Source organism: Aythya marila (genome assembly GCF_965140915.1).
Source record: "Aythya marila genome assembly, chromosome: 26".
Taxonomy (NCBI): Eukaryota; Metazoa; Chordata; class Aves; order Anseriformes; family Anatidae; genus Aythya; species Aythya marila.
The window spans coordinates 5595245-5666580 of NC_139067.1; the positions used below are offsets into that span (position 1 = coordinate 5595245).

Below are 71336 nucleotides of genomic sequence, written 5' to 3' on the forward strand. Positions count from 1 at the left end.
AAAATCAATTAGGAATTTCAATTTTTGCCAAGGGGCTCTGAGAGGAAGCATCCATCTCTTCTGATGCGGGGTACTGAAGCAGCAGGTGTATTGCGTGGGCCTTAAACACCCAGCTCTCTGCACTGGGTTTCAATCTGCTGCATGTCTGATGTGTCCCATCTCTCCCCAGGCTGAAAATTCTGAAAAGACAGATGCGTGTGTGTGTAGCGGAGGCATCTTATTTTGGGGGTCTCCACTCCCTTGGCTGCCTTCTCTTCATTCTCCTGTTATAAAAGCTGGAATATTATAATTATTATTTCATTTAAATTAATCCCTCCCCTCACCCCAAAGGCCAGGGCTGACTGGAGCCCGCACCGACACCACGCGAGCGCCATTTTCTTTGGCGCTCGGGAGAGACCCCCCCACACACACCTCCCCCGCCCTACCGATGCGCCCCGGGGAGCCGAGCCGAGCCCCGTCTCGCCTCGTTGAGGGGTCGGGAGCCCACCTCATGGCGCGGCCCGGCTCCCTCATGCCGGCCGCTGCCCCGCTGCCCCGCCGCCCCGGGGCCGCCCCGGGGCCGCCCCGACAGCTGGACCCTCAGGAGAGGAAAGCGAAGCAGCGCCGGGCGCCATCTTGTCGGGGGCGGAGCGGGGCCCGGCCCGCCCCGTGCTCTGCCTGTCGGGGCGGCCCCGGCCCCGCCGCACTCGCCGCTGCCGACCGAGCGGAGCGGAGCCCGGCGGAGCCGCCGCTGCAGCCGTCAGCGCCATTGGCGTCAGCTATGGCAGGTGAGCTCGTCCTCCTCCTCCTCCTCTTGCCCCCGCGGGTGAGGCGCTGCCGGCCGCCCCGGGGAAGCAGCCCCGCGGGCGCCTCCCCCATGGCGCCTTCCCCTCAGCCGCGCCGGGGTCAGCGCTGTCGTCTGCCGGCCGCTGTCACCTCCATCCCGGTCGCCTGCCGGAGGGCTGCCGTAACATCCCCTCGCATCCTCTCCCGCCGCCCTGCCGAGGCTCGCCTCTTTCCTCCTGCCGACGAGGGGCTTCCCAGCAGCCTCCACCATGTTGCCGGGCTGCGGTTCACCTTGGCCTGGCAGCTTCTGCCCCTCCCGTGCCATCCGCGCCCCCTCTCCTCCGTCCTTCCTTTTCTGCCTTCAGCCCCTCCAGATTCTGCCTGGCGGCGTTCCCAGCCTCCAGCCCCAGTGCGGGGCCGGGGCCGGGGGCCGCTACCTGGTGGCCCGGCCTGGGCGGCGAGCGCCTGAGGTGGGCACCTGCGGCGGGAGCCACCTGCCCGCCGGGGGGGCGCAGGGCCGGGGCTCGGGGCTGCCTTCGCCGTTCCGCGGCGGTCGTCGCATGTGTTATGTTTTTTTCTTTTTAAAACATAACGTGTGGTAGAGCTGGCGGCTTGTAAACGGGGTAACGAAATGCAGGTTAATTCTCCCCTGATCCTGAAGGGGTGGGCTCTCTCTTTCTTGTCTGATCCCATTCTCGTGATATGCTGTGAGGTTGTTTTTTTTTTAAAAAAATTTCATTTTTATTATTCTTTTAATTTATTTGGGGGCTGTGTGGCTGTGTGTGTTTGGTTTTCTTTTTATTTTCTTTTTATTTTTTTCCCTGTGTGGATCCTGGCAGTATGTATTTTTATTTGTTGCTTTTGACTTGTGAGCCCTGTTCAGCATCGTGCAGTCTTCTTTTGTCTTAAGGTATGTTTTCGGTAGAACCAAGTGATGTAGGCAATACAGAAAAATGCCCAAACAAAGCTTGTTGAAAGCCTCTGATTAGATTTCATTAATTAACTGATAATTCATAAATATCTGCATCATGCATTTCTGTCGCTGGCAGGTTTTGCTTTTTCTCGAAATATGAACATGTAGGCAGAGACTCATATACACTTTCATTCTCGTCCCTTCATTTTGAAGCCATCGTTGTCATTTTGTAGATTCAGAAGACAGATACTTAACACAGCTTGGGGTCTGCTCTTCACATATCCCAGACTGCCCTGTAGGTGAGTGATGACGTGGGGCTGATCCTGGCTGAGAGCTTCCATCAGAGCCCATAGAAAATTCTGGCAGGAAAGAGAAATCCCCAGATGTATTTAAGACAAGGTAAAGACCTTATATGATAATTATTACCATCTTATTGCTTGCTCATACCTGTTAGTATGAGTTCAGTGCCAGGTAAATAATACTAGGCTTGGTGTTGAACTTGACCAGCTAAAATAAAAATACAAAATGCTGTTTTCATGGGGAGTTTAATATGCATGTATATCCTCTCTTCTGAGATTGCAGCATGGCGTTGCCATTCTTGAGTGTGCTTTAAATTACCCAGTTTAAGCTTAGAAAATAAGGTGGTTTGGATAGTGGTTTTACTGGCACCTGGAGTTTGATGCAAGCTGTAAAACCTAGCGGAGAAGCAGAACAAATACTTGAGCAATTAGCTGCTGATGTGCTGCACTTTGCCAGAGTGAGACTTAGGCTGCGCACCTTGATCTGCCTGGTGATTTCATTATAGGTAAAGGATTATTGCAGCAAGTAGCTCAGATTAGTAAACTGGAAAATAATCCTTGAGAAATGTAGAACAATTGGATTAGTAGTTGATGAGCTCTTGCAACCCTACTCCTAGCTTTAAGTCATGATCCAGATAACTTGAAATTAGAGCAGTATTAACCTAGAGCTGCACTGGAAGAAATTCAACCTTGGACTGGCAACGAGGTTAAACAAGCCCTGAGATTTTTATCATGGATTTAAACAAGCCTTTGGCTTCAGGAAAGATGCACAATGGAGTTGAAAATGTCTTGTCAGAGCCTTGGGGATAAAGGAAGGGGCTAAGGGCTTCAATTCTCTCGGGCAGGTTGGGTTCCTGCTGTTCCTTAAGGGACCAAATTTGTATGGTTTAAAATCCATCCCAATGTGTCACTTGTCTCTAAACCCTACTTCTAACTAGGCTTAAATTCAGTGCATGTTTTCTCAAGGCATCAGGCACTCATGTTGAGTTAGATGTAAAGAGCTAGATGGAAATTAGTCTCTGTGAATGTCTGTTCTGCATCTTCAGTATGGAAACAAATCTAAAGGAAAAGCATCTTTCAAATAGAATAATTTGAGCTGCAGGTTAATGAATGCTTCCTCTGATGACAGTGCCAATTTAAGCAGCCTTCATCTGTCACAGGCTGCGTATTGCCAGCTGTGCCATGACCCTGTGGTGCTGCTGGTACCACTGGACAGATGGACACTGAGGCAGTGAGGCTGAGGAGCTTTTTTGGGTTAGCCCAGAGAAGCCTACTTTTATGTTGAAGCCAGATGTGCATGGAGAATTTCTACCTGTTCCATACTGTCTGGTTTTTATTTATTTTTAAGACTGATAATATGAGAATTTGTTTTCTTTTTGAAGCTAACAGGGGGTTAAATTCCAGTAGAGAAATAAAAGTTGTATCTTTGTTGGTATCGCTAATCTGGAGGCTTTTCTTCAAGGGGAAGTTTAAGGTACTGGCAGTGTTTGGGGTGGGAGGGTAAGGAGGGAAACCAATCCTAACAGGCAGCGATATGACTGTGTTTTCCCCGTATGTGTTTCAGAGACTCTGTAGAAGATGCTGCATTTGTATGCAGATACTATTTCAACGTTTTAAAATAAAAACTCTTGGGGTTTTTGTTCTTTGAGATTCTCTGTATGTTTTTTTTTTTTTTTTTTCTTTTCTCCTTTCTTCCCTAATATAGCCAAAACTGTCAACTTCCTCAATAGAAAGGACTCTTACTGTGCTGTGGAGTGTGGTTTTGGGTGTTGTGTAGGTTGTTCAAAGATAAATGGTGGCAACTTCACTCATCTTTAGTATGGACTCCTGACGAAGTGGCTGGTAAACTTCTCCAGTGACCTAATCTGAACTGTAGTTAACCTTGTCTGATCCTTGTGTGTACAGGGGAAGTAAACTGGCACATCCTTGTGAGCTGTTCCAGTTCATTGCAGTGTCCTATGCAAGGTGATTTTGGAAGAATTTTTTCTGCTGTAGCTATTCTGGTATTTTTGTGTGAACGACATAAGAAAAACGGTGAGAAAACACAAGACCAAAAAGATTCTCTGGAGCTATTCCTTCAATGGATTTATCTTACTTTCAAACACTTCCTTAGACATTTATACTTATAGTAGGAAAAGAAAATGCAAAGGGCTGTGCAAAATGTTTTTTTCCTTCCATTGAAGATGATAGTTTATGCATTGCTGAAAAATTTATTTGTATCAAGTACTCTTATTCTGAAGCCTTACTGGTCATGAAATGGTCTGACAGCAGTTACAGTGTTTTATTTTACTTAAAAGCTGCAGGAAGAAAATATTGACAGCCAAGATGAGTAAAGAGATGTGCAGCATGATGGAGTGTAAGACAGGAATAAAATAAATCATTTAAAATGAAAGCTATTTGCCGTGTTCCCTAGCCATTCCCAGGGGTGAGGTGCATTAAGACATTGTGCTAACTTCGTGATACTGCACATAATACTTCTGTGAGTACTGGGGAGCATATTTTCTTATTAGCATATTGCAACTAAATATTTCCGTTTGTTATTATTGGTCTTATGACAATGTTTATTGTAAAAAGAAAAGCCTGATAGTCAGCCATTTTCAGGTATTGGGAAGGAAATGTCAGTTATTTGCATGTTCTTCTATTAGAAATGAATCTAGGTGTGAATTTCTTAAAAAAAAAAAAAAAAAAAAAAAAAAAAATTCTCACCGCTCTGTGCAGCCTGGGCCTGTGGCCCCAGTGCAGTATTGGGCTGAACAGAGTTTGAAAACTCTGGGTTTGGGGAAGGATGACCCAAAACACAAGTTTGGTTGTCTCCAATATTCTCTTGTGCAGCAAGAGAGTATTGAAATACCATTTCTTCCTATCTCCCTCCTTAATTGTATCATTTGTGGAGGAATGGCAGGGTTTGAGTTAGTGTTAAACTAACATTGCACAGATTTATAATTACAAATCCAATGGTCTGAATCTCCTTGTGTCTCAGTTTTCAGGCAAGAATAGTAAAGTGGAAGTTATGGAGGCCAGGAGGGGAAAAAAATTTCCTCTCTCTTACGCTTCAAAGAAGAAAAAAGCTGTCCTATTGAGTTGAAAGGGAGCTTCTTGAATTTCTTTTTACCACATTCAGGCAACCAGAGGTTGTTTTTGTTTGTTTTTGTTTGTTTTCTCTTCTGCTAAAATCTACATCATTAATTATGTGAGAAAATTGCCATGTATTGCACTGGAAAGACTGTCGCGTGCACCTTAACATGATGATATAGTTGATTTTTATCTTGTGTATTATGGAGACCAGTATATCTTTCTACTCTGAATGAGTGATGTTTTCGTCTTGTACTTGCGTCAGCAAAATGCCAGAGAAGACGAGCTCTGTCTGATAGTTGTATTTTTAGGAGCAGATGGGAGCAGATCAGTCCAGTTGTAATTGTGTCTGAGGAGCTGTAAGTAGCAGCATGGTACCTGTAAGTATTTTTGAACTTTTAGGCTGTGCAGTATGAAGGCAATACTGGAATTCATTTTACGTGTGTGTATGTGTGCATACTTGTATATAATAATAATGTGTGGATTTAACTGGTGTTTGCCTGTTATTCCTTTGTGACTAAGGGGACTGTTAATTTAGCATTGTTTCTATTATGCTTGCTTTTGATTGAAATTGCTTGAAGTATGGACTCAAATTAGTATAAATGGTGAAGGAGAGATTGACTCACCATGGCTCTGCATTTGACTGTTTTGAAATCTAATGACTCATGCGATTGATTTCAAATGGCTGCATGTCCCCCATGTTTGTTGTCTGATTTTATTTTTAAATCAAATTATTGCAGCCATTTGAACAGTTGGCTGAAGCATTTTGAGAATGCATTGTAGACAGGAATGCTGTCATAGCAGAGAAGTAAAAAAGCAACTTCAGGAAGTTTGTGTGCACTTGCATTCCTAGGCATTAACGTCGTGTGTAGATGCCTTGAGTAAGTTTGGGCTCTAAAGTAGGCATTTTAATTAGGTTTACTCTTATTTGTTGCATGGCCATGAAACAGCAGCCTGGGGCAATAAGCCCTGTTCTAGTGTTATGCTGGCTATTCATGTGCTTGTAAGATTATAAAAGTTAAGAGAATAAAGGACAGTTTGGAAACTTTAAGAGAAAGGCACCTGAAATGCTCAGTCTACTGAGTGTGCTCTTAGCTGTGTTTATATGATGAGGTGGTTAAAGTGCTGTTAGAGAACTTACCCATCTTTCAGTGCTCTGAAAGCCACTGGTGATCCAGTAATAACAGTAGGAGGAAAATGCTGCAAATCTGACTGCTTGACTCTCCTGTGAAGCACATCTGTATGATGCTTGTGGTTTTCTAGCACAAAAAATAGTGATTTTACAGGCTTGTTTTCTGGCCCTGCTCCTTTTATTACTTACTTGTATCATCTTGCATTTCAGCATGTAATACAGTACTCTGTTTTGTTGTGCTTGTGGAAAAAAAGGTGCCTATTTATGTATTCTCACTGGTATTCAAGGTCGTACAGATTATTTAAGAAAAATGGTAATGTGACTCCATGTCATGACTTGCACTTGGTTTACAAACTTGGAATGGATATAAAATGCTGCACCACAAAGCTAGCAGCCTCTTACTGTGTGTGCTAAATAAAACTAAAATGCCCCAGAGTTGATGGTGTTTATTTGGCTTTATTGTAATAAGATTTAACTTTCAGTGGAGTGTTTGTGGCAGGAAAAATCTTGAGTTCTACAGTTTTTGCTGTGTGTATTACTCCTGCTTTGTGGGGAGTTTCCTTTATTCAGAGACTTGCCACACCTGAGCTAAGAAAACACAACCTTTCTTTTGCTGCTGATGAGAAATATTGTCTTTGGTATATTCTGAAATACAAGCTGTTTCAAAAGTTACAGCATTTTTTTCATTTTTGTATTGAAAATGAAATGTTTTTGAAAGTTGAGGTAAATGTTTCTAATTCAAGAAGCATTTGGTCGGTTGTATTGTAACAGTTTTTGATAAAGGCCTAAAGGGCACATTTTCCTGTTAAGTGTTTTATTGCGTGCATGCTTAAACTAAAGGAGTAATTGGGATTCAGACTGACAGAAAAAAACATGTGGCATACCATGAGTTTATGCTGAGCATAACAGTTCTCAGTATAATTTTACAGGACTGTCCTCTGGTGTATTCAGACAGTTAGACACTTGTTGGTTATATGTAGTTTATTTTAACTTGCCTGTAGATGCCTTTTAAAACAAAAGCAAAAAAAATAGTTTAGTGGGATAATTATTTTTCTTTTTAATAGCCAAGTGGTCTGTTTCTGTTGTAGTAAGATAGTATATCTATTTATCTGTTCTAGCTAGAAAGTGAAAAATGAGTGAGAACCGTTCAATTTGCAGTGTATTAATTTCCGAGCATAGGAATCAGCAAAAATCTGGCTTGGTGTAAGTAATAATCTCGTGTTGCCTGGCCCCTCCACTTGAAGCAGACCAGGGTCTATGAACTTGGGGTTGGGCTTTGCAGCAAGCTGTGGTTTCCATTGCCCATCCGTATGGGGAGAAGAGGGTGGTAACCTGAGCTCTTTCTGAGGTGCTGTGTGATCCTTCTCACAAAAACATAGATCTGAAGAGCTCCTTCTGCAGAAGGGGAAGAACTCTGATAATCTTCAGCCCAGCGGCCTTGTAAACATCCATTGCTAATGAGCCTTCCTCTTTGGGAGGGATCAAAAAAAAATGTAATGCTTTTCATGAAGATGCCTAATAAGGCAAAACTGAATCAAGCAAAACTATCAATTAAGCCTTCTATTAATTTTTTTAGTATAAATGAACCTAAAACCAAAGAATATCTGGCCTTGCCTTTTCTTGGCTGTTCTGTTTTGGTAAAGATTTTACCATTAGTGTTAGCTCAGTTTTAAATCTCACTTCTGTTTACCGTTCTTGCTTCCTAAACCTGCTGAATCGTAGACTACAGGACAGTACACTGAGTGTGTTAAGATCAACGTCTAATTAGTGTTTTTGTTCTGGAGGCTGTTGTGACAGATAATGTGTTGTTGAACGGCAGGTAATAGGTTTGTTATGGAGAGAGCACAGCACGTGGGTATCTTCAAAGGAGACTCTATCTGTATTGGTCTTTTCTCCTCTTAATTGTTCAAATGGAAAATTTTGTTTGAGGGCAAAATGTATGACTAAATTATATTATTCCAAATAGTAGCAGCAAAAACTTCTTGCATTATAAGTGACGCCAATTAATAATTGTGAAAAATTGTGAATACTTGTGATTTTTTTTAAAAAAAAAAGTAGTGCTATGCAGATATCTGGGGAAAAAAAAAAAAAGCCCCCCAAAGAAGAAACCCGTAGGGTGCAATATTAACATCACAGTACGCTTGCTTTAAAAAAAAAAAAAAAAAAAAAAAAAAAAGGGTGTGGGGGAGATTTTTTTTTTGGGATATTACCAAAATACTTTTCATAAAAAGCATGTCTTGCTGAAAAAAATCTTTCAATAAATAATACTTGACATGAATACTACTGTAAGAAATGTGAACTCTGTCAGAATATTGCATTTTTTGTGCTTTTCCTGAGCGATCAGTACATTGTAAAATGGAATGTGCTATTCCTGTCATTTCAGTTGGAGAAGAATTCACGTTTTGTTCTTATGCATTTTTGTTGAAGGGATATTTAACACGCTGAATATATCTGAGTATATTCTTAATTAACTGCTTACATATGGAGAAAAATATTCAAGCAATTTTACTAAGTTTCATCTTGAGTTTCTCCATGCTAATGTGCTAAATGCCATACAGGTTAGACGCCAGCTGCATTTCGAAAGGTGCTGCTTATCTCTGCTCTCTGCTGATTGTCCCTATGGAGTAAGAGGACTGAACTGGTGATGGCACGTTGACTTCTCAGGCCACAAGTGATCTACTAATGCATGTTTATAAAGAAGTGGGTCAGGACTGTTGGGCACGTATGCATTTTCACCCTAATCTGCCTGAAAGATGAGTACGGGAAGTTAACCAGCAGGTCTGGTTAAACACAAGCCTGTCTGTATAAACACTTCCAGGCTTGTTGTGAAATTAATAAATTAGTAATTGGTGTGGGAATGAATTGCAGGGTTGCATACAGTTGTTTAGTGTGTGGGCAGAGAGTAAGTAGTGCTGGCATAACTTAAAAATCATTAATGGCAGTAACGACTTGATTTATCCCTGTGGCTCTGACTATGGCAAACCGAGCTATGATTTGAGACCAAAGCTCACGGGACCAAGATTTGGTCAGCAGTCATTGGTATTAAAATTTCTGCAGCAATAGACAATCAGCTTCTGCATTGTCTTCTGCCAGTTCAGCAGAAGGGAATTCTGTTGTTCTAGGTTTGTCTCCACATAGGTGGGGGCTTGAGGACTCTAAATCTCAACATGGTGATGACTGACTTCTGGGAAGGTGTTTGGTTAGATGTGTCAAAGTTGTACTTGGAGCAGTCGCCTGTATGAGGCCAGAAAATACTTGCTCTACAGAGCAGAGAGTACTTTGTAACCTGGTAAAAGCCGCCTGCTCAAAAGCACGTGAAAAATCATGCCCTCTCTCCTCTCACTGCTTGGATGCCTAGAAACATTTTCCATGCAAGTGGTATAACTTTGCTGATTATTCCCAGGAAAGATTTCTTGAAATTATCTTGAAGGAATGAAAGGTCACTGAGCAAGGAGGGTATAATTCTCCCAACTGGATAATTAAAAAGAAAATTAAAAAGTGTGCTAAGTTTGAGATTGACTTGTGGCCATGCTTTGAGGATTAAAGGTGTTTTTTTTTTTTTTTATTTCAGATGAAGGAGGTCAGGATTGGTGGGAGGAGGAGCTGCAGCTGCTGGCGCAATTGAGCAGTGCAGTGAAGCTGCATTTGTCATTTGCTTACTGAACCATGAACAAGAAACCAGAATAACTGAACAGCAGTATGGCTATCTGCTTTTTTCTCCCGATTTTAAGATATTTAATTTCACAACTATAGTTTTCAACCTGTCTGGTCAGTCTTTAATGCAGGTAGATTTCTGGGCATCTGAGCAAAGTGTATTGAATTAAGAACTGTGAGATGCTTTTTGTATAGACATGGTTAGCCTTTAGGAAATGAAAATAACAGCAACTTCAACTGAAGGATGGAACTTTCCATGTTCTTTGCATAGCCTGTACTCAGAGCAGTCTGTTTCCTTCTTTGAAGAAGTATAGCCTGCATTTTTGAAACCATGTGCAGTCAAAAAATAAGATGGATAAGCTGAACTATGAGTGTGCTAACTAGAGGGTAACAGCAAAATAATGCTATGGTAATGCCAACAAATGACAAAATTGCAACTTCAGCAGATCCAGCATCAGGTGTTTCAAGTTTAGACATCATATGTCTGTTTGCAGAGCTGCTGCATTTTGTGATCTGCAGCGTTGAAAGGGTTGGAGCTATTGGGCTGATTGTTGGCTCTTACTTGTTAGCTGTGGCTGGAAGCCATGAGGGCACCTTGGATGTCTTCCTGTGGTGTCACCTCTGAGAAACGAGGAGGCTGAAGGTGCTGGTGTGAAGTGTAATTGTAGGCTTCCAGTTTGCAGCTTATTAGCTTCGGGCTTATTAGATATCTGGGCTTAGTAGGTTAGCTCTGTGTTGTTGCCTTGGCTGAGTGACTGCATACTTGAGTTTGGTCTGTGTACTGGCTTGTTGGTATATGACGTTGACAATATTTTGCTGGGCATCCTGGGAATACTTGAAGGCAGTGATGCTCTAAGGGCTGCAGTCAGCAACCTGCTCTGGTGCTATATCGACGAATGAACTGGTTTCACTTTTGTCAGTCCTTAAAGAAAAATTATTTGAGCTTGGACTACCATTAATTGCAGACATACCTGGAGGTCTGGGAAAGATGTAGCTGTCTGACTTAGTTTATGGACATGATGAATACAATAGCAGGTCACAGAAAGCACATTCTTTCTCCATTAATTTTTGTAGAGGTTTGATCTGTGCCTTGGGAGTATATGGTGTTGGCCTCACTGCTCTTTTGTTGTTGTTTTAACTTGAAAACGATTTCTTATTTCTTGAACAGGAATCAACTGTAGGTATTTTAAAAGGCATTTCCATCTTGTAATCACTTTTTTTTCTAAGTAGCATAGGTCTACCTTGACTTACTTCTCAGACCCTTGGTTTTTCTTAAAGTATTAAAAGAAAAAAGTGATTGCAGGACAAGTTCTAAGAAACACTGTAATACAGCTTGTAACTGAATTCAGGGTTGAGGAAGAAGGAAAAAAAAAAAAAAAAAGCACTAAGCATTGTGTTCTTCAACTGGAAAAGTGGAATTCACTTACCATGGGGCTGCTTCTAGGTAACATTTCTGTTAGATGAAGAGGGATGTGCATTTTGATGAGCTGAGTCATGTACAAGGAGTACATGTAAGTAGTACTCAGGGCTATACATCACTCACTGAATTAAATACAATCTTTCAAAGTAGTTTTGGTAAGTCTCTGTGTATTTTTAATATAACATTACAGAGGAGAACTGTAGATGTTTTCATATTCAAGTGTGTCTTCCGGTAAATGCTTTTTCAAGGAATTTCAGTGGATTTATGAATGTCTCGAGAATCAGATTTAACACCTCGGTCTTTCTGCTGTTCAAAATTGTGGGTGGAAGCACATCTGTTTACTAACACGTCATGCTGTTGTCTTGCATGTGCTGTATTATGTTAAGTATCTTCTGTTAGATGTTCATGGGAGTCCACTCTATAATATAAATCGAATCTCTTCACTGACATAAAAGGTTACATACTTGTTATGGCATTGGTAGGAAGAAAACTTAGACTGTAAGAATTAAAAAAAAAAATGTAGCTGAACTATTATTTGGCCATCATAAATGAGGCATCCTTCAATTCATCCTTCTGATGCAGAGGAGATGTTTCTTCCTGACAGTGTTGTGCTGAGAAGGGCATATTCCAACAGCAGAATATTTGTGAGGCACCTGTTCTGCTGAAACTTTTTTTTTTTTTTTTTTTTTTGGTTAAATAAATTGTGGAACAGAACTTCTTAACAGTTTTCAGTGATTGCATCAGACTTGCCTTTTATGTTGCTTGTTTTTCTTGTTATTACCTGGCACTATCTGAAGGTTCAAAGGGATGATTAAGTTACCAGCTGTTTGTCATCACTGGGTCATATTGTTATCAATTTTGGTCATTTCAGTTCACCACTGTGCTCCATCCCTGTACACAGGAGACTGTTATCAATACAGTGGAAACAGATAACTTCAAAGGAGAATTTTGGCCAAACTGTGTGCAGCAAAACTGGGGAGGATGTCCTCAGAATAAATATTTTGGCTCAGAATGTTGCCTGTAAATTGTCAGTTAGATTACCAATGTGTGTCTAACACCATGCATTTGTAATTTGACTATAGCTCTCTGAAGTATTTGTTTCACGCTTAAACTGAGCACTATATAACTGACCAACAGGCACAAAATTGGATTTTGTGAGAATAATTAGAAGTGAACTCCACCTCAGAGTAAACATCCTCAAGCAAGAGAAGTGCTCCTTTCGGCTTAAGCTTCAAATATTAAGTAGGGCATATGAGTGATGACTGGCTATGTAGGAGCAGTGCTTCGGTCTGCTTCCTACACTGGAGAAGCAGAATGCAAGTTGTCTACTGTGATTTTGTTTCCATCAATAAAATACAGTCATAAAGCTTCCCACTGGGTTTGGAGTGTGGTAAGTAAAATGAACCTCTGATACCCCTGCTTGCACGCCCACAGCAGGCATAGCGGGTCAGCTGGGGTTTAACCCAGCTGGAGAGGGGGTTCTTCACAGACAGGGTGGTTGCACACTGGAACAGGCTCCCCAGGAAAGTGGTCACTGCACCGAGCCTGTCTGAATTTAAGAAGAGATTGGACTGTGCACTTAGTCACATGGTCTGAACTTTTGGGTAGACCTGTGCGGTGTCAAGAGTTGGACTTGATGATCCTTAAGGGTCCCTTCCAACTCAGGATATTCTATGATTCTATGATTCTATGAGAGTGAGTTGGTCTTGCACATTCTTCCTGTTCCAGGTAGCATGAACCAGGAGATTAAGAATGCTGCAAGATGGCATAATGTTCCCTGTTTCTGTTCTTGTCAGTTTATTTCCTTCTGTCTTTTACAGTGTTGCAGAGTTTGAAGATTCACTGTAAAATGTTCTGCTGTCTTGAAATGGTACTTGTAAGAGTTATATGTCAAATTAACATTCATCTCAGCTATAACAGTGATTAAGTACCTATTCACTGCAAGTAATTTCAAGTAAACAGCCTGCAATTACAGCTGTCCAGCACTGTGGATCATCGAAGCTGAGCTTTGAGTGAAGGCCTCTAGATTAGTAGGCAGTTTGTTTGAACTAAATTATTGAGTATAAATATCAGTAACCAGAAACAAATCTTTTGAATGATGACATTCTCCACTAACTGATGATGGACTTTGGACTGATTAGTCTTAATTGTTAGGTAAATATACAAGTCTTGTTTAATTGGGTACTTAAAATAATTTATGCTTTAAAATCAGTTATGCTTCAAACTTTGATATTCAGGGCAAGCGGCATTTGAGTTTGTTTGTTTGTTTTTTTTAACTGCAACTATTTAAAATAAATAATTCTGGACATTGGAGTCAAAAAGCAAATGGCTTATTTTTTTTTTCTTGCCATTGACTGTTTAGTCCTTTAGTTACCTGTAAGCACATCAAATACCCTGAACCTAAAATAATTACCAGCGTATCCCTCAAAAGCGTTGTACCTGGACAATCTTATAGGCAGCCAGTGCACCTGTGGTGCAGCACTTTATTTATAGTCTTAAGATATAGTGATGCTTGCCTTAGGGTCTGTAAGCTTTCTCTTCATTGGATTTTGCATATGTTTTGCGCTTTAGGTGAACATCAGTGAAAGCATTGGGAATCAGAAATTAAGAGCAAAGGAAAGAATCTAATCATTGGAAAGGAGAGGTAGGAGATAACTTCTCAATGTCTCTGTGCAGTGGAGATGGAATGCTGGAAAATGTGTGTATGTATATATACACACACTGCATAGAATTATCATTGGATATAATTGGCTTTCTTTAATGTGTTCTTAGAAAATGAATAAAAAATAATGCATGTAATAAGTGTCAGCTTTCAATTAAATGTTCCCTAATCAATTTTTCATTCTTTAATGAAAGAACAAGCACATGCCGGTATCTGATCTGCTGATGGTAGCAGCGTTCAGGTCTTGACAATTAAGTAAGCTCTGGCAGTCTGTGATGAACTTCTAAAATTGCGTAATGCTTGCTTTGCTTACTGGAAGGGAGCTAGGTGGCGCCATCGGCCTGTCTTTTGCCTCCACAAATTTGGGTTCAAAAGGTGCGTTTCAGGTAAAGAGAACTCATGCTGCCCTCAGAGGTCTTCTCTTGGAGATATGGAAGTGGCAGGGAGGCTGCACGTGAACGCAGGCAGTGTCCCATAGCTGGGTGCTGCTTTCTGCTGGTTTGCTTTAGTTACGGTATCGGCTGTAGAAGTCATGATGACTCATTAATGCTGCAATGCACGTGGAGTATGTGGAGAGGTTGCCCCGTGATCACTTTCCTCTTAGGGTAAGGAAACAGTATACGGACTTCAAAGCAAATACAAAGTGTTTGTTTGTTTGTTTCCTTTTAGAAGCAATGGTGCTCTGCATGTACATGTGTGAGACTTCAGAGAGTGGGGAAGGTTCAGAGTGAGCACAGAAGGGTAGTGCCCTTGACACAGGGCCATCCTCATGCAGAAAGAGGTAGATCGGGGAGAGAAGAAGAGTAATGTTGTGCCTCCCTTTCCATCTCACTCTGTTCTGAGGCCCTGAGTATCACTTTTATGTGTCTTTTTCCATTAGTGAAGTGAAGGAGCCCAGTACAGAATACGTTGTGTGCTCTCAGTTCTTGGTGAGATTGTGGTTTGTTAAACTTGGTTTTATGGAATAGAGCTTTGAGATCTGGGAGCTCTTGAAAACTGGCTAATAACTAAGAAAAATACTTCCATGCAAGTTGCACAACTGAGGTTTACGGTCATGCTAATTTGTTCATCACTGAGACGGTTGGAGAAGTATCCCAATTCTGATTACAGCTGCTGGAATCAGGCATGTAAATATTTATGCAGCTTGAATTTAGAGGCCCTGGCCAGGGTTTCTGTCTGTAGCATTGCAGGTTATGTAAAACACTTGAACCTCCTTGCTCAGTTTGAAGTGTACGCACTCTGCTGTTACTTGGAGATACTGTCCCTTCACTTACTTTTCGTAACTATGGCAGAGGCATGTAGTAACAGTTTATGACCATGTGGTGTCTTCCTGCATTTCAGCCGTTGTGTAACGTGCAGAGATGTTTATTGGGCAAAGTACAGTTATACAATGTAGTGAGCCCAACCAGATTATAAAAATCCTCCGTCAGGATGTCTGCATCCTTTCAGGCTGTGGCTTGCAACTTGAACTGTTGCACTGAGCACAGACTGGAAGAAACACCGTGGAGGAGTTGGCCGAGACAGTCTCTAGAAGTCAGTACAGGTTTCTGGGGGTAAGTGCTTCTCTAAATCCAAATGTTAATGGGAATGATTACAGGAATTCAGCTGCTATAGTGTAGGAATTATTAAATAAGGAAACTTAAATCTGATATACTCAAGTTTTGAATAGCTTAGTTTTCAATATACCCAGGATTTGGAGACTTAGTTTTTCATTTAAAAATATCAGCATCACTGTAAACAGAGATTCAGAAGTATTTACCCTCTTTTCTGTTTGCCTGTAAACTTGGTCTTCCTTTTAATTTAAAATGGGAGGAAATTATATGACGTTTATGTAGCTTAAAAAAGGGGTTTTAAGAATGTTTGACCCTAGATGTACAGCATCTTGGTCAGTTTTTGAAAGTGTCTTGAATTCCAATCTTTTATTAATAAGTTATGTTAAATGGGAGAGAAAAGCTTAATTATTTCAAGTTATGCCTAACAGAACAACTATATATCTGTGTGTGTGTATTGTGTAAATTGTGTAATCACTTACTGGTTTTATATTGCTTACTGGACTTGAATTGTTTTCTTCCAGCAAGGAGTATCTGTTTCAAAAGTAGACTTAAGAAAGGCAGAATCTTTGGAAAGGAGTTTCATAGTCAGAGTAGAAAAACTTGGCACATTACCCAGGTTTGCTTAATAAATGGAATTTTTCCTAGACGAGTCTCTAACTTCACCTTTGTTTTAATGTGATGAAGGTCTTGGAGAAAAGGAGCTTTCATCAAAGTGCCAAGTAGAAGTACAAAGAAGGCTGAGAAAAGATCCAGTGTGTTCTCAGGTTGCTTTCCGAGTGCTGTAAAGAAGCTTAATGAACTGCGTATTAACATTCATAATAATGTGGAAGTTTCTGAATTCTTAGATTATTAATGCTTCACAGGGGAACTCTAAGGACTGTATTCTATTGTAAATCAAATTAATGCCTACTGTAAACAGGGATGGATGTGTACTTTGCTGAAGGTAAGACTATGAAGTAGTAGTATGTTTCATAAAGGACAGTGATACGGTATTAAATTTTTATTTATGTTGTCATTGCTATCTAGAGAACATTGCAGGTGTCATTTGGTATCAGTCATATAGTGTCAAGTTGTAAAACTATCTCTCAGATCTTGCTTATGTCTTTGAAGTGTATTCTTACAGTTTCTTCCAGATACTCCTTTCCTGCTCATTCATTAGGATATTTGTTAGGATGCAGATCATTGCACATGTTGAGTGCATCTCCTATGGAAAGTAGTGCACATAACTGCATAGAATTTTGGCAAAACTGTTGCCTATTGGAACAATAAAGAGAGGAAAGTGGTGTGAAAAATAAGCAAGTAACAGCTTGACAGATATTTTTGACCAAACTTGAACCTTAATGTTGACCAATACCTCTTGGAAATATTTGTATTTAAGATATTTTTGTTTAGATTCATAGTCAATTTATCTCTTTTTAATAATTTGAGTAACCAAGCATGTAGTTTTTGAAAGCTATGAGCTCCTTTGTTAAATATCTCATTCAGTTGGATTTAAGTCCTCCTTTCATCAAGCTCATTCACATAGGAAGTTAATGAGATTTACCTAATGTGCTTTAAATCAACAGAAGGTTTGAGCTGGGCATAACTTTTCTGCACGGCTTTGTGTAGACATGCTATAATAATGTTGGTCAGTTGTTAAGACATACTATTCTGGATGGCAGTCAAAATACCAACTACTTAAAAATTCATTAGTGCCTACAAAGAAAGAATACGTTGGTGCTTTGAAGACGTACTTTGAAGTGAGAAATGAACTCGGGACTGAAACTCCTTAAAGTGCCCATCAAATCTTGTTTTTTAAAATCTAAATGTTAGAAAGTCAGGGCATATTTAGCAGTGCTTGGTCCACTTCTGCTGCAGGTAAAGGGAAATTAAGTGTTTTGTTGATGTGTTGCGTTAGGAATGTAAAGTATGCTTGTACAAGTGTGGATGTAGCTCCTCTTGAGCAGAGGGGAAAAATCTTACCTGCGCTGTTTAAGGACATTGCAGCAGTTTAGTGCCATTTCATTTAATGGGAAGGAGCTCTGGGCACGAGTGTGGTAGAGACAAATCACAAGTACTTTTCAGACCAAAGAGGCTCTGTTTCAAAAGAGCCTGAGGAAATCTCTACTTAAGACTAAACCAGGAAGATAGTTTTTACATGTAGCAACAGAAGATTAAGTACGGATGCTATGCAACTTTTTCCGCATCTGTAAGATGGTCAAAATCCCCTGTAAGGCTGAAAAAATGCCCTTGGGGCACACCTACATATCTGGAACGGTTTGTAGGGTAAGGAGCTGTAAGGAGCTTGCAGGAGCTGTATCGCAGCACCAATCTCAAAATGAAATTGGGATAGCCGGTGCTGTGGTTGTGGGTCTGCTGAGAGGACTTGGATTGCTTAACATCAAGTGATTGCTGGGCTTTATTAGCTGCAGTGATGAGATATTTGTTGATGAATCCTCTGAAAATGGGAGGACTTTTTTGCTCTGTAGAAGAACATCAAGCAACTTTTTGGTCAGCTTGGAGATGCAAAGTTGCTACTCTTCTGATTGCTTATAATTTGGTCATTAATTTTAATCCCCTTGATAAAGCTCAGCCCCATTTTAAAGACTTCTAGAAATGATACTTCAGACTTACTGTATTTCTGCTGCTGAACAGCATGTGCGGATGGCAGTGGCAAGCAGGCTGGAAAATAAAGGGGTGAATCTCACTGTGAGGATTTCCCAATGTTAAAAATAGCTTAACTCAAGACTTGTGAAAGTGAGGATGTGTATAAATGTCCATTGCTGTGGCTCCCATCTAATACATGGAAGACCAGGTGTGTCTAATTACAAGAAGAGAAGTCTTACTATGATACTTCAATGGCAGAAACTCAGTACAGAAATCTTGTGCAATTCGTGTAACCAAAGCCAAGAGCAATCCAGAGAAAGCTGCTTCTGCTGTTCCATAATTAACTGGGAATCGCCTTGCTTTTGTGTTCTGTTGTGTGTCTGGCCAGGGGTGGCAATAACCTTAAAGTAAGCGTGTCTAATTGGAATTTGCATAAGTTCCTTGGTTGTCTGCATTGCCGGTCTTGAAAGCACAGAAGCACTCCTGTACCAAAGTGATTAGGGAAAGTGTTTCAGTGAAGGAGTTTCTTTCAAAAGTTCCCTGATCTCTTGGCATGCATCCTGCTGTCTTCCACAGCAACCTGCAGCACCCTGGATGCTCTTGTGCTGCTCCCAGCTGCATGGTTGCCCATTCCCCTCTGCGGGGTCACTTGGAGAGTGCCAGCTGGCAGCAAACCAACGGTATCTCTGTCCTACAGCACACCCTTTGTCTTCAATACATCCTCGTCCTCGGTGATGTAGAGTAGTATTAGCTACTTGGCCTAATGGTTTAGACCATGTATATTCTAACAATAAAATATCCGGAGGTGCAGGCTGCAGGTTCCTCTCCACATTTCTGTCTTGTGTCTATTGCCAGAATTATAATCACAGACATAAGAGGATGTCTTGATTTGTATTTAGACACAATGTGTGTTTTAGGGATGCCATACACCTGAAACTGGAGATGGTGGAACTTAAATCCTGCCAAAGTTCAGGTTACTTGCCTTAAGTGTTTTGAATGTATTTAAAATTTAGGTGAAGCTAACCTTGGCTGATGTAAGGTTGGACAGCTTCTGGCAGAGCATCATCTATGCTTGCAGAAGAAAGTTGAGTCTGACAGCTAATTATAAATAATAAATTGAAGTTTGTAATAAAGCTGTCACCTTAATTTGATTCTAATCGCCTTACTGTATGTGATAGACTGAGCTCTCCTGGCTCTTCAGTCATCTGTAAAAACCAAAAAGATCCTGGGTTGGATCTGACATTTCTCCTTCCTCCAGGCGGCAAGACGTGTGCTTGCCAGGTGGTGTACCTACATCTAGTGCTCCTGGGAGCTTTTCCATCAGTATGCTTGAAAGAATGTGCTGTTTCAATGCCAGCTACTTTTATAACCACGCCTGTTGTGCTCCCTTTACGAATATTTCCCTTGCACAGTATTGTAGGGACACCAAATGTAGGTCAGTCCCTGATTTCCCACAATAGAGATTGAGAGAAAAGGACCACAGTTGCTGCTTAACTTGGTAAGTCTGTTTGTGACTTGTGTTATGCTAAGAAGAAGTAGGAGGGATGTGCTGACCTTTCAGACTAGCTAGTATGCTCCTTTTAACTCTTTTACCAGCTGGTTTGCTTGTCTCTTAGACCTCACCCTGTAAAACATTTTGTTTGAGGAACTGCAGTACAGCAAGCCACAAATACAAGCTAACCAATTCCCGTTTCTCTTGATCTCTATATTTCTCATGGTCTCTACAGACAGTTCTGCTGCTTTGCCAGGGCGTTAAATATTTGCGATTGTACAACAGTTTCTGGCTGCAGCTGTGGCTTCAGGGGACATGGTACCTGTTCTAAAATGCTTATGCCCCATCATGCAAAGCACAAAATGAGTTTTGTGTTCAAACTTTGTGCTTACTGCTAGTATTTATCTGCTGTGCTTTGTGCTGGGTCAGCTTTCTCCTGCCCTCTCAAAGCAGCCACATGAATCAATATGGGAAATCTAAAATATTTTGGCTAGCATCTCTGTGTGGTGCGCATGGCTCAGTTGCTAAAAGTTTGAGATCCAGCTGAAATTTGGAAAGACCCTCGTGGTTCTAGGAAATTTCTGTTTTGAATTTAGTAAATAAGGTAAATGCATAAAGCTTGTTTCCTCTTAAGCTTCTGGGGTTAAAAACAACAACAACAAAAAACATAACACTAATACTTTGGAAAAATGGTAATTTTCAGCATTGTAAGTCATTGTGACAATCATGGGGGAACATGGGGGAACTTCAGATCCGAGCTGAGTTTTTTGCAGAGGCTTAACCTCTAGTTCTGCTTGTTGCAAATACCGGGAGATGAGCATTGCAGTATTGACAATATAGCATGTTAAAGACCCTCAGACATAACACTGTAGAGAGCAATGCCATTAAAGCAAACTTTAATTTTTTTGGTACTTTGTAGTCATTAGTGGGTATTCTCAGATGAATAGGAAAAACAGAGAACAAGTTTAGTGTGATTCAGCCAAAGACTAGGTCAAGTAATACTGCATTTAAAGAAGGCGATACAGGTAATGGAGAAGATGTGTTTGTATAACTGCATATTTCTTTTAAGGGGTTCTTGGTCCATTTTTCCTTTCCGTGTTAATAAGCTCTTTATGTATGTGTCTATCTGCTGTAATGTCCAAGTTACTGAATGTAGTAAGAGATGGATTTTCAAATTGTCTTTTTAGACAAGCATGCATGCAGTTCAGTAGCTTGTGAAGTAGGAACTTCTCTTACACCTTGCCTTGCTATGTGGGCAGATTTCTCTGTTGGAAAACCTTCGTTTTCTTCAGTGGATGGACATTTTTAGTTGTGGCAGTGATTCCAGAATGACATGCAGGGAGAATTGCAAGAACAAAAAGATAACTAGAAGATAAATATGTTGAACTATGGTCTTAATTGAATATCTCCATCTCTTACAGTTCTTAAAACTTTTTCCTTCCCTGAATGTTGAAAAGCTCCATAACTCATTTTAAACAGACTAGGAGCTTCTGTGGTAAAATCAAAAATGTAGCATTAGCAGTCACGGAAATACAGAGCTTAAGGACTACTGAACTGTGTCCAACCAGACACTCCTGTAGTTGTGTCTTGCTAGTGTTGGAACCAAACCTTTAAAAAGATCTGTGTAGGAGAAGGGAGAATTGTGTGGAAGATGCAGCGTGACCATTGCCCAGTTCCTGCCAGGCAGCCAGCTGGGCTTTCCTCTGGTGGACTTGTATTGGGACTATCCCCTGGGTAGGCTGTTTGTTTAGATACCAGTCGTATCTAAAGCATGCGAACCCCTGTCAGCTTCTGGATTTCCTGAGTTAATCATGTGTGAGTATTGAACATAGTCGCGTATAGAAAAAAATAAATGTTAATCAGTGTCCCGTGGAAGTTTCACTTCTAGCCTTCACGTTTGGTCCCAGATGACAGATAACTTGTTGTTACGTGTGCACTTGGCTGATGGCAAGCGAGTTTTATCTCCTGTTGTGTGACCTTTTGGCTTCTGATCAGTTGGATTTGTTATGGAGGGCTATAAAATGTCTGAGTCACCTTGTTTAGCTGTGGTCAGCTGGTGGGATAAGAGCTGTGATAAAGGAGATTGATACCTTTCAGATGACCTGAATGGCTGCTGCCTAAAGATTCTTATTTTGACTCGATACTTCTGATTGCAAAATAAAAGTATTCTGAGGATCTGTAGTTTCTGTCAGTAAATACAAGATTAATTGCTGGGTAGAAGCCAGTATAGTTCATAGATTTGTTCTCCTCCTTCTCCTTGGACAGCCCCCCAACCTACGTATGTGTAGTGTTTTTGTGTGCACATGTGTAGGTGTACACACTTGTGTGTATATAAATGCACACTCTTGCCAGGGAAATAGCAGACAAGGCTATTTTTGTGTGTTAATTTGGAGTACTTTGTTTGCCATCATCTGGGAACCCTCATCCAAACAGTACCTTTCTAGCTATTGTGTTTCAGCTCTAAATTAATACAAGGCACAGCTTATTTGTGTGATCTGCTGATGTAATTCTCAAGAACAATACCCAAGGAAGTATTGCATGTTCTTGGAGAAGATATCAGTCCTACTGTTTTGCAATGCTAAATAAAATAAGATTATGTAGTCTTTGGCATCAATGGAAATGCTGTTTAATACTAACTAAGAAGCTTATCGTGTTGGAATACCTTACACCGGATCTCTTGAAAGGCAGGTATCCTCCTGGTCTGACTCTTACAGTAGTACTTTATTGACATGGCTGTATTAGTTACAGAAGTGCAATTCGTTCCCATTCCCTCTACAAATCTGAGATGATAAAAGCTGCCAGAGTAAATTAAGCCTGTCTCCATCACTGATTTTCTTGGAGAACAAGATGTATCTATGCTGAAAGAAAAAGATTCCTTTCTTTTCTTTTATTCACGCTTTTTTGTGCCTCTACACTCAAAGCAAACAAACCCTCAAAATAACAAACACCTGCCTGCACCAGTCTTTAACTGGTTGAGCTCCTGGTTAATTCCTGAGCTGGTTAACTCCTCTCTAATCTGGTCGTGTCACCTCTCAGACCTGCACACAACAGACAGTTTGGGGACTAGTATTCCCATCAGTATTTGAGGAGGCATCATTGGTTATCTGTGTACTGAGAAACAAACTTATGTACAGGTGCTGTTCATGTCCAGAGATATACATTTTTGAAGTAGAAGCATTTTTGAATAAAAGCATGCGATTATTGTAAAAATGGAAAGGCATTTTATAAAAAGTCAAGATGGCATTTGAAATTGTCCTGTCCTTTAGTCTGAAGTGCAAGTGAGAAAAAATTAGCCATGCTATCTTACTATTTACTTTAAGAAATAAATCTTAATTAAACTCTTATTTGAAGGCAGTACTTTCCTTTCATTTTGATTTTAATTAGGAATGCCTTTTAAGGGCATTTCAGTGCCCAGTGAGTATTTCTTATGAATTTATATTTTGTGTCTTGAAAAGTTGCATCATTTTGAAAGATTATCTCTTTCACCTCAAGTAACCAGAATTTTCTAGCAAATGGGCAATTAACAACTGTTAAGAGATTTTAAAATATTAGTACTTTATAATTTTTAAGGCAGTCCTAATTCGCCTCTGTCAAACGGGTCTTTCTCAAGTTTAATTATTATTGCAATTACAGCAGATATTCGAGCTGCTGGCATTTTTCTGAGCAATGTTTTGGACAGGAGGTTTAAGAACAAAAAAACACTAACCTGTACTTTTTGGCTTTCTTATGTATATATAACTGAGATTTTTGAATGTCTGTTAGCAGTATTTCCACCTCCTGCAATCAGGTTGAAAATGTCACTTTGAAGTAATGCCAGTGTGCAGTGGGGTTTTGCCGCTTGAATGCATTACTGTTTTTGCAGAAAATTTCACTTGTTATAATTTTGAAGATAATTTTTCAAGTTCTGTCATGTACTTTCATCTGTAGCTTGGCTTGTTTCATCTGCAGTTGCCTGCAACTGCACTTTCATTTTTAAAGCTCGGTAACCACAAGTTGCAAGATTTGGTTTACTGCGGAATTTTTCGATGCTGTCCTGCAGGAAGTTTAGGTTCAAATCTCTTAATTTGTGCTTGTTTGTCTTGGAAAAGGCAAAAGTGTGGATGGACAAGGACTGGCAGGTCCCTTTTAGAATCAAACATGGGAAAACTATACTGTGTGGTGACTCATCTGGTAAAACAAGAGAGAACCACTAAGATGTATGTATGATCTTTACTGTTCCTGTGCCAAAACATTGGTAATACCAATTAAAATGCAGTTTTGTCCAGAAGCAGTTGTTTCAGCATTATCAGGCACATAACTTTGAAAGTACTCGAGAAACTGGGATAATTTGGGGGTAAAGGTGTAGAGCAGAAGGGGCTGCTTCTGCCTGTCTGAAATAGGTGCAGTGCTTCACTGCCTGCTAGTCTTAGCTTCCCGGATGTTTTGTGATTAATAATATGTTATTCTAAAAGGAAGGATTTAGATATTCAGAGGCAAAGTCATGATTAGGTCTACAAGTTTAAATTCTTTGAAGAAGCATGAGTATTGTTTGCAGATATACAATAGCAAACTGTTTGGCATCTCAGTAGAGCTGAATTACAGGCTCACTTTGTTCCCAAATACTTCTGTGGAAATAACAACGAAATAGAAACAAAACCAGCATTTAAGTATGCTATTAGTAATGGAAGACCACAAGAGAAGAATGAGAAAATAATCACAATATTCCCATCCTGAAAGAATTTTAAATGCTCTCAGCTTTATTTTTCTGTGATAGCTGCTCATTATCAAATCAAAAAAAGGAATGCTAAGTACTCATGAGTTGTGGCTGTGAGAGGGGAAGCAAGTCTGAAGGGCATATGTGTTTGTACATGTAACTTGGATAATCAAGGAAAAAAATAAATGTCGTTTTAATTCTAGGTGCTAACAGTACTTGAAGAAAGCAACCTTTCCATCTGGATTGTTGAGGAACTTTGTGATTCCCTGAGCTGCTGCTGTTTAAATAAGGAATTGTCCTGTTAGTGCTTGGCTGGTCAACCCAGAAGCATTCTCTTGTGTACTGTATGCAAGTCCCTGACATTCTGGAAACGATGGGAATTGGTAAGAATACCACTTCAAAGTCGGTGGAGGCGGGAGGCTCAACAGAAGGCAAATATGAGGATGAATCTAAACATCCCACCTTCTTCACCCTGCCTGTAAGTAGCACATTCAAGAACTGCGTACTCAAGCTCAGTGTGAACCAGTGAACAATGCTTTGTTCTTAAAATGTCATACAAAACCATTTTGTCCTTCAGTTGTTAGTAAAACCTCTTTTGCCATTTATTACTGCTTATATATACGCATGGCCAGTTACGTTTTCTATAGCTATTTCCTGTGTGTGCTCCAAAGCAGTAGTGTTTACAGGACGTGGGATTCCCTGTGGGATTCATGATTAGAACAATTGGTGGTCATACTGCAGAATTCACCAGCCCCTAATAGAAGTATGCTGTGTTCCTTGAGTATGAGTAGCAGGCAGCAGCTACAGTTGTTTAACTTACTGTGATTTTCAGTTACGTCATTTATGTCTAGGCTTCAAAGAGCTTTGTGTGAAGCTGTAAGAGAAATGATTGCTTGTCATGCACGTTACCATTTCTAACAAAATGTCAAAGGTATCTGTTAAGGACAAGGAGGATAAAATGGCTGACATGAACTTGCAGAGAAAATGTTTATTTTAGAACCTTTTTGTTTTGCTTTGCTTTGTTTTTAAGGTTGTCATTAATGGTGGAGCAACATCCAGTGGTGATCAGGATACAGAAGACACAGAGTTGATGGCTATCTATACTACAGAAAATGGCATAGCAGAAAAGGTATGTAGTTGCATCCTTCTATGCAAGAGCTCACTCTTGGTGCTATTATTTGTTCTCCCAGCTAAGTAAAACTAGAGTGATGTTCTTCTTCTGACTGAATGTGCTGACTTGCAGGTTCAGATCAAGTTTGGGGGGGTTCTGTCCCCATGACTAATCGGGTCTGCAGCTTTTGTTGCTGAAGTTGGTGAATGACTCAGCAAATCTTACAAACAGTTTATTCACTGTGACCTGCCACCTAAATTCATAATATGCAATTTTTGCATTTCTTGACTTATATTGGCCCTTTCACATGATTTCCCTGCTAAGATCATTTTCCCTTGTTCTTCAGTTTAATTTTTCCTGTATTTAGTCAAGTAAACTGGGAAGTGTTGAATACCTTTGAGACTGGTGTCTTTCCCAGTCTCTTCTAAGCTCTAGCCTCATAAACCTAACTTTCTAACCTTCTTGCAAGTAGGGAACTGCTTATTATTTTGTGACAACTTTTGAGTCAGGTCGTTCATAAAGGCCCTCGGATGTTTTCCTTAGGACAGCAATGGCTTTCTCTTTCCTATTTGGGAGCATTTGGTCGATGCCTGAAAGGAACCCAATTTGGTTGTGATTTTTTTTTCAGCTTTTTTTTTTTCCCTCCATCTTTCATTAATTCTGTTTAATAACAACCTTGTAAGTAGAGATAGTGTGAATCACTTGAACTTTCCTTTGAAGTAAAGGAAGAGTATTATAGAAAACATGAAAAGCAACTTTTTCTGAAATGTTTATTATTGAAGTGGCTCTGTGGTTTGGCATTATCCCAGAAAAGCCTCAATTTGACAAAATTTTTCAAATATCCTAATTGAAACAAGAATTAAACCCCCCCACACACACACAAAACAAACAAAAACAAACAAACACTCTGTTCCAGGTAAGAGCATCGTGACGTTTGTTTCTCTGAGGCTGTAACTTCTGCTAGGACAAGGATGTTCTTGTGTAGTGGAGTTAGTTTTCTAACTTGGATGTCAAAATTCACTTCCAAATTTCAAATTTAAAATGTACATCAAGAGGGTAATTATGGTAGATGTCTTGTAGAAGAATTTTAGAAGAATGTTATGAATGCTGGAGTGTACATTAGATATGATTTGTCTTTCTTACAGATGATCTGTATGTAGAAATTTGTCTCAAATACACCTCTACTACCATCTTGATCATGCTGATATTTTAATGGACACGTTTTGGCAACTGTTGACGTGCATGTCTGTGATGGCTGACTTGGAGCATGCTCAGACTAGCGAGTAAAGAGAAAAAGCCTCAAGCAAAAATCGTTGGGATGAAATTGTGCAACTAAGATTATTGATCACTAGACATGAAAACATGTCTTCATGGCCTGTTTATTGCATATGTATATTTTTCTCCCTTCCACTTGATCCTGGTGGATCAGGACCATACACGATAGATGATGATTTGCCTTAAAGAGACAGTGAGCTGTTATTCAATTAAATCTGTTTGGGTTAAGTCTTTGCTGTGGCTTGCAGTGAATGGACAACGAAGGGGAGGAGCTGTAGCATTTAGCAGTCTCATGTATTAAGATGGTATCTGAGGCTAGTATTTCTGGTAATCTAGCCAAACTGCCTGTTTTCCACTTAAAATAAGTGTGTGCATGAAGCATTATTAATCTTCTCTTTCCATTCCTCTGAAGAGATTATTCACCAAAAAAATTGAATAAATATCCTTTGAATAAATATCCTTTGACAAAGAGAACTGAAGTGTACTTAATTGTTGGAGGATACCCAGTGCTTACACTTTCTTAATATTTGTTAGCAGAAACAACTATTAGCCCACATGAAAAATAACTATTGCTGAATTAATATAAAGTAAACAACAGAATGTTGCTTGTTGCTTAACTCAATTAATTTGAACATATTGTCAGTTCTTATTTAAGGTATTTCTCTAAAGGCCTCTTTTCTTGTTCTTGCAGTTCATCAGCTTTTTCTTGGTCCTTCCCAATACTACTTCATAACAGAGTCTTCATGTCTTCATCTTGCATAGTTGCTGGTGTTTGTTTTTCTCTGTTATTGCCCAACATTTTTGCTCCACCTTTGTCTCTTTCTGTGCATACCTACTGTTTTTTTTTTTTTGTGTGTGTTGTCCCATCTGTGGCCAATTAAAAACAAACAAAAAAAAGAATTAGTCTCTGATCAGTATCTCATTCAAAAAGGTGCAGCTTATTACTGGCAGTTCTCTAAAGCATATTGGTATGGCACATTTGGCAAGCACCAGCAAGCAGTCATTACGTGAAACCAGCAGGCACATGCTTGGGATATGACAGGGCCAGTGACTACCCAGTGACTTACAAGTTGGATAGCCACACCTCACCCTAGCTCTCAGATTTCTTGTTTGGTCTTGGTGTCTCTTTATGTCCATTCTGTTTAACAAACCTTTAGCAGATAATAGCTAATGTTGAAAGCTTCCTCTTCTGAAGCAGGGTTTCTCTGGCTTTTGGAAGAGGATCCATCCAGGATTGAGGAGTATCCTGATGTTCTCTATGCCAATACCTTGCCATTTAGGAAGGACAGTGCTATGACATTTCTGCTTTAAAGTTTGAAATAGAATTCAATTGAAGTGGACCTACAAAGTTCCTTGAGTCCAACTGCATGCTGACTGGCATGGGACATCAACCACCTCTCTAGGAAGCCTGTTCCTGTTGTTCCAGTGTTTTACCCACCGTCACAGTAAAGAATGTTTTTCCTTACACCCGGTCTGACACCCCCTCACTGCCCCGTGCGGCTCTGTGCTGTTCACATGCATCCTACCATCGGTTAGCAGGGAACAGAGACTGTCACCTCCCCCTGCGCTCCTCTCCTCAGGAGGCTGCAGAGAGCAAGGAGATCACCTCTCAGCCTTTTCTTCAGACCAGACATCCCATGTGTCCTCATCCTCTCCTCATAAGTCATTCCCTCCAGTCCTTTTACCAGCTTTGTTGCCCTCCTCTGGACACTTTAAAGGACCTTAACATCCTTTCTATATTGTGGAGCCCAGAATTACATGCAATATTGAAGGTGAGGCCGCACCAAAGCTAACTGTAGTGGGCGAATCACTTCTTTTGACCATCTGGGCATGATGTTTGATGTACCCCCAAAATGCAGTCCGCCCTCTTGGCTGCTAGGGCACGCTAGCTCATGTTGAGGCTGCTGTCAAGCAGCACTCCCAGATCCCTTTCTAATCAGCTGCTTTCCAGACACTTGTCTCCCCGCTTGTGCCTGTGTCCAATGTTACAACATCCCAGATGTAGCACCTGGCATTTTCCTTTGTTGAATTTCATGCCACTGATGATTGCCCAATGCTGCAATCTGTCTAGATCCCTCCACAAGGCCTGTTGTCCCTCAAGGAGGTCAACACTGCTGCTGACCATCCACCAGCCTGGTGTAGCCCCATTCACTACAGCCCTTTGGGCTCTACCATTCAGCTAGTTCATCAGCCAGTGTAACATGAACCTGTTTATCTCACAGTTTGACAATTTGTCCAGAAGGGTACCATGAGGGATATCAAAGGCCTTCCTGAAATCCCCAAAATCTACATCTGGCACCTTCCTGTCATTCACCAAGCAGGTGACCTTATCATAGGAGGAGATCAATTTCAAAGACAGGACTTTCCCTTGGGGAACCAGCGTTGACTGTGTCTGATAACAGCTTTGCTCTTTAACTGACTCTCAATATCCCCAGGAAAATCTTCTCCATAGCTTTTTGTGGGAGTGAGGTTAGACTAACAGGCCTGTAGTTCCCTGGGTCTTCTCTCATGCTCTTCTTGTAGGTGGGTATAATGTTGGCCAGCTTCCAGTCAGCAGGGACCTCCCAAGACTCCCACGACCTTCAGTAAATTGCTGAGAGAGGTCCAGCTATAACATCTGCTGATTCCTTCAGCGCTCTGGGGTGAATCCCATCAGGCTCCCTGGACTTAGGAACATTTGTCTGATACAGCTGGTTCCTTACACGTTTGGTGGCTACAGATGGAAAGTCGCTGCTCCCCAGTTCATGGTCCTCCAACTCAGAGGACTGGGCAGCCAATGTTTTGAATGTGACATGCTCTTCCAGGAGGAAACAAGTCATAGCTTCTGCATTCTGTTGCCCTAAGAAGAAGGGGAATGTATTTTTGATTGGATGTACTTTATGCAACCTCATCAGTCCTATGAGGAAAAAATAGAGATTGGCACTAAGAGGAATGGTGGTTACTGGATATTGGTCTGGCAAAGTTAGAAAACTTTGCCAGAACTTATCCTAAGTTCTAGTTATAGACAAGACGTGCAGTTTACAGCTGCTTAGTGTTCTCCCTCCAGCATGACATGCAGCTCTAAAACTCAAGTTCTTTCTTTAAATTATTTTTGTATTTTTTTCACTTTTTTAATGAACCCAGTCAGGTGGGCAGACTTTTTTTTGTTTGTTTGTTTGTTTCGGTCAATGAAAAAAATTATATTGATGCTGAAAGCTGGCAAATAAACAGTTTTCCATGTTGATCTGTTCAGGGACTATACCTTTAAACTAATTGTGGTGATCAGAATGCTTAGTACTTAATGCTGTTTAAGAGTTTTCTGAAATGAGTGTTTCTATATTTCACTTTCCACTGATTACAGTAGACCCTCAGTCTTTACATAGCAGTGTAGTCATTTATAATCACTGAATTTGAATTAACATATGCTCCCAGTGGCATTTATTTTCCCATCAGAAACAGGGAGTAAAAGGGAAATACTGTGGATCAGTTTGGCTTCCCTTGTAGTGGATAAATGAAATTATTTTAGATAATCGGTAAATGAGTTTTGATTTTGAAGAAGACCATTAGAAGCAAAGTCACAAGTCTGGCATAGTTCCCAACCTTTGTGTAAGGCTACTTCACGTGAGTTTAAGTTCAAGTATGGATTAGGTTAGAACATTAATTATATAAAGTACTTTTTTGATAGTTGAGCTGAAATGACGAAATCTGATCCTCCTGCTTTTGTTGTTGGTACTTAGGCTTTGGAGCATTGTATTCTTGTTTGCAGGAATTCAAAAACTGGAGTTAAACTTAAAAAATTCCACTTAGTTGTGAAGAAGAAATGCTTACTCTGAATCTTGTTCTAATGGGATATATGAAGGGATTTTAATGTATTTGTATGTTTGGTCAGTGTTCTCTTAGTTGTCTGTGAATTAGGGCACATGGAAAGCCACAACGTGGTATCACTTAAATTTGTGTAGGTCTGCAGGAAGTTAGCTTGACTAATATAAATTGGCCATGGATGTATTCAGTTAAAATGATCAGTATGTATTTCATGTGCACTTAAATGTAGGGTAGGAAAAAGAAATAAAGATCTTATGAATAAAAAATGGTTAACCCAGACTCAAATTGAGTCAGAATTAAGCTGGGAAGTATTTACCATAATGAGGAACTTCCTTGCCTGTGATTTAGGTGTCTTATGCAAGGATAGCTATTTTATAGCTTTTTTACATTGCAAATAGCCATTGTTGATTCTTCTATTTAGTTCCAATTCTTCTTCCTTTTTTTTTTTTTTTTTTTTTTTCCTCCATAAACAAGTCTGTCGTGATAATCCTGTATTTTGTGCACTGTTTGGCTGCCAGACTGGTTATATCATAAGTGAACTATTGTTGTGCTAGTATAAATAAGCAGGAAATGGTTTATACAAATGAATCTGTTCAGTACAACTTCAGTAACTACAGTTGGAGATAAGCTCATCATCAAAGGTGTAAGGTTTCTGAAGATAGAATGTACAGATGTTGCTTGTGACTATTATACTGGGCTTGGAGTGTCTTGGAATTGCCTGATAGTTCAAATTCAGATTATTCATATGTAACATTAACTGACCATTATGTTTTGTGTTCTACCCCACCTTTCTACCACCCCCAATTTGATAGAGCTCTTTGGCAGAGACACTAGACAGCACTGGCAGTTTAGATGCTCAGAGAACTGATATGATTTACACTATCGAAGACGTTCCTCCATGGTATCTCTGCATATTTTTGGGGTTACAGGTATGTTTCAAAACAGCTGCTATTTTTCCTCTAAAAATTTTAAAGCTTATTTAGCACTTTCTGTGTAGTTTCTTGCATTTGTGTATGTGTTAATTTTATTCTTCCCACACTCTCGCATATTTGAAGAAACTGTTAAGATAGTGTGATTGACTTCAGAAGAAACTAAGATTACTGTGTTAATAATGATTTACATTATTGTTTGCTGGCTTATGCATTTGTGAGATGCATTTAAATGTTTATTCTTCTAAGATGTTCGTAGAAAATATATGAACAAATGCTACCTGCAAAGCTTCAGAAACTGACATCTTGCACCTCTGGAATTAAAGATGGAGAGAGAGAACTGTTTAGCATTGAAATCTTGTATATTAAAGCTGATACTGTAGTGGTTTCAATTCCAGAAGCTTGATAGCACCATCTTGCAGTCATAATCTGTAAGTTGCTAACAAGCAGGTGTCACAGAATCACAGAACTGTAGGGGTTGGAAGGGACCTCTAAGTGTCCTCCTCTTGGAGTGAGAATGTATATATGCATTCTACAATCAGTAGGATTGTAGTGGTGAGCAGGACCCTACTAATAGTTCAACCATTTGCTTATGTGAAGCAGAACAGCTCATTTCATCTCCTTTGTTTCTTGAATGGCAATAAAATCTATCCCACAGGAATGCAGAGAATTTGTTAATATCTGTAAAGTATGTTGAGATCTCCAAGCAAATACATTCCAAAGCATCTTTTTACTTCTGTCTTTCCTCAAGGGCAGGCAGTACTGTAGGGATTTTTATTTGCATTGGTGAATATGGTGACACCTGTTTGTTTGCTTAACATGTTTGGATTGCAAAAAAATTAGTGAGTACCTAGTGTCTGGTACTTGGGAGCCTATGTACATGCTAGTTTGTGTGCTCTAAATTAATTTGTAAGCTAATAGTTTTTCACATGGTTGAAAATGAATGGAGTTATTTATCTGCTTTTCTGAATTGAAAGCTGTTTTCAGCACAGTTACCTAGATACCTCCTCATCAAGAACAGTAGCCATGTTGCTATGTAAATAACCTAGTTTATTCTACATAAATAGCGATCATTAGCAACGGGCAAGTGGTGGCTTGACATAGAGGGCAAATAGTTGTAGAAATGCTTTAGAACCAGGAAATGAGAGATCTGATGGATAATTAAAAAGCAAAAACATCCAATAGAAAAGAAAATACCTTCATAAACTCTTTTTAAGAATTGTCTGTGGTATTAACAAACCATTTCTTTTGTTCACAGCATTACTTAACATGTTTCAGTGGAACTATAGCAGTTCCCTTTTTGCTTGCTGATGCCATGTGTGTTGGATTTGACCAGTGGGCTACCAGCCAGTTGATTGGGACCATTTTCTTCTGTGTGGGCATCACTACATTGTTACAAACAACTTTTGGGTGCAGGTGAGATTTGGGATTTGTTTCTAATTATTGAGCTGCTGATGATAAGACTATGCTTCTCAGTCAGAGATCCAAGAAGTAGTTAGTCTGTTTCCAAAGGATAAATGTGAAATACAAGATAAAAATTTAGTTACAGGACAGTTAGTTAAAGCTTTTGGAAAGCTGCTACAAAAAAAAGTGGATCTGAATTCAGAGAAAGCATTCCATGGGTTAAAAAAAAATAATAAAACAATGCAGGAAAGAAAAAGAGAAGTCTATGAGGATAAGGAAAAATGTGTACACCTTTGTAAAGAGGAATTAATTTTGCTATTTTCCTTAGTTACTTTAATGATGCTCTATTTTGCCAACATTTAGGTTAAGGTTAGTCCTACAGCAAATTGTGGCTGTTTGTGTAAGGTGCTTGCCATATTAAAAGTGTATGGTGTTTGGAGTCATGCCACAAAATAAGCATAGTTGAAGAAATGTGTTAACATCCAGCTCTGCTATCTTAGACTGTAGTTTGAGTAAAGTGGTCTGTGTAATGTATTCCCAAAGCTGATTTAAGAACGTTGAACTTTTCCTCCAGAAATGAAAAATACAATAATCGACACTTGAAAAATACAATAATCAACACTGGAAAAAGGATGAGGATAACTTTTTATTCTTTGAACCAACTATCTCTGGTCATTACCTTGCAATAAACAAGTAACTTGCATTTATTTGTTAGTTGTTCCAAGTTGCAGGCTATGATCCTTCCTTGAGATGAGAAGAAACACGTACGTTAATGTAACTTTATGGGGATGCCTCAACCTTGCCTTTGGTGTCCCTAGGAGAATTCAAGAGACCATTACAGGCACTAGTAAATACTTGTAAAAATCTGGTGGTGTTAAGAACAGAATGTCGTAAGCTTTATTAACATAAAGCAATTTAAAAAAAAAAAAAAAAAAAGTCTGTTCTTCACTGCAGAGAGAAGTGAAACTTACGATGACTCTGCCTGTGAGAACCAGGAATAGCTAAAACCTGCAAAGTGATTTCTGCATTTTCTTGAATAAACCAAGGATAAGTGAAAACAGAAAAGTACATACTTTATGAGTATGTTCTCATATGATTACTTGAATGATTCTTGGGTCATTTAGTTCACTTTAAGAACAATGGAAGCTGAAATCCTGCATTCGAATAGAAAATGGACAAATGCCCCCCACTACTTTTACGATTTATTTAAGAAACAGAATCTTTGGGTGGAGAAGTTATCCCAGTAGGGTGCAAAAGACAAGCCCGTGGTAGATCACTTTGATTTTTAGATCAGTTTTTCATCCAAAACCTTTCCAAGTATGTCAGGTTTTTCAATATAATTAGTTCCTATTTTGGTTTAAAAAGATACATTGCTAACGTACTTTTTGTTTTTGAAAAATAATGTTTTATATATTTTTATTACATTTTGCTGAATTTAGAACATCACTTTTTTCTTTATGGAAATGTCATTCCGATGGCAACGTAGTAGTATTTAAATTGATGAAAAAGAAAATATTCATCTTTCCCTAATGTGTTTTCCTTTAGTCAAGGCAGATCATGTTTTCTGCCTGAGTGGCTCTCTGTGCTTATTGGGTGTAGCTTGCCTTAGCTGTAGTCATACATTCTCAAGTACCTTGTCCAAAAGGAGGCAGAGGAGCAGAGCTCTGTGCCCTTTGGTATTCCGAACCTGATCAGCCTCCCTTTTAGTAGGGAATGTTCCCCTACACACACACTCCCATTTGTGTTTTATATAGGAAATTGAGGTATTGTTGACCGAGACAGGAACTGGGAGATAAGGTCTTTTATTGTTCATCTTTGAGTGTTCCCTTCCTGTGTTAAATGAAGTTGAAAATCTTGAAATTTTCTAGGAAAAGTGCAGAGTTACGAATGGGTATTGACTCAAAGGGGAGTTTGGTTTTCCTGTGACTTTAATAGCTTTCTTATTCTGCCTCAAATTTATCAGGAAAAACAAAAAGCTCAGTTTTTATACTTCCTGAGACTTCACAGGTCTGAAGTTTGTCATCTTTTTTTCTCTCTTCCCCCCACCTTGAACCCCATCTAATCTTAGGCTCTGTCTTCATTACTTGATATAGAGTGATTTGGGGCTCTTGCAAAAACAGGTGTGGTCCCATGAGTTTTAAATGCTCTGTTCCTTGTCTGCCTTCCATGGTTTTCCTTTTCTGTGGCTTCCACTTGCCCTGTGAAGGACATTTATAAACCGAAGAGGTAATTGTGTCTTAAAATAAGTTAACCTGTATTCATGAAGAAAATTTCAGTGGCTGAACATTTTATAATGATCTAACATGTGATTGTGGTTTTATGTAAGGGTGGGGCTGAGATAAAGCAGTGGCATTCTCTAAATGAAGTTTTCAAGTATTCATTGGCAAGTCCTTCATCTGCAAAGTATTTCAGCAAATAAAGCCAGTATGGTTTTGAAAGGGCAAATTCCATGGTTCAAAGGTCCTTAAAGATGGATTTAGCTCCATTTATGAGGAGGCGCTGTGGTCAGTTTGGTACCCATACTAATTTTAGGAATTCAAGCAATTTATTAGTTTATGTAATAAACCAAAAGATTTGGCAAGGATTCAGAGCAGTTAGCATGACTGAGAGAATCAAATACAGCTTTAATATACCTAAACATTTTAGGTTTACTGCTGTGCCCATCACTACATTGTCTAAACATTCCCATGTCTGGGTGAAATGTTAAGATAACGGAGATGCTTCCAGATGACTTCTACTGCATGAAAAGCTCCATCTTCACAAGGACTAGTGCCAAAATTGAGCAACTTTAGGATTTAGACACGATATTTGTATACCACGCTGGCAGTTCTTAGCTGGTAATGAATGTCTGGCTAATAATGGGAAAGCTATTTCATAAATCATGTTCCAAACTACAGCTGTCTCTCTGGAAAGATACTGCTTATGGTTGGCTGATTTTGAGTAACGTTTAAAGAAATGATAGATGAGGAGAGAGACTGCTATTTTCTGTTTAGGGAATTAAAAACAACACCAGCATTTTAAGCTTACTGGCCCTTTTGGTAAATATTTTGGGATAACTGTCTCTTATGATGGTTTAATAGATAACTATGCAAGACGTGCTAGGACCCTATTGTGCAATATGTAATTTTATCCAGGTGTATAGTCTAGATCTACAAAGATGAGTCAGGTAGAGTAAAAAAAAAAAAAAAAAAAAATACCATTGCATTTTAAAATTCAGCAAATGTTCCCAGTTAATAGTGTCTTTTGACCAAACAGCTGAGGTTCTGAATAGGCTGGCAAAGGCCAAAGGAAGGAACCATGCAGTGAAGATTTCTTGGTATGACTTTAGGGGCAGTTGTTAAAGCTGTGTGAGATGAGGAAATAGGGTCTAAATCAGGCTGTTGGTATTTCACTTGAGCATGTGAACATTCACTTAAACAAACAACATAATTCCATTGTTCCCAGGAAAGTTCTCTGAACACTTAACTGAAAAGCTTGTTCAAAACATTGCAGGAAACCCTCATTTTTTTTTCTTAGATGTTTTTATCCCTCAAGACTTTGCAATTTTATCTTTTTAAACTCAGAAATTTTACCTAAATTCTGTCAACAAGAAATTATGTGTACGTGGGATACAGGAGGATCTCCTGAGTTTTGTTTCAGGTCATGAGTAGGGAAGTTGATTCATCAAGTGTGTACAGTCCTAGGTCTTTAATACAAATTGTGTACCTGGACAAAGTTGTCTCCATGGGTTTTAGTGAAGCATTTGACTCTGTTCCCCACAGATTTCTCCCAGGAGAAACTGGCTGCTCATAGCATTGGGTATACTGTTTGCTGGGTGAAAATCTGTCTGGATTGTTGGGCTCAGAGTCATAGTGTATAGATTTCAATCTGGTTGGCAGCCAGTCACCAGTGGTGTTCACAAGGGCTCAGGATTTGGCCCGGCTTTGTTCAGCATTTTTATCAACACTCTTGATGAGGGGATGCAATGCCCCCTCAGTAAGCCTGCAGCTGACACCAAGATGGGTGGGCATGTTGATCTACTTGAGAGTAGGAAAGCTCTGCAGAGGGACCTGGATAGGCTGGTTCAATGGGCCATGTCCAGTTGTATGGCCTTTGGCAGGGCTAAACATTGGGTGCTGCACCAGGGTCGCAACAACCCCACACAGTGCAGGCTCATCTGGCAGAAAAGGACTTGGGGGTGCTGGTCAACAGCCAGCTGACCACGAGCCAGCAGGAAGTTTAGACTGGATGTCAGGAAGAGTTTCCTAATGGAAAGAGTGATTAGGCCTTGGAACATGTTGTCCAGGGAAGTGGAGGAGTCATCATCCCTGGAGGCATTTCAGAAACGTGTGAGTGTGGCATCAAGAAGCACGGTATAGTGATGGGACTCAGTAGGTCAAATTGATGGTTGGTCTTGATGATCTTGAAGGTCTTTTCCAACCTAAATGATTCTGTGATTGTGTGGTTTTATTATCTTTAGAAGGAGAATTCTGACTCTGAATGCCCACAGCAACATCTGCATGCTACATATACCACCAAGTGAAGGTTGTGCAAGGTTTCAGAAGGGTATTTTATGTCATAGGAAACTCATAATCTGGACTTGTCTTGGTGCAACTGACTTCATCCCTGGAGAATGCTCTTGCATGTACATTTACAAAATCATTATGCAGGGAGAGAGTACTGTGTAGGTGGGATAGAGGAGTTACAGTTCATTAGAGGTATTGGATATTTTGCCATGGGCACCAGCTTGCTCAGTTTGCCCAACAAACCTTGTCAACTGAGGTGAATCATTCACTTGTGGCTACTACTGTTTCTTCCCCAAAGATAAAACTTTTTTTTTTTTTTTTTCTCCAGAAGAAATGTGAGAGGAAATTGTGTGCAGGTCAGGTGTGCTTTGGTGGCTCATATGTTTTACAGAGTTTAAATTTTTTAATGTAGCTTTCAAAGTTTGCAGTAGGTGGGTCAACATTTTAGATTGGTTATGGCCCAAACTCCTTTCCAGTAGTAGTTCAGCTGTTCTAATTTCTTGCCTGTGAACTTCTACAGCCGTTGTCCGTAACATGTTCGACAGAGAAAAACTCAGAACAGAAGCATGATCTTTTTCCCCTACAGACGTTTTTCATCTTTCTTGTCCCTTTTCTGATCTTTATCTAAATCTGCTGCAGGTAGTTCTTTTCCTTTACTGGTACTTGTACTGGCATCAATGCACTTGATTATGGCTGTAAAACAGCCATAAATGTAGTGCAGTAACAAGAGCTGCATGAGCAATTGTTTCACATGTTATGGTTTGAGATCCAATCCTTGGTGTTCGCAGAATAGTTCAAAGTGCATCCTCTTTGTCGTTAAGTAACATCTGGATATTTGTAATGCTATGCATGCTATGGTTTATTCAATAAATACATAATTGGTGCTGGTGAATGCTCTTCAGATATTGAACCTTTTGGGAAGTATAAACACCAATGCTAAGAATGTCATCTTGAAATTCTTGCAACGTTTGCATTTATTGTTATTAGCCACCTGGAACATCTAATCAGCACTTATCAGCCTAATTGTTATTTACATGTACACTTAAAGATGAATTTGTAAATGACTATACTTCAAGTTATGCAAAGAAAAGGTAGAATATACAGACTGCTTACTTCTGTCAAAGAGCTTTTTTAATGTTGTGGGACTGTAAAAGCTGCTTGTTCAGGAGTCTGGCTAGTACTTACATCAGAACGTGCATCCTTATCCTTGTTATGATACCGAGTCAAAAACTCAAGTCAGTGTCTGGTACCTGTGTGCCAGTATCCAGTAATTATCTGTTATAGGCATCGTGTTAATAACTTCACTCATGTAGTGTCTTATGTTAAGATTTCACTTGTGATGTCTTAGCATTTCTATGTCTGTCCTTTTTTAATAAGAAATTCTCATATTTCGTAACTACCTGATAAAGGATTGTTTTGAGGATGAATAAGCACCTAACTGCAGTTGATACCCTGACACAATACTGTATCACAGGGTAATATCTCCTCTTTCCCTTTCCACCAGGTTACCCTTGTTTCAGGCAAGTGCTTTTGCATTCTTAGCGCCTGCTAGAGCAATACTTTCCCTGGAGAAGTGGAAATGTAATAATACAGGTAATTGTCATTTATGCTTGCTCCCATTTAAGTGACAAATGATGTAGGATGACATATAGTGCAACTGCTGAACCTTTTCAAACAGAAACTGAAAGTAATGAGCAGGGAATAAAAATAAATAAATCTAATTTTGCAACATTTGAACTTGGTGCCTCCTTGCTTTGGAATAATTCTTAAAATGCCCTTGTGGAATTCTAGTTTTAAGCCTTTATATTTATGTCCAATCTATTTAAAGGAGTTAGATAGAAGATGAAAACTGTAAGAAAGTTTTAAGTGAAAATTGAAGGCCTTATAAGAAAACCTGTCCATCTTAGGGTTAACATCCAGTTACAATTTTGCTTTGAGGGAGAGGGGGGGAGAGAGGGAGGAGGAAGAGAGAGAGATCTTTTAATATTAAGAAATCTGGCAGTAGCTTAAAATAATTACTTTGTTAATATAGAGAATGGCAGAAGGGTTAAATAAATGATTGTGTCCTCTATTTGGAAGTAGTGAGTCCATAAGAGTCCTTTTTAGTTGAGGAGTAGTAGTAGTAATTCTGAGCAATGCTCAGCATCACCTCAGGATCAGTATTTTTTCTCATTCATAGTCTTTGCAGAGCAGGCTTTAGCAACATTTGGATGTTCTTTTTAACTTTTTCTTTGCTACCTTTGCCATCCTGAAAGGTAGTGAATTTATTTCTAATGAAAATGTGCAGTAAAACTGGTTGTGTAGGCTGCCTTTTCTTTAATTTAGGTTACAAAACTGAAGTGGAAACAGCTCTGGACGTTTTCTTTTTAATGGGGCGTGGTTATTCAGTAATAAGGTTGTGGGCAGTGCAAGATGGCACTGTATAGAAACAAGACTGCCAGATTCTAATTGAAGGTCTTCGGGGGGGGGGGGGGGGGGGTAGGGAGGTGAGGGTGTTTGAGGTCCTTTAGATTCTCTAGCGATTTATATTTCTGTTATTTGTGTGTTTATAACAGTCTTCAATTCACTCATGACCACTTAATCAATTTTTCTAGTGTTTTCCTGTGTAAAACATAGCTTTAAGCATTCACATTTTCACACTGGAGTACTCAGCTACTGGGAAAGAACACGTGGGTTTCAGTGCTCAAGATGTAAAGGCATACTGTGGTGTACTTCAGATGTTATGGCTGTGTTGGATATTTCTTGACAAAATACGCCAATGTCCTAACATGCAACTTGTTGAAAGAAAAAACTGTCTGATAACCTTTGATTGCAAAAGCAATTTTTCCACTATTTCAGCTTTTCAGAAAGAGCCTTTGCTGCATTTTGCTCTTGAACCTTTTAACTTTCAAAAGGCGTCAGATGGGGTTGTTAGTATGGGTCAATTCATCATTCAGTGAATAACCTAAATTGGCAAACAACAAACATTGGAATGTTTCCTTGATTCCTAGTGTGCAATTGAGTACTTCTTCATTCCACCATTTATTGGGGTGGGGAAAAAATGATCTATATGACCTTTATTTCTGGAGGTTATTTTTTTTTTTTGCCCGCTTTGGTACAGTGGGTAAAATTAGCGGTTAGCTCTTGGGAAATGTAAGCATGATATTATGCGATTTGTAGCACTGCAGAACTTCTTTTCTGTGTAAATTAAGTCTCATTTGTTAGACACAGCTTAAGGAGAAATTTATTTTTTATTAAATATGGAAAAGTGGCTGAGGAATAAGTACCTGTGTTTTGTCTTTTCTTTTGGTAAGATATAACAGTTACAAATGGAACAACAGACCTGCTTCATACTGAGCACATCTGGTATCCCAGAATACGAGAGGTAATGTGGGAGTAGCCTTTAGCTGTTGATCTGTCCGATTTCAGTTAAGTTTCTCATTTAACCATCTGTGTGTTGTTGTCTTTAAGTTGGTAATTTCTTCTTTCACTGCAATTTCATTTGAATATATCCCTTTACTCATTTCATGGAAGTCTTCATTTTTTCAACTTGTTCGTTGCTGAACAGCAAATACAATCAGTTAGTTGCCACATTCCAAAAGATACTCAGTAAAATGCGCAAGTGAGATGAATAACTGTTCTTGTAGCACTCACCAATTTGTGCTCACCAGTAGCAGTTCAGCAAACCATAAGCTACTACCACTTGCCTTCTGTTACTCTGTTCAGTAGGCTGTCCAGTGGAAGGTAAAATGCAGTTAGCCAATGTGTTCATTACTAGGTGTCTTAAATTGGAGACTATCCTGATGAGACATTGATTCTCCCAAGATACTTGCTGAAATACACCAAACTCCTTTTCCATTCGCAGCATCACAGTCTGAACTTCATCAGTCTCCGCAGAGCTCACAATGAGGGTTGTGCCCAGGCATCACACTAGGCTGCTAGATAGTGTAGTCCAAATTAAGGCGTGTGTCATGGAATTTATCTCCCATCCCGTTGCTTTGGGCTGCAAACTTTTTCTTAATTAAAAACAACCCCTCTCTCTTCCCCATGTTCAAACCATAGCTACATCCTGCCAAGAGCCCTGCAGCCAAGAGGGCTGACAGTCTCCTGAGACCACAACGCTGCTCTATACCAGCTTCTAAGGAGCACTTGTGAACAATGCAGCATACACTGCCCCTAGGAGCTAGGAGCATCACCTCCGTGGCGCCACCAACCCTTGCCGGCTCGATCTGAGAGCTTAAAGGTTAGCCTGGAACCCAGGTCTCCTGTCTGACAGTGTGATGTGCTATCCACACAACTACCAGACTGGCCCACTGGTCTGTTGTGTAATAGTTTTGTGAAGAAAACCATAAGTGTTATGCTTAAGCAATAAGTCACTTGAACCTAATGAGCTGTTTTATGACGAAAAATTTGCTGAGTTCTTCTGTGTCACTGAATTCTTTTAACTGCAGTTTGTAAGCCAGAGTAGAAAAAGAAATGTTTTGGTTTTGCTTTCAAGATGCAGCTGAACTGTCTCTTTCCCATTTTTGTGTGTTCAGATCCAAGGTGCTATTATCATGTCCTCCTTGATAGAAGTGGTGATTGGTTTGCTTGGCCTTCCTGGCGCCCTCTTGCGATACATTGGACCTCTGACCATCACTCCAACTGTTGCTCTAATTGGCCTCTCTGGTTTCCAAGCAGCTGGAGAAAGAGCTGGCAAACACTGGGGTATCGCAATGTTGTAAGTACTCCTGGGTGTTCTTGTCTTAGGCCAGTGGGTCCCATCTGGTAAGTTGTCATGGAGGAATTTTGGAGTGCCAATGAAAAACCTGAGTCTGCTTGACTGCCAAAGGTAGCATTGCAGTGCTCCCATCACGGAGAGGAGTACAGTGTACAGGAATAGGGTCCGCTAGCAATTTGGGAATGAAGACCACAGTGACTCTGGGAGAGGAGGAAGGAAAGGAGGCTGAAAGTGAGGTTTGGAGAACAGAGTTTTGTGAAACTAGCTGGTTGGGGAGCCGTGGACTGCTGAGTCTGTTAATTTAGTGACAAGTATCCTGTGAAATACTGTTGATAACCAGCCAAATCAGGATGAAAACCACATTTTATGAAGTATGAAATTGGCTGAAGCAGTTAGAATATCCGATGTATAGCAACCAACTTTGTGCTTGCTCTGGAAGTGGAAGGAATGTCTTGATCCAATCAGATTCTGACCTAACTAATCTGTTAGCACAGTACTTTGAACATATAAAGTATTCTGTAAGTGCAGCTTATGATTAAAAGGGCTGTTTAAGACTCTTACTTTGGGTGTTAGCATCATGATTACTGTTGTGTTTTAACCCAGCTGGCAGCTAAACACCACGCTGCTGTTCACTCACCCTCCCCCCTCCCTCTCTGGGATGAGGTTGAGAAACAGGAAAGTGAAGCCTGTGAGTTGAGATAAAGACAGTTTATTAAGACAGAAAAATAATAATAACAATAATAATAATAATAATGATGGTAATAATACTACTACTAACAGTGTGTACGAAACAAGTGATGCACAATGCAATTGCTCACCACCCGCTGACTGATGCCCCGCCTAACCCCAAGCAGTCCCGCCCCCCCCGGCTAGCCACCCCTATATATTATGGAATACCCCTTTGGCTAGTTTGGGTCAGCTGTCCTGAGTCTGTCCCCTCCCAGCTCCTGCTGCACTCCAAGCCTGTCCGTTGGCAGGACAGAGTGAGAAGCTGAAACGTCCTTGGCTTGGTGTAAGCACTGCTCTGCAACAATTAAAACATCAGCGTGTTCTCAGCACTCTTCTCATCCTAATGCTAAACATAGCACCCTACCAGCTACTAGGAAGAAAATTAACTCTGTCCTAACTGAAACAAGTTAGGCCAAATCCTGAGCCCTTGTGAACACCACTGGTGACTGGCTGCCAACCAGATTGAAATCTATACACTATGACTCTGAGCCCAACAATCCAGACAGATTTTCACCCAGCAAACAGTATACCCAATGCTATGAGCAGCCAGTTTCTCCTGGGAGAAATCTGTGGGGAACAGAGTCAAATGCTTCACTAAAACCCATGGAGACAACTTTGTCCAGGTACACAATTTGTATTAAAGACCTAGGACTGTACACACTTGATGAATCAACTTCCCTACTCATGACCTGAAACAAAACTGACTCTTTTATGTTAAGCAGCTGACAAAAAGGAACACTTGTTTTCCTGTAAAACACATTGCATGCAAGTTGGGACTAACATTATATCAATCGTATAGACCTGTGATGGAAGTTGATATTTTGCAGATGGAGAAAACAAGTGAATTTAGGGACAGAGTTTAAATATTACCCAACCATAAAGTATTTCTGGCTTCTGCCATTCAAAAATTATGCCCTCATTGGAAATAACTCATAGCCATATAGAGTCACTAAAAAATAACTTGATCTCTGCAAGATGTGGCACTTGAATTGTCTCAATTTTTCTGATGAGATAAAATGATTGTATCACTCACTATCTAGCACGGCAGAATAATATCTGTGTAAGAGCTATGATCCTCTATTAGCTGCAGGTGTTATTTGACAAGGTTTTCAGTTTCCAGAAGAATTTTCTGACCTTGCTTGTTCTGCAGGTGCCAGTTTGAAATAATTTAATAATAAAACACAACACATTATGCTCTGTAAAAACAGCAGGTATTCCTGAATTCGTACACTTGTACATCTGGTGAATGAAATGTTTCTTTGGGTACTTAAAGTTTTGGTAGTATTTTAAATGACCCAGTATTATTTCTACTATGTAGACAAGCAAACTGAGAAATTAATCTTGATGTTATCAGTGAAACAGTTCAGGACTTTTAGTTGTTGTTTTTATTTCTTGCATATGTCTCCTGCTTTAGCCTCTGTCATACCATGCATTGCATGAATCCTCCTCACTGTTTTAAATCATATAAGCCACTTTCAAATAAAATCATGGTAACTGCCTGTCCTCAGGGCTAACATTCTGGAATAGCTGCTGTTAGGGAGTGGAGGCCATCATCTTTCTATAATAGACTTCTGGAGAGATGCCAAAGTGTTTCCTGAATGTGAAGGAAAAGGTGTCTTTATCATTTGACTTTAGTCAGGGGTAAAGGCTATAAATGACACCCTTCTTGTGCAGAGTTCTTTGTTCCTGGAGACTGAGGGAAAATAAAGCTCTGTTTTGTTTTTTGTATACTAAAACTGATCTTGAATAGAAAATGAAGGGAAGCTTAAAATAAAATCTTGTTTTTTTTTTTTTTTTTAATAAATCCGATGAAAACATCATCTCAAATTTCAGAAAAGCCTTACTCGTTCAGGCACTTTGACTCTTTTTTTAGTCTTTTTACAGGAAAATGTTTTTTGACTGTTTCAGAATTAAACAACCTGTCCTGGGTTTTTATTTTGCATTGCAGTGGATTTTAGCTGTAGACTTAAATTATTTTTAACATACAGAGAATCTTAGCAGTTTTGACAAGGGGGAAGTGCATAATACATAAGGCATCTAAAACTTGTAATAAACTAGGTTACTGGTGAACTGCAGCTCACTGGAATTTTGGTTTTGGGGCTCCATTCAGCTAGTTTATCAGCTATGTAAAAGTTAAAGTGCACATACACCATACTTAGGGCTTCTTAAGAATTTTAGACAGATTTTCCCAAGGCAGACATTTTTCAAGTGCTTTTAAGTTTTATGCAAAAATGACTGTATAACTGCTCTGGCCTGTGATTGGCTTCCAGTTTTCCTGTTTCTTCCGATTTCCTAGGAGTAGCCTTTGTGTGTGGTGCAGACATGGGTGCACATAGTTACAGAATTTGAGACAAAAAGAAAAGAGATATGTAGCCTACCTCTTTGCTAAAGGTTGTCTTAACTCTGAAAATATTTCTGATTCATTTTCCTGTTCTTTTTTACCTGTTTGCTGACTATTGTTGCAGTACTTTAGAATACAAATGACGTAGTTTTAGATTTTGTGGAATAATAATTTATTTAAAATACACTCTCTCATTATATTTTGTCTTATGCTAAATTTAGCATGTACATTTATATTCTGAGTCTGAACAACCTGAAGGATTATCAGGTTTCTGCTGAGAAGGATTTTTAAAATATTGGTGCTAATGGCATGTCTCTTGTCTTACTCTCCTTTTTTTTCCTCAGGACTATTTTCCTAGTGTTGCTGTTTTCTCAGTATGCCAGAAACGTCAAATTTCCCTTACCCGTTTACAAATCCAAGAAAGGATGGACAGCTTATAGGCTGCAGCTTTTTAAGATGTTCCCTGTAAGTAGTTGAACTGGTTCTTCAGTTGGCAAAAGTAAACCAATTTATGTTTTGGGGCTTTTTTCTTGATTTTAATTTTTCTAGATAGTACAATAGATCACAAAGCTGAGATAAAAGCTTAAATGTGCTTGTGAGGAACTTAACTAAATGGCTTATTTGCAACAGGAAATAGTCTCGTAGTTTTACTAGATAACATTCTGGCATTCGTATCTAATGAGGAGCTGCTGGAGTGATGAAGATGAGGGAGGGGAAGGAAGGGGATAGAAAAGGAGGTAGGCTTGTGCATGTAGTGAAAGCCAAAATGGTGCCCTTCAAAAAAAGGAATGGCAAGATCATTATGTTTTAGTTTTATGAAAGCAATACTCTGTTTCTCCATGTGAAAGACTTCCTTGTATTTCTGTGTTAACGTAGACTTAATTCACTTGTTCATGTAAGTGCCCATTTGGAGACTTATCCATTTGTTATGGGAGAGAATAATTACTCGAATTCTAAAGCTTTTGTAACAGCACTTTTATTAGAGGAAAAAGATACTCAGTGGATCTATTACAGGGTTAACTGCTTGTTCAGATTTAAAATATCACTTAAGATTGCACACTTCAGATGTGCGCGCAATAGTCTGTGTAGAAACTGCTATTGGTGAATATTGCCAATTATAGTTTATTCTAAACAGCTTATTTTTTTATATTCTTTCACAGATTATTTTAGCGATTTTGGTGTCATGGCTGCTTTGTTTCATCTTCACTGTGACGGACGTCTTTCCCCCTGACAGTTCAAAGTACGGCTTCTATGCTCGCACAGATGCCCGACGAGGAGTGCTGTTGGTAGCTCCATGGTTCAAAGTTCCTTATCCTTGTAAGTATGTCTGTTTTTAAGGGCTGTTTTCTTCTAATAGTTGGCCTATGAGTATCATTTGTGTTCTTCTTAGAAACCCTGCTGTCTTTTTCTCAGTACTATATTTAGATTCAGGGCGACATACGCTTGTTTTTTTCCCCTTCTTTTGCTCTTTAATGTCATATCTTAAGGTTTCACACAGGAAAGACCAAGACTCTGAAGCCTGAACTTGTAAGGTTTAGCTAGGTAACTCTTGACTCCTAATAATGAGGTTGTGACTTTATGTGTAACATGGGTTTGCATGTAATGGTTGACTTATCTCTATGTGTTGATATTGCGGGTAACTGCTGTTAATGTTATACTATAAGAAAGATATATTGTTATAACTCCTGCAGAGAGCTACTGAAATCATTGATTCTTGTTGTCAAAGGAATCAGTAGTGTATGGAGTTTTTCCAACTTAATACGCTTCTCCTGTCCCCAAACACACCTGTTCTTGAATTAGGACGAATGTTAGGCAACTGCACAAAAACGTCCTGGCTTCCAGAAGTGTTGTTAGAATTGGGCTTATGGAAAAGCCAAAGGATACTAGTTAATGCTTTTCAAAGGAAAAAAGGAATTGGAAAACAGCGCAAAATGCTTTATGTGACATCTTCATTGGTTTTATTCTTTTGCTCTAAGTGTGAAGCTGTTAAAGGCTGTTTCTTAGGACATAAGATAGAATTGTACAACTCATTTGTGCTACTCAGAAATATACATCATCATAATAGAATAACATTCTTCTGGAATAGAAATTATGAATACCACTAGATCTTAATGAAGAGCTTCATTGTGGTTTTCCATATACTTTGATTCTGATTAGCTCTTAGGAGAAACCACTTCTAAAGCATTACTTGCAAAATGTATAATAGAAGGTTTTGGGAAAGAAGAGGCAGAAAACTTCTCTCCACCCTGATTAGACCTTTCTTATTTGTAAAGCCTTGTTCATTCACGTTTGTGTGACTTAAAGTCCCTTTTGTTGTGAGAGGCTCTTCTATTTCAAAGAGATAAAAAGCATCAAGGCAATTGCTGTGGAAAACCTGCCAAGCTTTTCTACAGGCTTAAATTAATCTTACTTTCCCTTCTACAAAAATTTGGAATTGGAAGGTGTTTATGCAGTTATCATAGCTGGCTGTTGGATCTTGTCTTTGTTTGGTAGACTAAACTTGCAACCAAAGACTGAGTTTTCAGAGCAACAATAATTAAGTCGCATTTGCCTCACTGATCTGAATTATTGTTGGCTTTTTTCTTTTTTTTTCCAAACAGTAGTTAAATTCCTTCCTTCTGCACATGAGGAATCTTTTTGGTAGGGTTTAGGGTTTTGGTTGTGTTTATTTTATTTTTTTTTTCCCCCAAGCATGATCAAAGCAGTTAGTTAGGCATTTATTCCTTTACTCCTTTAATCTAATTGAACTTGCCAGGCTGTGTTACTGTTAAGGGAATTTGTTGATTCCATTAAGGATTAAAGAATTGCCATATGTTTTGATATCTACATTGCTTTCTGTGGCATGAGAGATTTCAGTTTTCTTTTCTTCACAGTTCAGTGGGGACTGCCAACAATTTCAGCTGCTGGAGTTATAGGAATGCTTAGTGCAGTTGTTGCTAGCATTATTGAATCAATAGGAGATTACTATGCCTGTGCCAGGTTGTCATGTGCTCCTCCTCCACCTATTCATGCAATAAACAGGTACGTCAAAAAAAATTCACATATATACATTTTTCAGTATTTTACACTACTTTTTAAAAACTTATTTAACCCCCTCAGGAGAAGACAGGAATGTGCTCTCAGATTAAGTGTTAAAATTTGGTCAAACATAAGGACCAAGGATTTGAAATGGAAGACGCAACAGTCATGTTGAACTCTTGATTCAAATGTAACATTGAAAAACTAGTCCTATTCCTGCTGGAGTCTGAGGAACTTAGTAGTACAATTTCAGTGAGGACAGAACTCAAATCAGTTCTGGAATCAGCGTAGCTTGTTGAATTCACCTGAAGCATGATTTTAGAAATAAGAACAGCTCTAATTTTAACTTCAATTATTTTGTAATTTCCTTTTTTTTTTTTTTTTTTTTTCTTTAAGAACAAGGGTATCTTAAGACAAATTAAACAGAACCCAAGGTGTTTTTCCAGGTGTATTGGAGCTTGAAATGTGAATTAGAAAATCTTGTGCAGATGCCTGAATAGGCACGACAGTCATGAAGCACCATCTGAAGTGAACCTACACTAATACAAGTTTGACATTTTTTTCTGTTTGTGGATTACAGAGGGATTTTTATTGAAGGTCTCTCCTGTGTTTTGGATGGAGTATTTGGGACAGGGAATGGATCCACTTCTTCCAGCCCTAACATTGGCGTCTTGGGCATCACAAAGGTATGTTCTTTACCTTGATGTCAGTGGTCAGTGACTTGAGTATTTTATCTCCTCTGGTGGTTGGCTTATGCCATTTTCACATTTCACAGCATAATCCTCTTCTGCAAAATAGTATTTTGTGCAGACAAAATTCATAGAGTACTCTGAATTCATGTAACTTTCTGTACTAGACCTTGTCTAATAGAAATCCATTCTAGATAAGGACCCCAAAAATCTTGTTCGTTCAAAGTAAATAGCGTTTAGAAAATGTACGTAAAGCAGATGGTACTAAATAAACTGTCCTTTTGAAAAACAAGTAAGTATTCTAAGGCTCAATGGTGTTTTTTTTTTTTTTTTTTTTTTTTTGGAGGCACAAACACTATTGACAGTATAGAAATTGATATTTTTTGGATGTCTAGACTCTGTTAGCAACTCTAGAGGACTGACTGTTTCTAGTGTCTCACTTCATACACAAAATAAAATGGAAACTGAGATCTGTAGGTCTTACCCACAACTGTATTAGGACATGACACTGACACAACTAGAACTGAAGATCTGGTAAAAGTAACTTCGAATTACATGTATGCTAAATATGTCTCCACTGTGATAGGTTTTTAAACCACTGAGCATGCTTAGGGGAATGCATATTTTTGGGGATGTTATTTAGCAAAATATTTAAGCACTTGAGAAATTTGTTCACGCACTAAACTGCATGTGTGTGCTTGAATGCCCTGTTGAACTGAGAGACCTTGGACTGCAGAGAGATTTGCTTGGCATTGTTAATTTAACTGTGTTAAGAAATACTGGCAAAATTGGTAAGATAATTTACGTTGCAAATATGTACAGCTTGCTGTGTATTTGGTTTGTAAGCTCTAAATCTGTCTAATGAATACAAGATCTAAAATGCATGCACTCCACTTAAAATAACTCGTCCCCCTTGCTTAATCTAATATAGATGATGAATTTATCTTCAGCCATTTTTTTTCTGCACAAAGGATGGCTTTGTTTGCTTTTGGAATAAAATATAAATAGTAATAGCACCATCTGCTGTCTGTATAAGTCTTCCTTTGAGTTGTTGGTGGAAATTTCCTAGAAGAAATTTGCTAGAAAAATCCTTAAAGAAAGGTTTATTCTGTTCTGCTCTCTGTGTTATTCACTTCATATTTATATGAATTAACAGTGCTTTTTTATTAAGAGTCCACAGAAATGAGCATGTATTTTGCTTTGAAAAAAGCAAAAGAACTAATGTTAAGCTGGCAGCTGTTACAGAGAACAGAGTTAACTACAGTTAGGTTTGTTCAGAGAGTGTGATGGAAAAGTGAGTAAGCCTTTTCCAGGATTGCACAGTTGGATTGCTGTGTCCTGTTTTCCTGGTTGAACATCTGTCACTAAAACTCTACTAGTTTTGCAACTTCAATTTATATAAAAACAGATTTTTACTACTTTGATACTCTGCTGTTTATTTGTGAGAAACTATCTCCTGTGTTCATGAGCAAAAAGACTATATAGTCCCAGTGATCCCATTATACTGATGCAACGTTTGAGAAGGCATATACTTTGCTTCAAATCAGTATATGGTTACATTTTAGAATTTAAATATGAGGCTTTTACTGGATGGTAATACTGCAAAGTCTTCGGGCTAGTCTGTGAGTGAATTATAGTAGATGAGAGGGTAATCGATGAAAATGCATTTGTTGGGCCAAAATTATAGTCAGCTTATGCCATAATACTGATGATGATCTGTAAGGAACTAAGTACCATATCCTTATTCATGCACTTCAAAATAATTACTTAAAGAATGTGTACAAGTTCCTTGGAATAATTAAATATTTTGAGCTATATGCTGACTAAGATGCTTTCAGTAGCTTTTAAAACTCTATTGGAGCTTAATCTATTTTGCTTGTAGAGAATGATGATTTGCATAAACCAGTCGCTGTCATTATTTTTCTTTTTTTAAAGAATCTGCCTGTTTTATACAGCAAGTTAATTTTAGAACAAGGTTATTGTTGATCATAAGGAAATGAGTGTTTTTATTTAAATAGGGAAAGTTGTAGGCTAACTCACTGTTCTACTGAAATGCCATAATTTACTGTCTAGCTTTTTTGTAGGTGAACATGTCTGATCTAACAGTTAAACAGTGAAAAATATAGGAGGAATAATTTTACCCTAAAAATGGCTAGTATATTTTTTTTTCTTGGTATAACTTATTTAGCTCAGTCACACATGATTAACAAATTAACATCAGCTTTTCTTTGGAGCATAGTAATCTCTAAAAGACAGACCTACAAAGAGCTTTGCTAGTAGTACCTACGTTATCAGCGTAACAAAATTGTTGTTGTTGTTTCTAGTGGACCTCTTAAGCAAATACAACACTATTTAAAATATTGAACATTCAGGTTTACCAACTACTAATACTACATAATGCCAGACAACTACTACCCTGAAGTCTGAATGCTTAAAATGGGAAGGAAGTGCAGACACTTGCTTTCGGTGGTAGCATGGCCATGATTTGCATATGAAGCAAATTCAGTTCTGATCTTGGTGGAATATTATAAAATCACTTGATAATTTATCTAGAAAGGCTACATCTGCTTCAAGTGAACTACGTGGAAGATGATTTATAGATAGAGATACATTATTCTTGTGTAAAAGGGCAGCAACACATGGTATTATTTTGTTGTTGTTTGCACTACAGTTGATCCGTTTGCAATCACTCCTAGTTATTGTTGGTTTATTTTTTTTATTGTAGATGGGACCATGCCACAATTCATGGTTATAGTGGCTATAGCAGACAAAGATGGTTTTGTTAACGTTAATGAAAACAAAGTCAAACGAAGTTTTATGTTAGAACTGGACTGCAGCCATGTTACAGCTGAGTCCTCCAAGACATTTGCAAAGGGTCTGCAGCTTGTGTTTTAACACTGCAAAAATATATGGGGAAGCTTGAAAAGAAGCTTTGAATCTGAAAGGGAATAATAAAATAAGATGCAAGGCACAAAGTTGGACAAAGTACAAACTTTTTCCAGTGTGCTTTCCTTTTTGTTCTCGTGCAGGTTGGAAGTCGCAGGGTTATACAATATGGAGCAGCCTTCATGCTCTTGCTTGGGATGGTTGGCAAGTTCAGTGCTCTCTTTGCATCGCTGCCTGACCCTGTGCTTGGTGCCCTCTTTTGTACTCTCTTTGGTAACGTATGGTTTTTGCTCCTCTTTGTGTATTCTGTGGCAATATCTTTTTACTCTAGTGCTGCATTTATCTTACCTCCCCCCTCCCCCCCCAATGAAAAAGTCTAAAAGCTGAGACTTGTACTATTTTTTTTTTTTTTTAATTTAGGGATGATTACAGCTGTGGGTCTGTCAAACCTCCAGTTCATAGATTTAAATTCTTCTCGCAATCTGTTTGTACTTGGATTTTCCATTTTCTTTGGGCTTGTCCTCCCAAGCTATCTCAAACAAAATCCACTGGTGACAGGTATGTGTTTCTGTTCATTTACATGAAGCGTATTTTTACCTAATATTGATATACAAAGTAGATACAAGTACAAAGTAAATAAGAGGAAAACAAAATATTGCAGAGACAATAAAAGCTATAGGTAAGAAGGCAGGTACATTCAGAGGAAAATTATTTTGGATCTTGACAGCTGAGTTGATTGTTTCAGTGTGATATGTCTCAAGTTGTCTTGCTTTATTTGGATAAAATTGTGGAGCGATGCAAGGACACAGTTGCCAGCTGGACTGGAATAAGGACTGGAAAGGTGAATCTGAGTTTTAAATAATGTCAAAAGAGGAAGGGGAAATACCAAATTAGAACTTGAAAACTGGAAATGTTTTCATTTTCGAACATTCTTTGTCTCTCTAGACATGCTTTGAGCCTGAATTTTAATGAACTTGATTCAGACTGTTGGCAAATCTGCAGATTTATTGAATCTATGGAGAAGCGGTTTTGTTTTTGATTTTTTTTTAATACTACCTCCTCAATAGTGGTTATGACAGTGTTATTTTAATCCACATGATATTATATCATGAAAATTTTCCTTTTCTATTTTGAAGTTTTCTATATAATTTCAGTTATACAGTTGTCTGTGGTTGAAACTTAAACAGTATTTCATGACATTTTTAAAAGCAGATGAAAATTCATGGAATTTTTGGAAATAAGGGGTCCCTGTGGTGGACCATATTAGTTTAAAGTTCTCCCACATTAAATGAATAGGATGTACATATATATGTTAAAAATTCAAATACTAATTTTTTTTTCCTTTCTGTTCCTCTAGGAATAACAGGCATTGATCAAGTATTAAATGTTCTTCTCACTACAGCCATGTTTGTTGGTGGCTGTGTTGCATTTATTTTGGATAATACCATTCCAGGTCAGCATATGAACTTGTAATTTTACTTGAAATAATGACTCTTGTACTGAATTATGATAGTACTTCATTTCAAAGAATGCAGGACATGAGGAAGTGATTGCCGCTTTTATTCTATTTTTAAACACCTTCCGTAGACCACTTCGTTCCTGTGTGCTTCAGTTTCCTTGATAATGCTTTGAATCTTGTTCAAGTTAAGGACTTCATCTTCTTTAAAGATAGAAGATAACTGGGGAAAAAAAAAATGAAACCAGAGGAGAATTATTCAGAAAATACAGTAAAAATATTTTAGGATCCAAACCTGCTTCCATTCATTTGAGAGCAAAAGTTTGCCTCAAATTCCAAATATATACTAAAACAGACACTCGCTATTTCCAATATTTTTTCCCTTTTTTCTACCTCTGAGGATTCTAGGTCTTTTCCAGTGCTTTGCTGAGACTTGAGGCTTGCTTTCTTTCTTCTCTTACCTCAATTACACATGTGTGTGTGTCTGTGTATGTATAAATCTATATGTGTACCTATTATTTATTTATTTATTTTACTTTTAGGAAGCCCTGAAGAAAGAGGAATAAGGAAATGGAAGAAAGGGGTTGGTAAAGGAAGCAAGTCACTGGATGGCATGGAAACATATGATTTGCCCTTTGGCATGAACTTCATTAAAAAATACAGGTGTTTCAGCTTCCTGCCCATCAGCCCTACCTTCATGGGTTACACGTGGAAAGGCTTCAGGAAAAGCAGCAACTGCAGGAGTTCAGATGAAGACTCAGAAGCTGCAGTATAGCCTTAGTTGAAATTATATTATCTAGTTGTAGTAAGAGATGTATTTGCAGTTTCTTGCTGATTAAGAAGCATTAAAATATATGTTTTGTATATCTGCGTTTAAATTCTGGAACCAGAGCTGAGACGGATTTAAAAAAAAAAAAAAAAAAGCTTTCCTGTTGTGGGTGGTGGTAGCCAGATCTAGTGTCTCTGAGTCAAATTTGCAAATACTCCTGTTTAATTTTTTTTCCAGAAACTACAGATACCTGTATACACAAATCTGTTTATTTAAAATGGGGCTTAGATTCCTGAAGTATTTAAGTGCTATGGAAAATTTTACTTTCTGTGGTGATTTTAAGTCACTGATGCTGCCAGTTTGGCTTATTCATTGCTTGTAACGTTAGTTATGCCATAAAATTTGGTTCCTATGGAGGAAAAAAAATCTAATTGTGTCTAATCACAAATATTGTTTTCTAACCACTGATTTGCACATTCCATACTTTCTGATCCCTGGAAACCAGACTGAATTTATACTGGCAAATCATAAGAGTATTTTTCAAATTACTTGATAGTTCAGTTAGATGTCCAGTTGTAGGACAGAAGTTTCCATTTGCATGTGAAAATTATGACCGACTTTCGTTAGCTTGTTGCTTTAGAAGATACCACTCACTTCTTGTCAGTTTGCATTTTTAAATGTTTTCTGCCTGGCTTTTAACTATCTAACTGGTGTCCAGGCATAGGTTTTCTTTGAAGGGCCTTATGTAGCTTGAGTTTTGTAGAGATAAGAGACTTAACTTCAGATGGGACCTGATAACTGTTCTTATAGCAAAACGCATGTATCCAGCTAGATGTTTTCTGAACAAAAACAGTAATTAGTTAAACGGTTCTAAGCAATTAACATCTGTATACATACAGCTTTTCCTGTGGGGAAAACCAGATAGTCAAATTGCAGCCAGCGTTTGCTGGTATGGATCTGTGTAAAACTTTCTTGTTTGGATGTTGAGAGCCAGTGCTGCCTATGAATGGCTTCTGTTGCATTGCCTAATTTTTTCCCTCTTTTGTGGGATTACTACAAAAGCTTGCTACTTCCAGAGAGGTGAACTTAAATGACAGAGACACTACATTTGATGTCCTCATCCACTGGGTGGTTTAACGGGTATTGGGTCCAATCAGGACACCATTCAGATTTTTTTTTCCTGGAATAGTCTCAGTTCTGATGTTATGTGAGTGTTCATGTTTGTCATGCATTCATAATTAAAAGTTTTATTCATGTTTAATGTTCTTACTATTGCAAGTTAGTTTTAGACTTCAATGTGGCCCCAAAAGCATTTTTAAGCTGTGGAGATCATCAGGGAAACGTAGTGTAATGTAATTTCAAGGCCAGTATGCTCTACGGTGCTTGCATTTTGTATTCCTGGAAAAACGTAACAGTAGATCCTGTAATTCACTAATATATTTATCAAAGTTTGACTACTGGACAGGAGCGCAGGAACTCTGTTTTCTCTGAGTCTACTTCCACGTGAATGTTACTGGTTATTGAAGCATGGAAGGGTTGGGGTGGGGAGGGCAAGGAAAGAGCTTAATGGATCAGTACTGAATAGTGTAGGATCAGAATGATTCCATTGATATCCTTTTCAGCATGTCATGGCTGTTTCCAGAAACTATTTTATGCCGCTTTTTCCGTAACAAAGCATGTGTGTGTCCCTGCTTTAGGGAACTTTCAGTAGTTTGCAGTTTCGGTGTCAGTTGGACTATCTCGAAAGCTGGTCGGAAGAGTTATTGTGTCATAGACAAAGGTTAGTTTGCCTGTGAAACTAAGTCATTTTTATCATTTGAAATTTTGCTCTTTGGGTAGTGAGGTGTTAGATTTCCACATCCACTTGCAAATAGTTTGAGTGCAGAAACCTCTAATTAGTAATACAAAGCTTCCAAATTTCCCAAATTTATGTGCAACCAAAGATGTGCGGGAGAGATGGAAGAGTTAAGAATAAGTAAATAAACTAAAAATGGAAACAAACAAAAAAAGACACCCATATATGGTGGTTATTATCATGTAAAATGCCAAAGTTGATTATCTTTAAAATGTTGAGAGAGGCAAAGTTTTGGTATTTAGAACAGTGCCACCTTGTAAATACTGAAGTGTTTCAGTTCCAGTGATGCTGTGAACTGAGACAGCTGTGTTGTGAGGCTTTTCTAATCTTTTCCCCCAAATATTCTTTTGACAACATGAATGCTTACACACTGAAGAGGTCAGATGATGAGAAATAGCATTTTATCTTCTCTCACCTTTGGCTGGAGTAAAGCTGTACGTTTTCTGTATTGCCTGAATTGAGCATGTCAGAAAGAATTGCCAAGACGATTTGTGGCACTTAAGTTATGGCAACGACTCCAAGGATTTTTTCTTTCTTCGTGGGGCAGAATACCACCCTTTTCTTGCAGCGTAGGAAAGACTATCCAAATAGGTGAAGTCAGATTACTCTGTCAAACTTGGATTTAATTCTTTCTCAACTTTTGGTTTTGCCGTACTGATTCTGTTGACTGTCTGAGAAGTGCAGTAGTGTTTAGCTGGCATGCTTTGCTTTTCTTGCCACTTAACATGGTAACACTAAAATAAGTAGTTGTAGTTAGCAGTCATTTTTGTAACCAAATTTGTTATCACGTGTAACAACACTGTCAATCTTACTAAAAACATTAATGGTTAAAGATGGGCCTCAATTTTGCAGTGGAGATCTGCTGAAGCACCTGTAATGTATAGGGAAAGGTTATGATGAAGTTAGTGGTGGTACCCTGGACATGCAGGGAGTGTTCTGATACATCTGCTGCATCTCAAATATTTATATTAAAGCACGCATCTCTTCAGTGGTTTGAGGTGAGCAAAGGACAGAACTGATACATAATTCGCCTTGGAAAGAGAAGCTCCCCTTTCTCTTTCTGATGCATCTGAAACAGTCCCAGAGAAGATGCAAATGCAATGGTTACTTTTCTTTGCGATGGAAATGCTCAGAATTGCCCCCATTTTTGTACAGTTGTGGCAGGCAATTGCAGACCCTAAGTACTACTCCCATGTACACTTTTCTACATTTGAGTCCTAGAGTGGCTGTTGTGAAATATGCTTACCTGGAAGAGCAAAGTTTGCAGTCTGAGCTGCTGTGCAGTTGTTGCTGGCAGATGTGTTGCAGAGGGTTAACTTGCAGTTTTGAAAAGCATTTAAATTCTTTGTTTTAGCTGTTTACATCTAGGATTTGATGTGTAAAGGTGGCTGGATATAGAAGTATGTCAGTAAATGCAATACTGTACTTTTTCTATAGGTAATTGCCTGCCTTTCAAATTGCTGTGTTGAGCAAAACCACATACAGAAGACAACACCTCAGAGATGAGTTAAGAGGCAATGAGATGTTTCAACCAAACTTTAAGATGGAAGGGCAAATATTCATGGTAGAAATATCATTTTGTCATATCTAAGATGGTATAAATGTATGCAAAACAACGTAACTTGGGACTTTTGTAATTGATATTCTATTGTATTTTTTTAAGTTAAATTAAGAATTCTTGCTAACATGTTTAAACACTTTTTCTAAAGCAAATACTTGCAAATTATACCTTTAGAAATTTAGGTTTCATAGCGAACTCAGCTATGATTAATGTTGTCATATTAGAATGTGTTGGCAGAGGAACTTAATCAGTTGCCTCACTCAGAAAGTTCAAACTTAAACCCAGAATTTGCTTTATGCCTTTTAATACTGACTTTAAATATGGCAACTTGGTTTGTACATGAATATTGCAGTATTTTATTTCCATATATTAAAAAATAACATTTCCACTCAGGATAATTACCACAGTTCTCCTGGGAGGGAGTGGTATGATTGTCATGACAATGTCATGTGATGGTAGAATTTCTTCATTGACGAATCTATAGTAGTTGTGTATACTTTATTTACCCATGTTTATGTTTCTACCAAAAACTGAAGGGTTTCTTTTACTGTTCATCTCCCTACTGAGATCTTGATACTCCCAATGCAGAATTAGCACTTGCAAACTGAAATCCTTGGTACTATTTATACCACAAGGAGCATCAGTCAAGTGAGACTGGACCAGTCAATTATGTATTCTTAACAAAAGGTGTCAAAAATTGTGTAATTTGTGGTATAAGCAGCACTACAGGCACATGTGGTGTAATAACAGCCAGCTTCTAATGGTTTCAGTTAGCCATTGGATGTTTATACAATCTAAACCAACTTGTGCTTAACATATGTGTATCAATGTAGAAAATGCATGTGACAGACCAGCACAGCAAACAGTGTTTCTTTTATGTGGCCTTCTTAAACCATAACCCACTTTTTTTTTTTTTTTTTTTTTTTTGGGGGGGGGGGGAGTAAGTGGGTCACTTTTTTTTTTCCAAAAAAAAAAAAACACCAAAAACATCCCGCTGGGTACATATTTCTTAGTATTTCTTGCCAAGGCCAAGAGCCTTTTTGGGGCATGGGATGACAGATACTCCATGCTCTCATGTTTCTGTAGCTATGGTAAGTCATTACAGTATTGGAGGAGGCCACAAGTTTGCCAGTGTTTAGCTTCTGCCCATGAGTCTATACAGCTTAGTGCTGGGCTGCTTTTAAGTATTGGGGATTTGTGTTCAGAAACATACAAAATATTCCTGTCTAGTTCTAACTCGATTGTGACTGTGCATTGCCATCCATACATACTGATATGAGAGAGAGATTTAGAATTGCCTTGTGTATTATCTGGCATTTACTACATCTTTCCAGGTAAGTCATCTTGCTGCCAGTCCAAATTATTGTACTTTGTCTCCTTATAACAACCTTTGGCGTAACAAACTGTTCTTAGGCAGTGGGGATAAATATTTCTTTTTTCATGATATTTTGTGACTGACTTTGGCTGTAAAACTTTTTTGTTAAACAGCAAGAGGGTTTTTTTTTTTCTGAGATGTGTAATTCTTTTATGGAGTTTTTTAATTTCATATTTTTTCTAACATTGCTTCATTAAACAAATATTTAAAAATGTAATATTTGGACCAGATGTTGTGAATAATAGTAGATAAAGCTATTTTATTCTGTATTTTTAAAGCTGTTCAGTATAAATAAATGCGGGCATAGATGCAACTCGGTGGCATGGTGTTATACTTGCTTTTAACATTGCTTTAAAAGGAGAATCAATATTTTGGGAATCCAGGTGATCTGAAGACCCACATCTCATCATAGCAACTGCCATCTGAAAAGACAACCCACAGACATCTGCCTGACACTTCCCGCTCAAGACACTTTAAATCTTCTTGATTTATGTGGAAGAGGCATCATATACAATGTGTGTGTCTTAGACCAGTTTAGGCAGCCAAGGAGCAGACAAACTTGATATAAAGGCAATTCCATAGCACTGATGTGTGGCTGAGCAGTGTCCATGAAGTAACTTCTAGTAACCGAATTCCTAACAAAAATAAATCCCACAACCTTCAAGTTCACTTGGGAAGTTTCACTGAGCAGCATCTTTGAGTGACTCTAGTTACGAATATGAGCAACAACAAAGTGTTAATAGCAGGGAAATAGCCTCTGGTTTTGTAAAGCCTTAGGGTTGGGAGTTTGTCTACATTTTTGCCCTTTCTTTAGCAATCTGCAGCCAAAGTGAAATCTCTTGGGGCCCCTTGTCAGGATTGCTGCTTGGCGAAAACAGTCTGCAGGGGTAGTAGGCACACTGACAGTGTATTTGGAGATGTGAGTTGTCTTCTCAGGCAGAATTTAAAGACAAACACGCTTTGCATCACTCTACTTCTTCAGCAACATTTAAAAACAATAAGCTGAGTATCACCTTGCCTTATCTCCACCCATTTAATGAACTTGGATGTTTTAGCTGGGGTCATCATACTAGATCCCTAATGTTAGCTGGATTACCAGTGATGTTCAGTGGCTACTTATGGCAAATTAGGAGCTGAAATGTCTCTCCGAGTACAAACACAGCATCTTCAGTCATCTGTCAGCTTTCAAGGTGTCTGAACAACCACTGATTTTAAGAGGAATTAAAGCCTGTAATTACTTGCGTGCCTAACTCACAGCACCAGTCTGAAAACTGCATAGACCAGTGGGCAACAGAAGGAAAGAAAAATGGTAAAAAGTCACCTAAAGCAAGAGCTGGGCTGGATTTGTATCTACAAGCTACAATGACAATCACTGATCTAAATCTCAATTAATCCTTTGACTGGGTCAGAGCTCTGAAAATACTTGGGTTTCTTCCTTGTGTCTTGTCTGAATCAAAATTTAGCATCAGCTGCAGCAGCTCAGAAAGGAGGGCTTTACGCTGCGCAGCATCTCAGAAGTATCTTAAGAATGACTGAGACATTTGGTTTATTCTGAAATGGAGACAGCAACCACGTTGTGAAGAAATACATATTAGGTATGATCAGAATCCCTTAGACAAGCACATCTTTTTCCATCTGCTTCCTGGAGGCTGTGTAACAGCTAGCAGATGCTCCCGAACTAGCATGATTCCAAGTGCATAATATTGTTTGGTATTTACTGACAATTACCTTGGGGGTCTTAAAGTTGAAATAGGGGTAAGTGTGAAAGAAGTGAATTTGGATGCTTGCTCAGTCCAGGGGGAAATACTTGAATTTGGGAGTATTTTGGAGTGAATGCCCTACGCTTAGGTCCTCACTATCCTGCCTCACTTAATAGGAGTGGAAAAAAATCCTTCAAAATCAGAGGTTTAAAAGGCATCAGCCATCTACCCTGCATGCCATTTAACACAGAAATGCTGATTTAACCTGCAAAATGGGCACAGTGTACCTAATGGCAGACTTCAAAACCTCCTTTTCCAGTGAGATTTCTGGCAGCAGGAAGAGTTTGGGTTTGCTTGGGTTTGTCACAGCTGGAGGGACCATGGCAGGGCAGAGTTTTGGGACTATTTCTTTCACTTGGGTTTGCTCTCTCAGCTGCTGTGTGGGTGAGGTCTGCCTCCTGTCAGCACCTGCTGTGTTTGTGGCTTGGGAAGCTGTGTATGAAGACACTTAAATTCACCTCCCCTCCTGGGCCAACTAATTCCACGCTGCAGCTTCCATGTGGAAAGAGGAGTGGGATGAGAATGAGTGCCTCCATCTGGGCTCCATCCTACCCATGGTGGAGGCCACATGCATGCTAAGGGTGGCGAGCAGGTGCTACAAAATAAAGCTTTACCCCCACTTCTGCTACTTTGTGTCCGCACAGGTACTTGCAGAAAAACCCTACTTGCTTTTTCCCCCTTTTGTTTTTGCTCTGGTTGCTTTGGAGATAAACCCCAGTTTTGGGGGTTTGCACAGCACAGGCGGCTCTTCTCCATTGTGCAGTGTGGCCAGGCTCTCCCTGCCACAAAGGGCCTCTCATCTCTGCCAGCCCTTCAAGATGCTGCTGGAATATAAATAATAACACCCCCCCCCCCTTCCTGCCTGCTTTTGCGATGTCAGTATTTTCCCCTAGCCAGATGGCTCCTCGTGAACTTCTCATATTTTACATACAAGTCAAAAAAAAAAAAAAAAAAAAAAAAAAAAAAAAAAAAGATTACAATATTGCAGTTGTGAAGAGCTGCTTGTTTTGCTAAACCAGCTGTTCAGATTATTTCTTTGGTTCAGGATTTTTAATTTTTCCCCCAGTGTGGGTTGTTTCTACTCAAATTCCTTAAAAAGGAAAAAAGGCCCAGAGAAGCCACAAAGCACAGGGAAAGGTCAAGAGCAGACAAAGGCGCCGCTGCGCTTCTGGAATACTCAATGCTTCTGTGCCTCCCCAAGCCCTTCCCACAGTGGCATGTGGCACACAGCAGGATGGGACCCCAGGAACAGAGGCTGAGCAGTGTTTTGGAGGTAACCCCCACCCTGTGCTGCAACATCTGCTTCCATGCTCATTTTTATTATTATTATTGTTATTATATTTTTTATTTCCTCTTAAATCCCCATCTTGTGGGCGGTTTTGGATCCAGGCAAGATCCCACAGCTGTGGACAGGATGCTGGCCTGGCTGTGCTGACAGCACACAGCCCCGCGCTGTCCCAGAAACAGAAGGGCTCAGTGTGATGCGTGCATGGATGTGACACGGTATCACAGCCATTTTAAGGGTGAATCGACCTCTTTGAGCTGCGTGGTGAAGCCTGGAAAAGGTCCTCCAGGGCGTTCCGCACGGAGCTGGAGCCGATCATGGGAGCGTTTCCAAGCTGGCTGTTTGGGATGAGGCATCCTCTGGGAACCCAGGCGTGGTACTCGGGATGCGGCATCCTCCGGGAACGCAGTCCCGCTGCACACACGGGACTTGTGCTCTCCTTTGGGAGCCTGCCGCCGGCCGCCCTCGGGGCTCCCCATCCCGCCTCCGCCCCCCCTGCCGGAGCCGGGCTGCCCCTGGGGCCCGGGCACGGAGTCCGACCCTCGACGGCGGCGTCCTGCGGGATCCCGGCCGTGGCGCTGGGGTCGGGGCGCCCCCCGGCTTCCTCCCCCTCCCTCGCCCCGCCTCGCCCCGCCCGGCCCCGCCGAGGGGCGGCCCCACGCAGCGGCGGAGCGGCGCGGAGCGGGGCCGGGTGAGTGCGGGAGGGACGGGGCGGCCGCCATCCCGCTCCGTCCCCGTCCCCAGCGCAGGGGGAGGGTGCCCCGGAGGGCGGCCCCGCAGCCCCAGCCGCGGCGGGGCGGCTCCCCCCAGCCCGGGGGTGGCACCGCTACGTCCCGGACTTCGCTCTCTCTTTCGGAGCCCACTGCTCTTTGCGGGCTGGGAGGGAGCCGCGGGCGTCCGCAGGGCCCCGCACCTGGGCACGACGCCTCCACCACAGGCCCGTGGCTGCGACCGCCCCCAGCTCCTTCCTTGCAGCCCCCAAGGAGCCGCTGAGGGCTGCTGGCTTTGCTCGGGGGCCTGACCTGCCGCGCACGGGCGGGGTGTCCCCTGGCTCGTCCTCTGACTCATCCCCTGGCTCGTCCCCGTGCTCGAAGCTCACCCGCAGTCTGGGCAGCATCGCCCGCTGGCATCTCTGCCACCTCTTACCGCTCACCTCCTTTCCCTTCGCAGGACGGAGCTGAACAATTGTGCTGGCGAACAATAGCAGCACTGGAAAACAATGGAGCTGCTGCACCTTCACGCTTAGCACGACCACTCAGAAGAAATCCCAGCTTGAAAACAGGGCCTGGGCCAGAGCTGTCCCTGCACCATCACTGCTGCACAAGCAAAGCACAGCCGGGATCTGCCAGAACAGGGTGAGACCATGCAGCCGCTGCCCAGCATGGAGTGAGGCTCTCTTAGAGGCTCCCTGTGCCTACAAGGGAATTGTCACCTTCAGATACTGCTTTGCCTCTGATTGCATTGGGATCGATGGATGTGCTGTTGGGCGGGTTGAAACCCGCCCCATGATGCCCTGGGCAGGGTTTGGGCAGGAGAAGCATCCCCAGGGAGTGGGATATTCCCACAATCCCTCACACAGCTGGGGGAGGACTCAGCCATGCTGAAACCGCTCTCCCACTCTGGAGCATCCGTGGCAGTGAGCTATGGGAGGGGGTCAAGAAAACAGTCCCAGAAAACAACCCTTCGTTGCAGGAGCAGGGCTGCACCATCTCTCTCCCACTGAAAAATGCAATAATTAATTATTTTTCTAATTCTGCCCCCCCCCCCCCTTTTTTTTGGTGACTTTGAGCTGGGCATCTCTCCAGGAACTCTGCAAAATCAGGCATTCAATCCTGGTCTGCGCTGTGGAGCAGATGGGGCTGTGGGGATCAGGGATATGATCTTAGGAAGGTTATTTTTAGGGGGAGGAGGGGCATGTTTGGGTTTGAAAGCAATGCTGACAGCAACTGATGGGTCATATTTGAAGGCTAAGAGTGCTAAGTCCTCCTGCCACAGCAGCAGAGACCATTGATTTGATTAATTTAAAGTATTGATACAGCCCTCGGGCTGCTCTGTAAACTAGTGATGAAATCTCAGCCTGTGACAGACATGAAGGAAATGCATCAAAACGGGAAATTGATGCATGGAGATGCCTGGAAATTCTGACCATGCCAAGCTGCAAAGGTTGAGTAACCAGCTGGGCAATTTGCATGCTTCCAGCTATTTAATTCTGGTGATTTCCAGTGCTGCTAGGTTTGCCAAAGCCATAGCAGAAAATCTGTCAGTCGTTGTTTGGGGATCTCTGTTGGCTGCCATGCTGCTCCACGCACAGCCTGATGCTCTCAAGAGCCAAAAAAGGAAGAATCTGCCCTGTTTCTGGCTGCTCGGAAGGGGATGTGATAACGGAGGTGAAGGTGGTAGTGCTGGCTGGGCTGCAAGGTGGTAAACAGGAAACCCAGCTCCTCAGCGCCAGCATTCAGGGCACAAACCTGCTTTTTGGGGCTCCCCTTCTGCTTCAGAATGCCTGGATTTTACCTCAATAGGGTAAAATGGGTTTGGCTTCACCCCTTCTTATCAGCATGATACTAGAAGTGAAACTCCCTCCTGTTAGAGCAGGCTCCACCCCTTACACAGCTACAATGCAAAGGGGGTTTTTGGCCAATTTGATATTTTTGGCAACACTTTTGCATGACCCAAGCAAGCAGCCATGTAATTGAATCCTTCCTTAGTGGTAATTTCCACCCAGTCTTCATCTGGTTTCAGAGGATACCCATGAGCAAGACATCAACACCAGCCCATGTATCACAGCTGCCCGTGCTCTGCATAAACCCCAAATTTGGGTGTCATGCCGATGCTCTGCTGGTGCTGGGATTCATCAGTATTCCTGCAAAAGCAGGATGCAAAGTCCCCTCTCTATATAATTTTTAATATGTACATAGGGTTATTAAATTCTTTGCCTATTCCTGCTAAGACCAGTGAACAGTGTGGATGGGGAAAAGGCACTCTGGGCATGCATCTGCAGCTGGGCTTTGCCTTGAAACAGCTTGGGGCAGCACCACAACTCTTCAGAAGCTTTGTCAGGAAGTGCACAGCTTTGTCAGCTTTTCCGCTGTGAGGCATGAGCTCTGCAGGCGGGTTTCTCTTCTGCTTTCTGCAGGGAGGCTCGTCCTGCCCTTCCCCACGTTTCTGTCAGCTTAAATGTGGGCTTTGCTTTTGCAACCTCTTTTCTGCATTGAAGCACAAAGCAGAATATTTCTCCTGTTGCATACAGTTTAAATGCTATAAGCAAGCATACAGAGCTCTGTGGTACGAAGCAGGGATTGCTGCTGCACTTATGTTTTTGGGTTTAGTGCCTTCCTCTGACACAGGTTTTGCAATATGGTCTTGGTTGAGTCATTTATCTCTCTGGACATCATTGTGGTTTTTCTGCAGTAAAACGGTTTTGTTTCCTGGGGCTTTGGGAGTGTGCAGGGGCTGTGAAGTGCTGGGCAATGCAGGAAGTGGAGGAAACTGCAGTTTGTGCATCAAATGCTTTTTTTTTGCTTTCTGTATGAGGGAAGGGAGAGGAGTGCATGTAGAGACCTCAGTGACATTAGAGACTACCTGTACATGGATTTGCACAAACACACAGGAAAAAGCATGACCTGGAAAGCCTCTGCTCATGGACTAAAATCATCCCAAAGCTGCACTTCAAATTCTCTCAAGTGCTGTTTTTGCAAAGTGTTCCAAGCAAATGGGTGATCCTGAGTGTTTCACCCAAATCATTTGATTATGGTCTGCAGCACTTTAAAGGCCAGGCCACTTAACAGTCAGACAGCTGGGACAGTTTCTGAGTGTATGAGAGAGAGGGGGATATTTTGGCACTAGAGGGAATGCAAGAAAAGTCAATGAACATTGTATTAAAAAACAAGAGAGAAACCAATGCAGGAGCAAGGACACACTGCTTTTGAAAGTCAGCCAGCCTTTGTGTATGTTGCCTGATTTTGGATCCGGACCTACCTGTCAAGAGCTCCATAATAAAATTATAAAAAGAAATGGAGGAAAGCAGCAAATTCCACTTGTAACATTTCCACCCAGGTCTTGTATAGCTGTGACAGTCTGTGGATGGAGGCTGCTCGAAATGCAAATGTTAGAGTAAGCGTATCTCTGCCAGTATTAAATTTTCAGTGAGTTTACAATGGTTCTCACCTTATCTGATTTCCCCTCCTGCTGCCCTACCCAGCAGTTTAGGTGGAAGAGCAGCATTTAATTTTTCCCATGTCTGCAGCTGCTGCACCACAGCCTAAGAGCTCTTACAAATCCAAACAAATTTCTGTTTCCCATTTGCTATGAGTGCATATCAGAGGTGCAATAACACAGGCTGACACCGCTGCTTTTGTCTCTTTGCCATTCAGTTCTCATGAAAGAGGAGCGTGAGGATGGATTACGGCAGCTGCGAATACCTGGTCCCTTGTGGAAAAGACAAATACATCTCCAAGTAAGATGCTCAGTGGAGCTGTAATGCAAAAATATGTGTGATGCTGCTAGGTGGGCAGTTATTTGCAAAATTCCCAGGGGTTTTGCCTTTTAGGGAGAGTGGTCAACCCGGCTCAAATTGGTTGTTTCAGCTGTGTTGGCCTCACTTTCTGTTTTTTAACATGATTAGTCTGGATTTGGAAACAAAAAGACATTCCGAGGCAGGAAACAGCAATTTCTTTTTAAAACAAAAGTGCTAGAGAGGTTTATTAAAGTGATTTTTATTTTTTTTTCTTAGGAACATGTCCAGCTGTTCTAAAACCATTCAGTTTTGCTCAAACAGAATTTCTGCTGAAATATGCTTTGTGCTGAAGAAGTCTTGATCAGCTCTAGCTCAGTCATTGCTCTTCTATGCTTTGGTAAAGAAGCAATCAATTCCTAAGTTTCAAGTATGAGGTGATAGAGCATATGTGTGATATTTCCCTCTTTTTTCTTTCTCATAACTTCAAATCCTGGTGATTTGTGCTTCTTTTTACTGATCCAACGATACTGAGCACCCTTAAACTCAATCAGTCAGGCCAGTTAAATTAATGACTGTCTTATGCTATCAGTCACTGTTTCCCAGTGATACACAGCTGTACTTAAACATCCTGTTTTTGTTTTTAATTATTATTATTATCATCTTGTTAGCTTTATGTATCTGCAGCTGGAGCAGGCTCAGACTTTTAATTTGAACATGAGATTGGTGTCTGACATCAAAACTGATGGACTTGTGACAACTTGTGACTCCAGCATGACCCCAAGGCTTAGGATCTCCTAAATTTTACATTTTCAGCCTTGCTTTGTTTTCCACTGACTCCACTGAGGTTTTCTTATGTCTTTTTGCGAGCCTGGAGAAGGGCATGGTTATGTGGGAGCTTGTCCTCAAAACCATGGTTGCTGGTGGCCAGAGGGATGTGGTTGAACCCACAGCAGATATCCCCAATAAAGGAGTTCTAGAGGCAGTGAAATACCCAAATTTGCCCCAAATGAGGCCTTCACACCTGCTTTTCTCCTCCTTTTCTCGGTATCTCTCATCTTTTTCTTGCAGAAATGAGCTGCTACTGCACTTGAAGACATACAACATCTACTACGAAGGGCAGAATTTGCAGCTGAGGCACCGGGAGGTAAGGAACTGGGGCCAGCACCAAGCAGGTGTGTATCTCTGGCAGGAGAGGCTCAATGGTGAAACGAGAATGTCTGGTTCGATTTGGATTTGCAAGGTCCAAGAACTGTGTGATAACAACATTCCTTGATACTTGCTTATATATGGGTACACCAGAGCAACTGAAGACCCAAATCCCATTACTCTCCCACAGAATCACAGAATGATTAAGGTTGGAAGGGACCCCTGGGTCCATGTGGGCCCACCCGGCTCCAGCAGGGCCACCCAGAGCCCTGCACCACGTCCAGCCAGGTGCGAAGACTCAGAGGAGGAGGCTCTGGCACCTCTCTGGGGACCTGTGCCAGGGTTCTGGCATCCTCCCAGCACGGATGCACTTCGTGATGCTCAGGGGGAGCCTTCTGGGCTTCAGTGTGTGCCCAGAGCAACTGGGCCTGGCACTGGGCACCACTGGAAGGAGCCTGGCTCTGTCCCCTCCACACCTTCCTGCGGGTACGGATGGACATAGACTCTCAAAGGACAGATGCTCCAGTCCTTCCACCAGCTTGGCTGCTGGTTCGCTGGACACTCTCCAGTGTGGCCATGCTCTCTTGCACTGGGGAGCCCAGAACTGGATAAAGTTCTCAAGGTGTGGCCTCCTCAGAGCTGAGCAGAGGAGCAGGATCACCTCCCTTGACCTGCTAGTGACACTTTGCCTACTGCAGCCCAGGGCACTGTTAGCTTCTGTTGTGGTCAGGGCATGTTGCTGGCTCGTGTTGAACTTGGTGTCCTCCAGGATCCCAGTGCCTTCTCTGCAGCGCTGCTTTCCAGCTGGGTGCTCCCAGCTTGCCCTGGTGTCTCTGGTTGTTCCTCCCCAGGCTGGTTGTTCCTCCCCAGGGGCAGGACGTTTCACTTCCCCTTGGTGAACCTCGGCAGGTTCCTTCAGGCCATTTCTCCAGCCTCTGTGGGTCCCCCTTGGCAGCAGCACAGCCCCCTGGTGCATTAACCACTCCTCCCACTGTGGGACCAGCTGTGGACTTGCTGAGGGCACATTCTGCCCTGTCATGCAGCTCATTCTTGAAGCTGTTGAACAGGATGGGACCCACGACTGACCCCTGGGGTACACTGCTGGTGACTGGCCTCCAACTGGGACCGCTGACCACCACCCTCTGGTCTCTTTATAACCCACCTCCCATACAGTTCACACTGTTCCTCCCCAGTGCATCCTTTAGGATTTGTATGGGTGGCAAGAGTGATGCCCATCTCTCTGCTCTGTGCAGGAGGAAGGTGAACTCATCGTTGAGGGGCTGCTGAACATCTCGTGGGGTTTGCGGCGGCCCATCCGCCTGCAGATGCAGGATGACAACCAGCGCATCCGCCCGCCACCCTCCTCCTCCTCCTGGCACTCGGGCTGCAACCTGGGAGCGCATGGGTGAGTGCAGGAAAAGGAGTGGCCCCAGGCTGTGCTTTGCAGCCATTGCCTGGATGCAATCACAGTTACCATCTCTGAAAGGATTTGGTCACACGGTAACAGTTGGGTGGCTGTAATGAAGGAGGACATCATTTATCCTAATGAAGATGAGACCTGAGGGCTGTTAATACTTGCTTTTCATCCACGTAGCCCAATGTGTTCAGCAATCAGACTGTGGTGGCCAAGGTGGTCTTTCGCAGGCTGTGTTCAGTCATTGCTTTATGCAGGAAAACTCCTTGTATTCCAACATGCAATGCCCAGAGAGGGCAGGTCCCAGTAAAGTAACTGGGTTTCAGTCTGTAAGGACCCCTATTGCAAATCAAGAAGACCCCTTTGCCATCAAGAAGATCCTTCCAAAATAGCCTCAGTTTTAACTGTAATACAAAACAAGATTAATGCTGAATTTTGATCTGGACACAAGTAATTTCTCCAGGACAGTGATTTTTGAGCTGTGCTCTGCAGACACCCGTGGGACCCTGGGCTGCATCATGGTCACTTAAGAAGTGACTAAGAGCAGCATGTCTGTGGGTTTTTCTGCATGCTTTTCACTCATCACTTAGACATCTACAAATGGAAAAAAAATGTGCAGGATCCAGGATTTTTAGTGGAAATATACTGTGCAGAGACCCTGCAGGAGGTTAGCAGGTGCTTTGCAATGTGCCAGATCTGTAAGAAGGGGGTGACTGCACTGCTGGACCTGTCCTGCTCTAAACATCAGCCTGGTGTAGTTAGGTGCACCCAGTCTCCTCACTGCCCCCAGTTTTGGGGATGCTCTGGTCTGGCTGAGGGGCAAAGCCATGAGAAGGGCAGGTTGAAACTGCAAAGCTGGTGGGAAAACCGCATTCTCCAGTTGTGGATGGATTCATGGAGTATTTTACCTTCCCTCCTGACAACATAGCAGCATGAGGCTTGGAGGGCAAATTATTATGGTTTTAATTCCTTTGCAACTGCCTGGTAATGATGCACCTCCTTTTTTTTTTTTTTTTTTTTTTTTTTTTTCCAAGGTTGGTGCTGAAGCCCAGCACCTTGCCGGACATCCAGGTTACAGATGTGGATGCCACAATGAACACGGAGGGCACCATCAGCAGCACTGGTGAGACAGAGATGGATTTGGCTGCACCACTGTGAGCAGTGCCATGCTCTGCACCAGCTTCCTTACATTCCAGTTGTATCTGTGAAAGTATAAAATTGGCTCTTTTTTTGGTAGCAATCAGTGTCCCTGCCTCCCTAAGTTAGCTCAAGCCATTTCCTAAGTGCTTATATTTAATCGCAGTGACTCTTCCTAAGACTTTGCTCAGGGAAATGTCCATGGTGGACGTGTTGGAGAGGAGTGTGGAAAGAAATAGGGGGATAAAGAAAAAGGCCTATTGGGATTGTAGGGAAAAGGATGTTGCTGCTTCCCCTTCCTGGCAGTTCTGCTTTTATGGAGGAATAATAGGTGCTGTTGTGAAGTGCTGTTACCATGGGGAAGTCAACATTTCTGCAAAGTTTTTTCCCTCCCCATCGCGTTGCTGCATGCACCGAGGTTAGGTACTAGGGCTATTCCTCTGCCTGCCCCTGCACTTCCTTAATCCCACCGGGACCCAGATTCCTCACCCTGGCACCAGCTTCGCTATTTTTTTTTGCAAGCCCAGCAGTGAATGGGAAACCAGGATTCCCACCAGAAAAACCTGCCTTACACCTTTTCTCATTCAATCAGGGCATTTTGCACATTTTGCACGTTCCTTGCTTTTTTTTTTTTTTTTTTTTTTTTTTAAATGCTGTTAAGGAAAGGCACCCTGGAGGCTGATAAGAGCTGGATAATCCTTTTGGTTTTGGGCTTTGCTGTTCATCCCCTTCCCAGTCGGGAAGGAACTGGGCCCTTGCATTGCTCACAGATCTGTGAAACTCCTTGCTCAGCCCTCTGTCCTCCTGCTTCCTCTTCCTCATTTTGGTCTTCCCATGCATGACTCTTTTGTGTTTTTTTTTTTTGCCCTAGAGACGTGTTACAGATTGGTGGGCGATAACTGCAACACACTGATATATAGAAATAACCCCGGCACTATTTTGGCTGGGCATATGACGTGAATCATATGCCAATGCACAGAAAGAAGTCTTTATTTTATTTTCTCCAAAAGTCTGCAAAATCAGCGCATAATGTGTGTGCATGGCTCCTTGTGAGTGCTTAGTCACTGGCATGCATCTGGAACAAGAGATTTTCTTGGTGCAGACATGCTTTGAATTAAAACATCAGCTTGAGCTGGAGAGGTTCATTAAAAATGGATGAACGGCGAGTTTATAATAATCTGGACCCAGGCCAGTCTTCATGCTGAGATCTGAAGCATTGGCCTCATTTTCCCGCTCTCATTAAGGGAAAAGAAAAAAAAAAGTTAAATTATGGAAAAGCAAGTAAGGTGCTCAAGTTCCCAGGAGATGAGGTTTTATCCAGGTAGCAGCATGGATGTATGCAGTAATTGTGAATTAACAGCCTCCTTTGTGGGAAAGTAAACCAGTGGTCTGGGCTGATGGAAGTCCAGGGCAAGAGATCAGGGAAGGTTGTTTGTTTATGTGTTTGGGGTATTGTGGCTTGCACCAAAGCAGAGCAAAGAAGTGATTTCTGCC

General features: G+C 40.6%; 2 protein-coding genes across 9 annotated transcripts in view; both read left to right on the forward strand.

The window, feature by feature from the left end:
* Positions 1-651: 651 nt before the first annotated feature.
* On the forward strand, positions 652-59106 carry SLC23A2 (solute carrier family 23 member 2). Of its 6 annotated transcripts, none has more exons than XM_082779403.1 (17): positions 671-767; positions 9753-9966; positions 24445-24719; positions 25272-25370; positions 31241-31357; positions 32616-32773; positions 38771-38859; positions 40560-40630; positions 41784-41965; positions 45380-45500; positions 46196-46352; positions 47909-48056; positions 48634-48739; positions 51772-51901; positions 52049-52186; positions 52986-53081; positions 53627-59106. In XM_082779403.1, the coding sequence occupies exons 3-17, from the start codon at positions 24588-24590 to the stop codon at positions 53857-53859; spliced, it is 1977 nt and encodes a 658-aa protein (XP_082635529.1). In that variant the 5' UTR covers positions 671-767; positions 9753-9966; positions 24445-24587; the 3' UTR covers positions 53860-59106. The 6 variants fall into 6 exon arrangements, with proteins under 6 accessions (XP_082635526.1, XP_082635529.1, XP_082635528.1 ...); XM_082779402.1 differs by having other exon boundaries at positions 9753-9878; XM_082779400.1 differs by lacking the exon at positions 9753-9966 and having other exon boundaries at positions 652-767.
* Positions 59107-61659: 2553 nt separating this feature from the next.
* Positions 61660-71336, forward strand: part of RASSF2 (Ras association domain family member 2) — a 15647-nt gene continuing 5970 nt past the window's right edge. The window contains exons 1-6 of one of the 3 annotated variants that reach the window (XM_082779536.1): positions 61660-61677; positions 62860-63044; positions 66063-66145; positions 67214-67289; positions 68545-68696; positions 69740-69828. In XM_082779536.1, the coding sequence (XP_082635662.1) occupies positions 66087-66145; positions 67214-67289; positions 68545-68696; positions 69740-69828 (376 nt within the window). In that variant the 5' untranslated portion in view covers positions 61660-61677; positions 62860-63044; positions 66063-66086. Of the gene's footprint in view, positions 61678-62167; positions 62381-62402; positions 62627-62859; positions 63045-66062; positions 66146-67213; positions 67290-68544; positions 68697-69739; positions 69829-71336 lie in introns of those variants that run through there. The other 2 variants (XM_082779535.1, XM_082779534.1) reach the window with 2 other exon arrangements.

Coding starts and splice junctions, on each gene's coding strand:
- SLC23A2 (XM_082779400.1), top strand. CDS start 24,588: ATGCAAGTCCCTGACATTCTGGAAACGATGGGAATTGGTAAGAATACC. Junction 38,860..40,559: donor GTGGAAATGTAATAATACAG/GTAATTGTCATT, acceptor TCTTTTGGTAAG/ATATAACAGTTACAAATGGA. Junction 51,902..52,048: donor CCTCTTTTGTACTCTCTTTG/GTAACGTATGGT, acceptor TTTTTAATTTAG/GGATGATTACAGCTGTGGGT.